At 45.7% G+C, this 71,859-nt stretch overlaps 1 protein-coding gene across 1 annotated transcript; it reads left to right on the top strand.

Annotated features, from left to right (window-relative positions):
• The first annotated feature begins 11,895 nt into the window (after positions 1-11,895).
• On the top strand, positions 11,896-68,633 carry PRKAG1 (protein kinase AMP-activated non-catalytic subunit gamma 1). The gene is made up of 13 exons (XM_082246767.1): positions 11,896-11,968; positions 30,866-30,920; positions 31,012-31,112; positions 31,195-31,276; positions 31,360-31,418; positions 47,706-47,751; positions 47,870-47,924; positions 48,002-48,128; positions 48,208-48,373; positions 52,732-52,769; positions 52,854-53,000; positions 67,987-68,080; positions 68,194-68,633. Exons 1-13 carry the CDS (start codon positions 11,960-11,962, stop codon positions 68,208-68,210), a joined length of 996 nt encoding a protein of 331 aa, XP_082102893.1. The 5' UTR covers positions 11,896-11,959; the 3' UTR covers positions 68,211-68,633.
• Positions 68,634-71,859: the final 3,226 nt, after the last annotated feature.

Here is a 71,859-nt window from a genome sequence, read left to right as displayed (position 1 = left end):
TTTGGTACGCATACCGGGAGGTATGTAGAGTTTGTCGTTAAAGTAGCGGAAGCCTTCTGCATCAGTACTTAGTTGAGGTGGTGGTGAATCCAGTCTTAGACTGTGCAGAATCTCTTCCTTTAAGGGACGAACAACACCAATAATACGGTCATGGGGTATTATAGGTAATGAAGGAATTTCGGCACAGTTATCTTCGGTTAACCGTGATAACGCATCTGCCTTCTTGTTTTTGTCTGCAGGTGTATAGGTCACTAAGAAATTGAATCTTGGGAAGAATAGCGACCAACGTACCTGTCGGTGGGAAAGGGTCTTGTTGGTCTGGAGATATTGGAGGTTTTTATGGTCTGTATATATGAGTATTGGCAACCGGGTGCCCTCAAGTAGATGTTGCCAATTCTCCAGTGCCAACTTCATGGCAAGTAACTCTTTTTCACCCACTGGGTAGTTCACCTCTGGGTTACTTAGTGATTTAGAGAAGAAGGCAACTGGATGAAGTGGTGAAGTATTCGTAGGTCGTTGGGAAAGAACTGCTCCTACAGCCATATTTGACGCATCTACCTCCAGGATGTATTGGAGGGATGGGTCTGGATGGCGTAGTATGGGAGCGATAATGAAGCTTGATTTCAACAAGCTGAACGCTTTATTTGCTTCTTCAGACCATTTAAATGTTTGCTTAACACTTGTAAGTTGTGTGAGTGGTCTCACAATAGACGAGAAGTTCTTGATGAACTTCCTATAGAAGTTTGAGAATCCAAGAAATCGTTGTAAGGCCTTACGAGTTGTTGGTACAGGCCAATCCAGAATACAGGATATCTTGCTCATATCCATCTTGATGCTGTTCTTGGATATGATGTATCCTAAGAATAACATCTCTTCCTTATGGAATAGGCATTTCTTCAGTTTTTTACGTACAAGTTGTGTGCGAGCAATCTGGACAACACAAGTCTTACATGTCTTTTATGTTCAGACAAGGATTGAGAGTAAATGAGTATATCGTCCAGATATACTACGACACAGACATCGAGTAGATCTCGGAACATGTCGTTTATGAACCGCTGAAATGCTGCGGGAGCATTACACAACCCAAACGGCATCACTAGATATTCGAATAGTCCGTATCTAGTTCTGAATGCCGTCTTCCACTCATCCCCACTACGGATGCGGATGAGATTGTAAGCCCCTTTAAGGTCTAACTTTGAGAAGTAAGTGGCTCCACGCACTTGTTCAATCAGTTCTGGGATGAGAGGTAAGGGATAGCTATCCTTTATCGTAATAATATTTAATTGCCTATAGTCAATAATAGGCCGAAGGCTTAAATCCTTATTGCGGACAAAGAAAAGTCCTGCAGCTGTAGAGGAAGTAGAGGGTCTAATGAACCCTTTCGCTAAGTTCTCATCCAAGTATTCCTTGAGATGAGAAAGTTCATCCTGAGAAAGAGGATAAACACGACCGAAAGGTAGCTTACTATTAGGGAGTAGGTCAATAGAACAATCGTAGTCCCTATGGGGAGGCAACACTTGAGCATTTTTCTCAAGGAAGACTTCTGATAAATCCTGATAGCATGGTGGTGGTGTAATTTCCTCTGACACCATGGACAGGATTTTCTTTTGAGATTGGAGGTTACACGTGGTCTCGCAATAGTGAGAAGGGAAGGTTAGGGACCGTGTCTTCCAATCAATAGTTGGTTGATGTATATGTAACCAGGGAAGTCCCAAAATAATGGGAAAATGTGGTGAGGGTAACACATCGAACGTGGTGGTCTCAACATGAGACTCGTTAGCAGTAGCAAGGAGTGCTTGTGTCTGAGTGGTAATTGGACCAGAAGATAACGGAATACCGTTAATCAAACTAACAGAGACAGGTTTGGGTTTTGAAATAATAGGTATTTTATTTAAAGCAACAAAACTAGTGTCAATGTAGTTCCCACAAGATCCTGTGTCGATCATGGCCTTGGTGGTGATCCTAATTTGGTCCCACTGTAGGATCAAACGAATAAAGAGATGGGGATTAGTAAAAGAAGTCGTTAATCCCCCCAGCAAGACCTGTGAACACTCACCCTTTTTCTTGTGGACAAGGGGACAAACGCTTATCAAATGTTCGGCGGAGGCGCAGTACATACAGAGATTTTCTGTTCTTCTCCTGGCCTTTTCAGTAGACTATATTGGTGGGCGGATGGTTCCTACCTCCATAGGAGTAGGATCGAAGGACGACTCCCGAGAAGGGTTGGGTAATGGGATTCCCATTTTCTCAGCCTTCCTCTCTCGCAATCGTCTGTCTATTTTGATACTAAGTTGTATCAAGGCATCCAAGGTGCCAGGTAAATCCGCTCGGGCGAGCTCGTCTTTTATGGCTTCAGATAACCCAAGCCTGAACTGGGTTCGCAGAGATGATTCATTCCACCCTGAATCAAGGGTCCATCTCTTGAACTCTGCTATGAAATCTTCAACAGGTCTCCTTCCTTGTTTTAAAGCCCTCAATTAGCTGTCAGCTGTACTCTGCCTATTAGAGTCTTCATATAGGCTAGAGAGCTCTGCTAAAAACGTAGGATAGGAGTTGAGAAGAGGGTCATTTTTCTCAATAAGAGAGTCTGCCCAAGCCCGTGGATCACCTGACATATATGATATAGTGGTGCAGACTTTTAATTGGTCTGTAGTGTAAGTACGAGGTTTTAGATTAAAAAGCAATTGACATGCGTTTTTAAATTCACAGAATTTTTTCCGATCATCCGTAAACACTTGTGGAGGGTTTATTTTGGGCTCACGGGGTTGGGCAGCAGTGAGCTGTGAAACACAGGCTATCTGCTGTCTCAAGGTCTGGTTTTCATTTTTCACTTCAGTAAGTGAAAGAATTAATGAATCTACCTTTTGTGATAGTTGTATCACATGTGTAGCTATTTCCGCTGAATCCATTTTTCTGGTTCGTGCAATCTGTAACGCTCCGGCGTTTATTTGTGTGGTGTGGATTTGCAGCTGCGGAAGTTACACTCAGTAGTCATGTAGAGATGTGTTGAACTACCATATCCAACTCTCAAGACTCATCATTGTGCATCAGCCTGTCTCAGCAAGCGCATACACAAACACAGACACTCATTAAAGATGTTCCTGGAGTGATATGTTTATATGTGAAAGTATAGAGGTGATACTGAGGGGACAGGCGTGGATAGTGATAGCAATGGTAAGAGGTAACAGATGGTGATAGTAAGCACTTAGGATAGCAATCATGTACAGGTAACAGGTGGTAGTGAAGAGCAGATGAAGTGTACAGGAGATGCTAGGCTAGTGCAGTGACAAGATGGTAATAGGCTCAAGAGCTTGCAATCTAAGTAGCGGTGCAGATGTTAGATGTAACAGTATAGTTCTTAGAGTAGCAATAGTCTTTAGTAAGCAGAGTAGTAGTGAAAGTAGATTAGGAAGGTATTCCCCTGTGGGGTACTTATCACTGGTATAGTAAAGGGAGGATGACCAGCGCTATGGATTAAAGATATATGAGGGGACAAATAGATAAATAAATAGAAGGTGTGAGCTGCCACCAATCAACCCTTAAGTGCAAGGGTGAAAGTGAAATATATTATGTGGCGATTGGTATCGGCGCTACCTTACAGTATAAAACGTGACTTCCCCAAAGTGTAGGTGAAAAAATATATAAGGGTGTCAACAGAAAATGTTTTTTTGTGAGTAAATTAAATGAGATAAACAATCCGTGTGTTTATTAAATTTCAAATAAAAAACAAATAAAGTGATACATGTGCAATATGCATATCGAAAATGGTGGAAAAAAAGAAAATTATGGGGGGGGGGGGGCCGCTCCAGTTGACGTCCCTCTGACGAAACGCGTAGGGCGGAGTCTAGAACGTGCAACGTCACTTCCGGTTGTCGGCCGTGGAACGCGGAAGCATCCCGGCGCGGACTGTTTTTGTCTACTCTGATCCAGATCATCTTAACAGTGAGTGTACTGCGCTTTTTTGCCGCTATTGTATGGATTATCTATTCACTTTGGGGCCTTCTTTCGTTATGAGCATTTAGGGCACCAGACCACCGGCTCGGAAGTGCTCCCCCAAATACGAAGAAGAGACCCCCCATACAGCTGCACAGGTCGTATTGCAGACGCCACCTAGTGGACACTTTGGACTCTGCACAGCAGCTTTTGCTTATTTTTAGCACATGTGTGGCACATATATCAGGGAAGTCCTGATATAACACTTGTGGTTGTGGTCATTTCGAACTCTGCACAGTAGCACCTGTTTATTTTCAATACTTGTGTGGCACAAATATATCAGAAAAAGTATATACCTGATATAACACTTGTGGTTGTGGGAACACCCCCCTCCCCCCTCCCCCCCCCCCCCCCCCCATAATTCGCCACATAATATATTTCACTTATCACTGGTAGGTTTGTAAGGAGAGGGTTCCGGCGGTGAGGTAATGATCTTGTAGCGAGATACAAGATGTTGTAGCGAGTCTTCGGTCAATCCAGGTATTAGGGAATAGCTGGAGGATTCGGCAGCGTTAGGTAATGCTGTAGCAAGCGGTTTGCACGAACACATGTGAGTGAATGCCGGCGGTTGAAATAGCCGCTCAGAGCGGCACTCACTGATGAGGTCATGGAATTTAAAGGGACAGGTACTAGATGCGTTCCACCTATCTATATGGTGGAACGTAATGTACAAATAATAGGCTGGAAGGGTACCGCAGGTACCAGGATCTTACACTGAATTGGCGGTGCTGTCCTGCCGTTCTCCTCCTCTGGTGGTCCACAGAGATAAAGTAGTATTTCAAACTAATCAGTTGTTTCTTCCTATGGTGGTTTCTGATTTCCATTTCAATGAAAACATTGTGCTGCCTTCACTCTGTCCTAAGCCTAAGCATCCCAAGGAAATTACCTTGCATTAGTTGGATGTGGTTCGGGCAATTAGGGTTTACCTGGCGGTTACTAAATCTTTCAGGAAATCAGACTCTTTTTGTCCTCACGGAAGGAATTGGCTGCGTCTCCCATGACCATATCCAGATGGATCAGGCAGACTGTGGTACAAGTGTATTTACTTAAGGGTCAGGTTCCACCTTGCCCTGTGAAGGTGCATTCTACTAGGGCACTGAGTGCCTCTTGGGCTTTTTGCCATCAGGCGTCAGTAATACAAGTTTGCAAGGTGGCAACTTGGTCGTCTGTGCGCACGTTCACTAAATTCTACAAAGTAGATGTGTTGGCATCTTCAGATGCATCTTTTGGCCGCAAGGTTATGCAGGCTGCTGTTTAAAAGAGAAATTGTTCTCTTTGATGATGTATGTGTTTCTAGGTGAGCTCCAGTTGTTCCTGGTTGAGCTCTGTTAACTGGTTGGCTAAGTTTAGCCTTTGGGGTATTAGGTTCTTTCCCTGTGTTGTTTTCCCACCCCTCATGCAAACACTGCTTTCGGACGTAGAAAAACTGGATTTTTGACTTACCGTAAAATCCTTTTCTCTGAAGTTAATTGACAGAGGCAGCACCCGCCCCTCTATTTCTGAGTGGGTTGGGGTTTTTTTTACTTCTGACACTGCTTGCAACAAAACGGAATCCTATAGCAGAGTGAGTGGGTGTATGCCTTCAGGGACTGCCCCATAAGCGAGGTAAAGTTTTTTTTTTTTTTTTATTCCTGCCTAGTCTCCTAGGATCCCAATAAGCATATTTTGGTTGGTTTATGCAAAATGTATCTTGTCTACAAACGAGGGGAAAGATTTGTCATTTTTATTTTTTTTTAATAGTAACGGTGGAGATCTGCGATTTTTAGCGGGATTGCGGCGCACAGATCGAACCTCTACCTGACATTTTTGACACATTTTGGAGGGTGGGGACCAGTAACATTACTACAGTAATAAGTGCTAAAAATATGCATTGTTACTGTAATAATGACACTGGCAGGGAAGGGGTTAACCCAGGGATGATCAAAGGGTTAAGTGTGAGCCTAGGGGGTGTTTACTAACTGTATGGGAGAGGGACTTGTGAAATGTACACAGAGACCTGTGATCCTAAATAGGAGGCTCACAGGCGCTCTGTGTTCATTTCAGAGAGAACAACGGCCTGCTGTGTTTACAACAGCAGACTGTTGTTCTCTCTCAGCGGGGAGTATTCATGGATGCCCGGTGGCAATCCCAACCGCCGGCGCCATGGATTGGCATCCCGGCTGCCTAGTGTCACTCCCTGCTGAGCGAGAACAACAGTCTGCTGTTGTAAACACAGCAGACCGTTGTTCTCTCTGAAATGATCACAGAGCACCTCCTATTTAGGATCACAGGTCTCTGTGTTCATTTCATATGTCCCTTCCCCATATAGTTAGAAAACACTCCCCTAGGCTCAAGCTTAACCCCTGGGTTAACCCCTTCCCTGCCAGTGTCGTTACAGTAACAGTGCATATTTTTATCACGGATTACTGTAGTAATGTCACTGGTCCCCCCCGAAAAGTGTCAAAAATATCAGGGGTCCAATCTGTCCGCCACAATGTCGCAGTCATGCTAAAAATCGTAGATCGCCGCCACTACTAGTAAAATAAAAATGACAAATCTTTCCCCTAGTTTGTAGAGGCGATTACTTTTGCGCAAACCAATCAAAATACGCTTATTGGGATTTTTTTTTTACCAAAAATATGTAGTAGAATACAAATTGGCCTACAAGGATGAAAAAATGAGATTTGTTTCTTTTCATTGGGAATGTTTTATATAGCAGAAAGTAAAAATGTATGTTTTTTTTTTTTTTTTCCAAATTGTGGCTCTTTTTTTGTTTATAGCGCAATAAATAAAAATCTCACAGGTGATCAAATACCACCAAAAGAAAGAAACATCAATTTTATTTAGGTACGGCAACCCACGACCGCGCAATTGTCCGTTAAAGTAACGCAGTGACAAATCGCAAAAAATTACCTGGTCATTAAGGGAGCAAATCCTTCAGGTCCAGAACTGGTTAAAGTATACCTAAAGGCAAAACTTTTTTTTTGTTTTTAAGTTTTAGATGGAGAGATTAGCACACGTCAGTTTTTATTGCTGTCTGTGCCCTCGTTGGGGAGTGCCCTCGTTTCCAGTGCGAACCAAAAAAAGGGTCCTGCACACTTTTAGTGCGAATGCAATGCGATTTTAGCGATACAGTTTTTAAGCCTGAAATTGCATCGTACAGACATTGCATGTGATCTGCACAGCAATGCGGTGCAAAATCACTTGCGATGTCTGGCATCGCACTAGTGTGAACCAGCACTGAAAGTGAAAGTAGAAGGAAATCCCAAATGATTTATTGTCCCCAGAAAAGTAATAGAGGGGAAATCTTCATATGGGTACACTAGTTCTGGTGACCTGGGGGGTCCCCAAGGAGTTGCCTTGATTTGCAGGGATTTCCTCTCACTTCCTGTTTTGGCTGTGGGACAGGATGTGAAGGTATTTTCTCTTTTTTTCAGAAAGGGGTTGAACAGCAGTTGGCTTTGGGTACTGTCAAAGGCCACGCTTTGGCTATATATTTTCTACATCTGTTAGCCACGCATGTCCTAATCCGGACTTTTATCCAGGAAGTGCGCCATATGGCTCCTCCGAGGCGATCCCCGTTACCTCCGTGGGATCTAAATCTGGTGTTATCTGTTCTTCAAAAGCTTCCTTTTGAAAAAATTCGGGAGATTTCGCTGCTTTTTGTCTAAGAAGGTTGCCTTCTTGGTGGAGATCACTTCTGCCCGTTGTCTTGCTGCCCACCTTATCTGGTGGTACACAAGGATAAGGTGGTACTTCGACCTACTCAGTCGTTCCTTCCTAAGCTGGTTTCTGATTTTCATCTGAATGAAGACATTGTGTTGCCTTCACTTTGCCCTAAACCTGAGCATCCTAAGGAGTATGCCTTGCATTCTTTGGATGTGGTTTGGGCGATCAGGGTTTATTTATAGAGCACTAAGTCCTTTAGAAAATCAGACGCTCTTTTTGTCCTTACTGATGGACCTCGTAAGTGACTGGCTGCGTCTGCTGCAACCATTTCCAGAAGGATCAGGCAGACGGTGGTACAGGCCTATTCACTGAGGGGTCAGGGTTCTCCTTTCCCAGTGAAGGCTAATTCTATGAGAGCGCTGAGTGCCTCTTTGCGTTTGTCTTATCATACACATTTACATTAGGATGAGACCGATCTCTGGAAGGTTTGAATTCGGATAGCAAAAATTGAATTCTTTTTGCTTATTTTCCCTACTGTAGTAAATGTTATGAGCACAACTTGCCCCAACCAAAATGGCAGATCCGGTGTTCTATCAGAATACCGCTATCCATCAGAAAATGCAATGGAAGTGATGTTGCCAACAAAATTGCTTATTGCACATATGCTATGTGTTCCAACATGGCTGCAATGCATTTCAGTAGGTTTCCTAATCTGACAGAACACGAAGGCAGCAGCGGATAACTAATTACACCCAAGCAAGTCTTCAATTTCACACTTATTTTAAAAGGTTAACTCACCTTGTATGCTGAAATAGACTATTTCACCATGACCAAGTGAAAACGTTTATTTCACTATATAATCAGTTTGGCGCTGAGCAGTGCTGGGTGTAACAAGATGGCCGTTGCCACCTTGTGCCTGCAGGCTTGTCACTGTATTTACTCTAATACTAAAAATGTAATACTGTATTTCAGTATATAGGGTGAGTTAACTGCTAAAATAAGTGTGAAATTGAAGAGTTGCCTTGGGTGTAAGAAGATGTCCGCTGCTGCATTTGTGTTCTGTCAGATTAGGAAACCTGTTGGAATGCATGGCGCATGCGCACTAAGCATTTTTTTCTCAGAACGTTACTTCCGTTACATTTTCTGATGGGTAGCGGTATTTTGACAGGACACTGTTATTCTATCAGAATACCGCGACCCATCAAAAAATGTAATGGAAGTAATGTTTCGAGCAAAAAATGCTTACTGCGCATGTGCCATGCGTTCCAACATGGCCGCTATGCGTTCCAATACGTTTCCTAATCTGACAGTTTGTGTGGCCCCTATGTGTTCCAATAGGTTTGCTAATTTGACAGAACACGAAGTCAGCAGCTGACATCTTACACACAGGCAAGTATTCAATCTCACACTTCTTTTAGCATTAAATTCTCCTTATATAATGAAATATGTTGATACATTTTTATTATTATAGTAAATACAGTGACAAGCCTGCAGGCCGAATGTGGCGACGACCACCTTGGTATACCCCGCACTGCTCAGCGCCAAACTAATTATACAGTGAAATTGATTATTTTACTGGGTCGTGGTGAAACATTCTATGTCAGTATAAAAGGTGAGTTAACTGCTAAAAAAAAAAAAGTGTAAGATTGAAGACTTGCTTGGATGTACGAAAATGTCCACTGCCCCTGTCCTGTCAGAATAGCGCTACCCATCAGAAAATGTAACGGAAGTGATGTTTTGAGCTGAAATTCCTTAGTGCGCATGCGCCATGCGTTCCAAAAGTTTTTTTAATCTGACAGCACACGAAGCAGAGGCGGACATCTTCTTACACCCAGGCAAGTCTTCAATTTCACACTTATTTTAGCAGTAAACTTCCCTTATATACTAAATCATAGTATGACATTTGCATTATTATTGTATTATAGTAAAAATAGCCAGAAACCTGCAGGCAGAAGGTGCCCACGGTCCACCCCGCTCTGCTCAGCGATAAAGTGCTTATATTGTGAAATAGGCTTTTTCACTCGGTCGCGGTGAAATAGTCTATTTCAGTACATATGGTGAGTTACCTGCTCAAATAAGTGTGAAATTGAACACTTGGCTGGGTGTTTAGGAAGATGTCCGCCGCTGCCTTCCTGTTCGGTCAGATTAGGAAACCTATTGAAACGCATAGTGGCCATGTTGGAATGCATAGAGCATGCGCAATAAGCAATAGTGTTCGCAACATCACTTCCGTTGCAGTTTCTAAGGGGTACTGGTGTTCTATCCGGATAATGCTACCTATCAGATTCTGCAACCGTAAGGATGAGAACAACTTACTACGCATGCGGCATGCGTTCCAACAGGTTTACTAATGTGATAGAACACGACCCAGAGGCGGACATCTTCTTACACCCACACAAGTTTATTTAACACTTATTTTTTAGCAATAAACTCATCTTATATACTGGAATAGACTATTTCACCGCGACGGAGTGAAATAGTCTATTCACTATATAATCAGTTTGTCACTGAGCAGTGCGGGGTGTAGCAAGATGGCCGTCGCCATGCAGTTTTATCGCTAAACTTACTAGAATACAATAATAATATAAATGTAATACTGTGATTTAGTATATCAGGCTAGTTTATTGCTAAACTAAATGTAAAATTCAAGACTTGTGGGTGTAAGAAGATGTCCGCCTCTTCTATGTTTTCTGTCACATTAGGGAACGCATAGCGCATGCGCATGCGCAGTACGATGTTCTAGGCCATACGTCACTTTGGCTTGCAGAATCTGATAGGTAGCAGTATTCTGATAGAACACCGAACGTTCGGATGTAGGTGTTCTGTCAGAATACCCCTACCTATCAGATTCTGCTACCTGAAGTGATGTATGGACTTGAACAACTTCCTGTGCATGCGCCATGCTTTCCAATAGGTTTCCTAAGGTGACAGAACATGAAGCAGAGGCGGACATCTTCTTACACCCACCCAAGTTTAGAATTTTACATTTATCTTAGCAGTAAACTCATCTTATATACTAAAATAGACTATTCCACCGTGACTGAGTGAAATAATTTTTTCATGATATAATCAGTTTGTAGCTGAGCTGTGCGAGATGTAGCAAGATGTTGCCACCTTCTACCTGACGGTTTCTCGTTATACTTGCCAAAATACAATATTAATGCAAATTTAATGATGTTATTCAGTATATAAGATGAGTTTACTGCTAAAATAAATGTAAAATTGAGGACTTGTGTGGGTGTAAAAAGATGTCCGCCTCTACTGCGGTTTTGTCAGATTAAAGCGGTAGTATACTGCTTTTTAACTACAGGTAAGCCTATAATAAGGCTTACCTGTAGGTACAATTAATATCTCCTAAACCTGCACGGTTTAGGAAATATTTGCTCTGCATGCAGCCGCTGACGCGAGCGGCGCATGCGTTCTGAAGGTCCAGCGGACCTTCAGAGTTCCTTGCCGGGAAGTTGCTGGAAAATCACTGCCATGCGCATGCGTGCGAGTGAAGTCATCGCGGCTCCGGCCAATCACAGCGCCGGAGCTGCCGAACCCGGAAGAGACGCCGAGGGATCATGTCCGCTCCCACAGCGGTGTCCAGGGGTCCATGTCGGGGCTTCGTTCTAAGGTAAGTGTTTCATAATGAGCTAGTATGCAATGCATAATAGCTCATTATGCCTTTGTCTTGCAGTGTTTTTTTTTTTCTCCTTTGAGTATACTATCGCTTTAAGAAACCGATTGGAACGCATGGTGCATGCTCATTAAGTTCTAGTGTGTACGTCACTTCCGGTAGCAGAATCTGTTGAGGACACTCCCCTACAGCTGTTAAAAATTTGGGGTCTCGGGGATGAAAGGGTGCGGAGCAGTGGTCCCCGGTTCTCAGGGTCACTGCTCCGCACCCTTTCATCCCCGAGACCCACGGGGTCCCTGTTCCGCGCCCTTTCATCCCAGAGACCCCAAATTTCTATCAGCTATAGGGGAGCGTCTTGGCTACCTGCAATAGAATTTTGGGGTCTCTAGCAGCTTTGGTTCGCCCGTGACAGCAATTTTCCCGCGGCGGTGTGTGCGTCCCACCTCAGCCCCTCCTCCTCTCAATCAGCTGTTCGCCAAGTCTTAGAATTTCCTCGGACCATGTGCGCATGCGCACCAGGGCTCGCACCAGCCGGAAGTGACGAGGTCCGATTTTTTCACGGGTCCGATGTCCGACAAAATTTTATGACAGAACATAAGCTCTGCCGCAGGAAGTGAGGTAAGCGATGGGCGGAAATTCGTGCGACAGGCAAGGGCGGAAGTCGCGCAGAGTAGTTTGGCTGATGAAGAGGCCGAGATGGACATGGTGAGAGAGCGGTGTGAGCTGTGCCGGGGGTTTAGGTTTAGTGGGGGATGCAGTGTACATTGGGCTTTCAGAAAACCGGGCTGAGAGCACAGTGCTCCCAATACGGGTGCTCGTACAGCGGCGGCACCCATTGATCATAACCAACTACAGAGAGGTAGGTAGAGATGGAGTATCCGCTCTGCTCATATCCCGTAGGGGAGGCGGTGTGCTTTGCTGAGGATCTCCGGGCTGTCCAGCCTCTGTTCGCTCCCTTCACACATGACCTCATCAGACAGTCCTCACTCGCAGTAGAGCAGGGATCTTCCCTGCTCTGATCAGCTTGTTTTCTGCTGCCAGGTTATTTTCAATAATCGGTCAATGAGATCCTGAATATAAAGATCAGTAAATGATTACATCTGTGCACAAATGATCTAGAAAGTTGCACTTTTGTTACCCAAGTGCGTGAGCCCCAACATGTGCTATCAATGCGAAAATAAATTGATGTCACATGTTGGGGCTCACGCACTTTGGTAACAAAAGTGCAACTTTCTAGATCATTTGTGCACAGATGTAATCATTTACTGATCTTTATATTCAGGATCTCATTGACCGATCCCTAATAAAATGTTCCATTAACACTTTGCATACAGGTGCTGGAAAATCGAATCAGCGGTGTTACCATATACGTGTGTACATTATGCCACTTACTGTTTTTGTTTTGTTTTGCACCTGTGTACTCAACACTGGATTCCTGATCTACACACACCTGTAGGATCGCTTTAATAGGCAACCGTGCAGATCAGTAAAAAAAGTGTCATCTTGTTCACTCATATTTACTTGCGTGTATGCACACATGCATTCAAACTTAAAATAGAACTATAGGTCATTTTTTTTTCTTTCTCCATTTTGGATAGAGCAAGGAAGGGTTAAAACTAAAGATGGACTCGGGCGTGTTCCAGTCCCAACGTGCCCGATTCCACCAGGAAGCCGACGCTGCACTCAGGCTAATCACAGGCAGTGAGAGATCTCCCAATCCACAGCTGCACAGATCAGGAAATATCTCACTGCCTGTGATTATCAGAGTGCAATGTCTGCTTCCTGGTGGAATCGGGCACGTGGGAACTCAAACACGCCCAAGCTCATCTCTAGTTATAAGCCCAGGTGTTTTTCTTTTTCTCTATCTGTGTCCCATTGCGGAGATTTTCCTTCACTTCCTGTCCCATAGCCAAACAGGAAGTGAGAGGAAATCCCTGCAAGTTAAGGGAATTCTATGGGGACCTCCAGTCCACCAGAACTCTTGTCTCCATTGGAAGATTTTCACCCTATTACTTTTCTGGGGACAACCCAAAATTTAGGATTTTACGTTTACTTTTATTGATAATGGTAAACTGAACAAATGGAGGGGGAGAATCTCCCTAACCGGAGCACATACAACAATAAAAACTGACGGGTTCTAATCCCTCGCCACTCTATCCAAAGCCCCCAAAACTTTGTCTTTAGTTATACTTTAATTTTAATTTTTTTAACCGGTTGCCGACTGCCGCACGACTATATACTGCGGCGGTCAGCCCCGGCCAGGCAGAGTGACGTATGGGTACGTCACTCGCCTGTTACTGACTTGCGAGCCAATTGCGGGCGGGCGGGCGGGTGCCCACCCCGGCTCGTTCACTGAAAAGTCAGTGCGTGTGACCGGCAGACCCGATGTCCGCCGGTCAAGCTACGATCACTCCGGTGAAGGGAGAAAGGCGGATCGGCTTATGTAAACAAGCCGCCCGTCATTCTCCTTGGTGTAAAAATGATCAGACGGTTCTACTATGTAGGACCGTTGATCTTTGTTTTTACACCAATAGCCATGTCCCACTACAGTTAGAATCACACACCTAGGACACACTTAACCCCTCCCTCTCCAATACATTTAACCCCTTCCCTGCCAGTGTAATTTTTACAGTAACAGTGCATATGTATAGCACTGATTACTGCAGTAATGTCACTGGTAACCCAAAAGTGTCAAAAATGTCAGTCAAGGGTCCGATCTGTCCGCCGCAATGTCGCAGTACCGAAAAATAATCGCAGATCGCCGCCATTACGCGTTAAAAAAAACATCAAAAATGACAAAAATCTTTCCCTTTGTTAGTAAACGCAATAACTTTTGCGCAAACCAATCAAAATACGCTTTTTGCGATTTTTTTTTTTTTTTTTACCAAACATATGTAGCATAAAACAAATTGGCTGAAAATGTTAAAAAATTTTGATTTTTCCTTTTTATTGGGGGGAATTTCATATAAAAAAATGTGAAAAATATTGTTTTTTTTGCAAAATTGTCGCTCTTTTTTTGTTTATAGCGCATGATCAAAAAATCGCACATGTGATCAAATACCACCAAAAGAAAGCTCTGTTTGTGGGAAAAAAAGGACGTCAAATTTGTTTACGTACAGCGTCGCACGACCGCGCAATTGTCTGTTAAAATCACGCAGTAAAAAAATCACAAAAAACCCCCTGGTCTTTTAGCAGCCAAATCCTCCAGGGCTTAAGTGGTTAATGGTGCTGCATTGCAGATTTTTACGTGTGTGTATTGTCCCATAGACCAGGGATTCCCATACTATGGCCCTCCAGTTGTTCAGGAACTACAATTCCCATCCTGCCTAGTCATGTCTGTGAATGTCAGATTTTTACAATGCCTCATGGGATGTGTAGTTCTGCAACAGCTGCAGGGCAGTAGTTTGGGAATCCCTGCAATAGACAACAATAGGCCTGTGTTCAGATCCATTTTTTAAAAAAAAAATACAAACATGGCACTTTTTCTGTCTGGGTGCAAGTCTCCCCAATACCCCACCACCCCTATTCTCCTCTTTCTCCCATTCCTGGAGCATTCGCAAAGCGAAGTACGGCAGAGAGCAGCGGGCTGCCCACAGTTAAGATGCCGGTGGCAGAAACCTGAGGGCTAGTGAAGAACTAGCTTGGTACTGGATCCCTGGACAAGTGAGTGTTAGTGATGCACCAAAATTCTGGTGGCTGAAAATAGAGTTTTCAGCGTTGTGCCAAAAAAATAATTACAATAATGGCTGCCAGAAACGCCTGTGACTTTGCAGTGAAAAGAGAGGTATATCACTGTACATAAAATACACAGGCATGGAAGCACCTGAATGCAGTAGTGTTCAGACTGGTATGATAAGCAGCTGACAGCAGTAGGGAATGACAGTGTGAGGAGTTCACCATCTTATCAGTCTTATATTTGGTTGCGTAATCTGGTGATAGGTGTGTTTGGTTACTCATTACTGAAATTTACATCTGTGTTTATTAAATATTGCAATATGTTCCACTGGTGAATGTTTCTCTCTGTCAGTCTGCAGTTACAGCAGTAGTAAATAACCGACTTTTTACAAAAAAAAAAAAAAAAAAAAAAGCCTGCAAAACGGTGGCATAATGTGCTAGTATGCATTGCATACTTTGACTCTCTAAGATGCTCTTTCAAACCCAATCATGTTGCCTACTAACTAATTCCAAGTTGTTAGCTCTTCCTTGTTAGTAGCACTTACTTTGCCAGCTTTTTGTTGCCCTGTCCCTACTTTTTTGAGATGTGTTGCTGTCATTTCAAAATGACCAGAGCGTCCCAACTGTCTTGGAATTGGTGTTGTAATATTTCAGCTTGAATCTTGCGGAATACATGCTCATTGTCCCTTATTTCCATTTCATAAAGCCAGTGGGCTAAAATGCTCCTTCTATCCTGTAGCCACCAGTTGTGTAAATGCCCCGCTTTACCTTTCTTCTATGATTGGTGAAGTAGTTATTTCCTGCAATGCTAGGAGCAGGCCTACATAGATTACTGTTCTCTCCTGGCCATCAGCGATGGTAGAAGCTCATTGGAAGCCTGGTCTATCCCATCTGCTGGAATAAATTAGCAGGTTATGCAAATCCAATTTAAATGGATGACGTCACTGACTTTACAGTAAACTATTTTTTTAGACTATAGGTAAGTGAAAAAAACTGTTCCAAGCAGACCTTTCCCAAACTTTACTAAATTTCATTTCACCATGTACCTCTGCATGCTTATGTGAAATCATCCAGCACTGGGGTGTATGTGTTTTTATTAAGTTTCTTTGATTTACTCGATTTTCTTGCATCCACTTCCTGGTTTCCCTGAGACTGGTGATGTAGCCCCCCTCTAAGGAAGGTTGTCGCCTTAGGCCATCACTAGGTGTAAGGAAAAAAAAAAGCAAACGTAATCTATTGGAGCTCCTTTGTTCAAGCTAACATTTACAAAAGTGATAACATCTCTCTCTCTCTCTCCTGCCTGATCAGATCTTCAACTGGAGAGGGTGAGAGTCTGATTTTCTTCTGCTGTGCTCATTTTAGAAAATACATTATGCTCTATGAAAATTGTATTTGTAAAAACAGTTTTTATCTCTTGTTTATTGACGGACACAGCTCTTGATCTGCTTAACCATTGGGTTATACTGCCCCCCTACAGAGTGGGACACTAGGCCGGAAAAAAGTGTGGCTACGCCAGTGGGCAGTCTCGGGGGGTATACTCCCTCTCTGCTACTGCTATAGGTACTCTGTTTTTTTCTGCCTAGTCAGGAGTAAAGACCCATTTCCTTGCTGGGATCTCTGGTCTTGGCAATTTTTTTCTTTTTGGATAGAAATTTTTCTCCTGTGAGATCTACAATCAACTGCCGGACTGGACGATGGGCTGGATAATCTTGATCCAGTGGTCACCCCAGTCTGGCCAGCGAGCGCACGCAGACCTCAGCTATGTGCTAGGGCTGGCCTGCGAGTTAAACACCTTGCAAAGTTCATACGACCGGGTCTCGGCCCGAGTCACAGCAATCCTCCTGGCCGACAGCCCCCCCCCCATTTTTATAGCGAGGTGTTCTGTCTGGAGCGGTGTCCGTCTGGTTCCTGGTATGGTGAGTAGCTTTTCCCCCTCTCCCCCTGAAGGGTTTTGGGGTGGTCATGGGCCCCTCCTTGGGACATTGGGACCCCCCGGGTTCCCCTCCATCCTGTCAGGCACCCCCCTTCATCTGTCCCCCTCATCTAACCCCCCCTCCACTTACCCCCCCCCTCCACTTATGCTGGGGCTGTGTGGGTGTTCTGGTCCAATTCCTGGGGTGGGGTAGGGCGCTATTATGCTGATGGGGGTAGGGGGTGCGCCTCCGGGGCTGGACAAACGGCTGTGCAGGGGGGGTTGTACCTGGTGGGGGCTCCTTCCTAGGCCTAGGGATACCTCCGGGGTTCCTGGGAGCCTTGTGGGGCCGCCATTTTGTTGTAGCCTGTGTGCTCAATGCACCGCGTCAATGTTTGTGTAGTCCGGTGGCCATTTCTCTGTCGCTCATTGACAGACGCAGTCCTCTTTGATTAATATCAAATTGGGTTATACTGCCCTCTACAGGAGTAGGACACTAGGCAGAAGAAAATGTTCTGGCCACACCCTAGGGGCAGTCCCAGAGGGTATATCCTCTCACTTCCTGCTACAGGATGTCATTGACAGACGCAGTCCTCTTTGATTAATATCAAATTGGGAAAGATCTGCTGTCTCCGGGACCGATCTTCCATGCTGTTTTACGTTCGCTGGCTTAACAGCCTGGCTGTTGAGACCCAGGTGCTGAAGGACAAGGGGTTGTCAGCTTCAGTTATTCCTACTCTGATTAAAGCGAGGAAAGCGATTTTCAGAAAGGTCTATCAACGCACATGGAAGTCTTACATTGCGTGGTGTGAATCCCTTGGGCTTCCTCCACGTTCCTACTCGGTGGCCATAAGATTGGCTTTTCTGCAAAAGGGAGTTGAGCAGAAACTGTCCTTGAGAACGATCAAGGGTCAGGTTTTAGCATTGGCAATCTTCTTCAGAAGCCTTTGGCTACACATTCCTTGTTGCGGAATTTTATCCAGGGGGTGCGGCACCTGGCTCCGCCGGTGCGCGCGCTCTTACCGCCCTGGGATCTTAATTTAGGTGTTGTCGGTTCTTCAGAAACCTCCCTTTGAAAATATTAGGGAGATTCCCTTGCTATCCCAGAAGGTGGCCTTCTTGTTGGCTATCACTTCTGCACGCAGGGTGTCAGAACTGGCCACATTATCCTGTCGTTCCCCATATCTGGTGGTACATAAGGATAAGGTGGTTCTTCGTCCGAATCCATCCTTCCTTCCTAAAGTGGTTTCAGAGTTTCATCTGAATGAATATTGTGTTACCTTCCCTGTGTCCTAAGCCTAGCCATCCTTGGGAGTTTGCATTACACTCCTTGGATGTGGTTCGGGCAATCAGGGTACACTTGACTACTACGAACTCGCTTCGTAAGACGGATTCACTTTTTGTGATCATGGATGGCCCTAGAAAAGGTTTGCCTGTTTCTGCCGCGACCATCTCTAGATGGATCAGACAGACGGTGGTATAGGCTTATTATATTTAAGGGTCGGGATCCCCCGTTCCCTGTTAAGGCGCACTCTACTCGGGCGCTTAGTGCTTCCTGGGCCTTCCGCCATCAGGCGTCGGTGGTTCAGGTTTTTCAAGGCGACTACTTGGTCGTCGGTTCATACTTTTACAAAATTGTATAAGGTTGATGTGCTGGCATCGGCGGATGCCTCTTTTTGGCCGCAAGGTTCCTGCAGGCCGCTGTTTGAGGAGACTGTTGGTCTACCTCGAGGGTTTGTTGGGTTTTTCACTTAGGTCTCATCTTTTTGCTCGATGAGTCCTTGATGCTTCTGGTTGGCTCCGGTTGGGCCTTCTGGATTTTGATTTTTGTTCCCACCCCTCATTTGTGGCACTGCTTTGGGACGTCCCAATTTGATATTAATCAAAGAGGACTGCGTCTGTCAATGAGCGACAGAGAAAAATGGATTTTTGTAAAATCCTTTTCTCTTAAGCTCATTGACAGACGCAGTACCCGCCCCTCTATTTTTGAGTTGGGTTGGGTTAAATTCTCTGACACTGCTTTGTGACATAACTGACATCCTGTAGCAGGAAGTGAGAGGATATACCCTCTGGGACTGCCCCTAGGGTGTGGCCAGAACGTTTTCTTCTGCCTAGTGTCCTACTCCTGTAGAGGGCAGTATAACCCAATTTGATATTAATTAAAGAGGACTGCGTCTGTCAATGAGCTTAAGAGAAAAGGATTTTACGGTAAGATTTTACAAAAATCCATTTTTTGCGGTGGTTTGCCTTTGAAAATGGCAACAGCCATGACTGTGGATCCCTGTGGGTGGCGATTTTAGCGGTGGGAACCCCTCCTCATTCCCTGGTGCGAACTCCTGGATCTTTTCACTTCCTGATCATCGCACGTGATGTGCAGATTATTCTGGTGACTGCAAGTGCCTGTTTCTGCTGGGTGGTGAGTCTGGTGGGGTCCTCTCTGTTGAGGATTGCTTGGTGCTTTGTGCCTGGCGACTAGGTGGTGCTGCCAGCGCGGTGGGGGTTGTCCCTTTGCAGTGTGTTACACTTTTTTTGAGGTCCCCTGGTAACTCATGGAGTCATAAGAGCACATCTCCCCACCTGATCCCCTCTCTGAGGCTGCGGGGCCTTCCGGGTCTTTACTATCCATTGATGCACTGACGGCGGTCCTGGAGTCCTTTGTGTTCCGGGTGGAGGTGGTTTTCAGGCGACGGCTTGCAAAAAGTGCACCCCTGCCTCATCTGTCTCATCAGATCCTGTATCTAAATCGACTGCTGCGGTCGTAGGTCTCCCTGCTGGGTCTGCGACTACGCACCTGGATTTCTCAGATAGTGAGGATGATTCCTCTACATCTGCAACCACGCATGAAAAGGCGCTGGTGAAAGCACTAATTGTCACTTGTGATAGCAGGCTCAATACTTAAACCGATCTTCGTGAACACTCTGCTGTCCCAGACCATAACGGAATGGGCAAAGTTACTAAAAAGTGACTGAAACGGAACAGCTCCCTCCAGGCCTGGCAGAGCTAACGGCCAAATGGTCCAAGCCCTACTATTTATATGTGATGCATCGATAGATGCGGCCCTCTTATAGCCAGAGTATCCGTGGTAGGGGTAGCTATTAGACACATGTTGTGGCTAAAAAGCTGGTCTGTGGGTCAGGGTTCAAAAAAAGGCCCTATCAGCGCTCCCCATTACGGGGAACTGTTTGTTTGGATCTTCATTGGATGAACTGATCGAGGATCTTACAGGTGGGAAGAGTACTCTTCTTCCTCAATCCTCTAAGGGCAAGTCGCCACATAATAGACGGGGAACCTTAGTTTACAGCCCACAGGTGACCTTATCGTGCCTCCGGCACTCAAGAGACAGGATCTAAGCCATTTAGGCCTTCTGGGGGTTCCAAGAAGACACATAGTTGGGTAAGCCGAGAGCAGGCCAATCCAGATCCACAGACAAATCCCCATCTGCATGAAGGGACACCCTCACTCGTAACTGGGGTGGGGGGGATGTCTTCGCTCCCTTCCGGAACCTTGGACCTCCTTGATTCAGGACAAATGGGTATACAAACTGATCCGATCGGGTTACAAGATCGAATTCAGGTCTCAACCGTCGAACAGATTCTTCCCGTCCAATCTACGTCTATCTCCAGATCAGTTTAGGGATCTACGAGAGGCGGTACAAGATCTGCTGTTGCAAGGTGTGATTGTGTCGGTTCCCTCTCGGGAACGATTTCAGTGGTTCTATTCAAACCTGTTCACTGTTCCCAGGAAAGAAGGCAAAGTGCGTCCAAACTGGACCTCAAGGCTTTGAACCGCTTTGTGCGGATACAGAACTTTTGAATGCAGTCCATTCGCACAGTAGGGGCGTCCCTACACCAAGGAGACTTTTTTTGGCCTTCATCGATATCAAGGACGCATATCTACACACTTTGGCTGTGGTTAGGGCAATTGGGGTTTACCTGGCGGCTATTGAATCTTTCAGGAAATCAGACACTTTGTCCTCACGGAAGGAACTCAAAAGGGATTGGCTGCTTCTGCCGGGACCGTATCCAGATGGATCAGGCAGACGGTGGTACAGGCCTATTCACTGAAGGGTCAGATTCCACCTTTTCCTATGAAGGCACATTCTACTAGGGCGTGGAGTGCCATTTAGGCTTCTCACCATCAGGCGTCAGAAATGCAAATTTGCAAGGCGGCAACTTAGTCGTCTGTGCACTCGTTCACAATAGTCTACAAAGTAGATGTGTTGGCATCCTCAGATGCTTCTTTTGGCCGCAAGGTTTTGCAGGCTGCTGTTTTAAAGAGAAAATATTTTCTTTGAGGGTGCATGTTTTCTGGGTGAGCTCCAGTTGTTCCTGGTTGAGCGCCATATTCACTGGTTGGCTATGTTTAGCCTTTGGGGAATTGCGTTCTTTTCTGCGTTGTTTTCCCACCCTTTGTGCAAATAATGCTTTGGGACTTCCCAATGGTCAAGAAGAATATGGAGCTGCGTCTGTCAATGGACGATGGAGAACACTGGATTTTTGACTTTACTGTAAAATCCTTTTCTCTGAAGTTCATTGACAGACGCAGCACCTGCCTCTCTATTTCTTCAGTGGGATAGGGTTTTTTCTGTTCTAACCACTACTTGCAACAAAACTGAATCCTATAGCAAAGTGAGTGGGTGTATGCCTGCAGGGACTGCCCCATAGGCGGGTAAAGATTTTTCCTGCCTAGTGTCCTACTCCTGTAGGGGGTAGCATAACTCAATGGTCACGAAGAATATGAAGCTGCGTCTGTCAATGAACTTCAGAGAAAAGGATTTTACGGTAAGTCAAAAATCCAGTTTTTTTTTTAAGAAATATTAAAACTGAATACTCAGTTTAAGCAACTATTGTCTAAATCAGGGCTCGACAACCCCAGGCGCCAGGTCACCATCACAAGAAGTTTCATCCTGGCGCCTGGGCAATATAGGGTACTGACGTGTTTTAAGGTTTGACATGTTGGGTTTTTATTTACTCAGTGCAACCTTGGCTTTTGTATTTTACCCAAAAATTTGGTAAATTGTGTTTTTGTGCCCCTTAAAATAAAAAAAACACATTATAAGTTTTAAATGAAATTTTGTTTCTTAGACCTATGCATTAAGATCGTGTGACATAAAAATTGGAACTACCACTATTTTATTCTCGTGGGTGTCTGCTTTCAGAAAATATATAATGTTTTGGGGGTTTTATGTAATATTCAGTCCTAAAATCTTTTAAACGTGTGCAAAAAATGCCTCTGGCTATGAAAGGGTTAAAGGATAAGTTCACCTTCGAGAACATATTACATGTTCCCGTAAGATTTATTAGTTAAAAAAAACAAAAAACTGGCACCTAACTTTTTTTTTTAGCTGGCTCCTATATTCAAAGCTAATTTGTGAAGCCCTATTGTATATACAAGATACGTGTATATTTATGTCAAATATTTAGCATGCTGCTCCAGGCGAGATCTAACTCCAGTAACATCTCAGGTGCTGGCTCAGCTCGCCTTCCCCAAAGCAATCAGTTGTATCAGGAACAGGAATGCCACACTCTGAGATGCAAAAAAAATCTTTGTTAAAAATAGCCTGCAGGAGCAAATTCTATTCTGACATTTTTTGTTCTAGATAGTTACGGTCTCTGCTGCTCTCTCTTCTTGTGCAGGGTTGACTGGTCCTATATTTGCATCCTCCTTCCCGTTTTTATTCTTTACATGCAGCCTGTAGTAGGTGGGACTCCTGGGTACCCCCAAATCTTTTGCTGTCTGCTCAGGCTATGTGTCTCCACTACTTTTACAAAGTATTATATAGGTTTGCAAAGGCATTTGGTATGTGGGTTTATGTCCTTTTTGTCTATTGGGGGAATATATTTAAATGGGAGTTTTCATGAACAGAGCTCAGCTTTAAAAAAATATAAGATGTGTAAAGTTTGCGTTTGAAAAGGGCAAAATTGACTCTAAATAATTATGATTTCTATTTAAAGGCTAGGCTAAAGAACTAGTTTCACATATTATTATTCTGTTATCCTGTCCTCCAGGGGACAAAGTGCACGGAGCGCCTTGTCTAATTGGAGTTGGTGCAGTAGATCTAGAGCTAGTGTAGTCCAGAGTTCATCCCCTTCCCTGCTGTCTGAACACACTGCTGTGTAGGAGACAAATACATAAGCAGACGCTTGCCGAAGATCAGTGGTGCCAGAGGTGCCAGAGGGGGGGGGGGGGGGCGATGTCAGCCAGAAGTGAGAAACAGTGGTGTGCAGCCAGAGTCTTCACTTTATGAAGAGAAAGAGCATCTGAAGCCGGTTGCTGCTTGGTAGTCAGGAGCCGTGTCATTTTATTTGATGCTGCTTGAGAGGACAGAGTGGATGGAAGCTGGAGAGGATACAGTGGAGGAGATGTAGATTAGGCAGACTACAATAAATATATATATGTGGCAATTATTTATCATGGTACACTATTCTAGAGTCATTAAAACAAATAGGATTTTCTGACAAGTAGGCTCACAGTGAAAGGGAACTCACACAAATTGGGCTTCATGTGGGGAGGAGGTGACAGGCAATAATAGCAGCCAGAAGGATCTGAATTGCTGGAAAATGTAGTGTTTGTTTTTACATAAAAGATAAGCAGTTCCAATTTAGGAATATTAAACACAGATCTTAATTGGAGTGCTGACCCGCTTTAAAATGGCTACTACCAGGCTTCAGCAGTCTTTCGACAAGCTTTAGGTAGTACTCAGGCTTACTGAAGCCTGCTGGCAGCATGTATAGGGAGATTATCAGCACTCCCATTAACCACTTGCCTACTGGGCACTTATACCCCCTTCCTATCCAGGCCAATTCTCAGCTTTCAGCGCTGTCACGCTTTGAATGACAATTGCGCGGTCATGCTACACTATACCCATATGACATTTTTATCATTTTTTTCACACAAATAGAGCTTTCTTTTGGTGGTATTTAATCACCTCTGGCTTTTTTATTTCTTACAACAAAAAAAATTTTGAAAAAAAAAAAAAAAGTTTCTTATTTTCTGTGAGTAAATTTTGAAAATAAATACATTTTTCTCCTTCACTGATGTGCGCTGATGAGGCGGCACTGATAGGCTGCACTGATGGGCACTGATGAGGTGGCACTTATGGGCACTGATGAGGAGGTACTAATATTCCGCACTGCTGGGCTCTGAGAGGTGGCACTGACGGGCGGGACTGATGGGTGGCACTGATGGATACTGACGGGTGGCACTGATCATCACTGATGGGCAGCACCATCAGTGCCCACACTCAGTGCCCATAGTGCTACTAGTCAGTGCCTAGATGAGCAGGCACTGACTGGCAGCACTATGGGCACTGACTGTGGGCACTGTTGGCGGGCACTGTGGGCAGTTGTGGCATTTTTTCTCCTCTTCTGTAATCAGGGCACTGGTGATCAGTGCCCTGATTACATTCCTTTATGTTCCCCTTACCGCTGATCGGCTCTCCTCTTCCTCACACGCAGTCTCTGTGTGAGGAAGGAGAGCTGGCGATGAGAGATGATCTCATATGTTTACATATGAGATCATCTCTCATTGCACGGCCCGATCACAAGGTAAATGGCCGCTGTGATTGGCCATTTACCACGATCTGTGATTGGCTGTGTCCAAGGGACATGGCCAACACAGATTTTCCCCGATGCGCGCTCGCGGGAGCGCGCGGGGAGCCTGTTACTGGGAGGCCGTTTAGACGGCCTCCCGGAAATTCGAGTCCGCGCTGTAGCCGTACTTCGGCTATAGTGCGGATAGGAAGTAGTTAAAGGATAAGTATGGCCAAAGCTGTTTTGGCTATACTTCGCTTATGGATCGCAGGAGTGCACTTCAATCTGCACTCCTGTGACCAGTTGTCACCTGACCACGGGCTAAAGCCTGCATTTGGCTGATGTCACTCAGCCACGCCATGCTCAGGAAAGATCCGGACTATGTTGGGATTCACCCAAATGCCTGGACCCGTAGCTTGCTCAGCCTCTCGGTGAGGAACTGGAAGACACTCCCAGCACACTGACCAAGCTATCACAGACAGCTCTTGGTCAAAGCTTCTGATTGGGAGCCAGCAGAATGGCCTCTCATTCATATGGCCTCTGTGAGACACGGTCTCCCAGACATTAAACTGGTTCTAAAATGTTTTTTTACCTTGGTGTGTTTTTTTTTTTTCTCTAACGCACACAGCCCAGCTTGGAAGCGGGACCACACATCTGTCCCCCATAGCAGACGGCTTGCTATGGTAACAGAAAAGGAGGGGCCAAGATTGCTTGCTGGGGCAAAGTGCTGTTGATGATGTTGTTAAAAAGAAATTTTGCCTTTACAAGCACTTTCAAATTCACTTAAAAGGCTACTGGGAGGCGGTGTTGGAAGTGATTCTAAAGTCAGAAGGTTTTTCATCTTAAAGTGGAATTCCAGCCAAAAGTGGAACTTCCGCTTTAGGTAGTCCTAACTCCCTGACATGCCACATTTGGCATGTCCTTTTTTTGCCGCGGAGCCCTGAGCGGAAGTTGTCCGCTCCCCCTCCCTGCAATCTTCTGGGACATGTCAGAGGTCCCTGAAGATTGCCGCCCAATCAAGACGCGCAGCGCAACGCGTACTCGGCTGTGAAGCCGCAAGCTGTCACAGCTGGGTGCCCACACCTGTGATGCCGGCGCCACCAAGACCAGAGGGAGAAGATCGCGGCTTCGGGCGGCCGCATCGCTGGATCGTGGGACAGGTGAGTGTGTGTTTATTAAAAGTCAGCAGCTACACTTTTTGTAGCTGCTGACTTTTAGTAAACACAGAAAAGGCTGGAACTCCGCTTTAATGCATTCTATGCATTGAGATAAACTTTCTGTAGCAGCAACCCCCCCCCCCAATACTTACCTAAGCCCCATCTCGATCCAGTGATGTTATACGAGAGTCTTGACTGTCCAGGATTCTCACTACTCATTGGCTAAGACCACAGTCAATGAGGAGAGAGAAGGGGTGAGACCGAGCCATGGCTCCATGTCTGAATGAACACGTAGAGCAGCGGCTTGGCTCTGCTGCCCCCCATAGCAAGCTGTGTGCCTTGGGGGCACTTAATGGGGGAGGGGCCAGGAGCGCCAGCAAGGGACCCCAGAAGAAGAGGATCTGGGCTGCTCTTCACATGTTTGTTGTTTTTAAACAGAAAAAAAGAGACTTTATTATCACTTTAAAGGATTAATGAGAGGCTGGGGGGGGGGGGGGGGTAGGTTTATCATCATTAAAGCAATTGTAAAGTATTGTTTTTTTTTTTCCCTATAAAAATACCAAACGTGTTACACTAACCTGCTCTGTTGTGGATTTATACAGAGCAGCCCGGATCCACCTCTTCTCGTGTCCTTCATCGTTGTTCCTGGCCCCTCCCTCCTGTTTGATGTCCTCACAGTAAGCAGCTTGCTATGGGGGCATCCAAGCCGAGTCATAGCTCCATGTGTGCATTCAGACACGGAGCCCTTACCCATCCCCGCCCTGCCCCTCTCTCCTGAGTGTCTAGCTGACTTTGACAGCAGCGGCAGCCAATGGCGCCACTGCTGTGTCTCAGCCAATCAGGAGGGAAAATCTTGGACGGACGACACTCTTGGACATCGCTGGACAGAGAGGGACCCTCAGGTAAGTGTGAGGAGGGCTGCTACACACAGAAGGCTTTTTATCTTTATGCATGAAGGTTAAAAAAACCTTCAGACTTTATAACTCCTTTTAACCCTGTCTGTACTGTGCTGGCAGATCGAGTTTTAAACTAGGTTGTGCACACTGGTGTCCTAACAAAGGGTTGAGAATCTCGAGGCTTGGGTGGTAGATTGTATTTTATTGCACTTGAACCTATTGGTTCCTAATTGCACTCTGTAGTCTGAACAATACAAGCTGACTTTAGGGTCCTGTGTACAAGTCTGCTCTGAGGAAACAACTAGAAAGGTAAAAAGTAGATGTATTTTTTAAATTGCTGTTAGGCTTGCTGTGTACAGTGCCTTGCAAAAGAATTCAATCCCCTTGACTTTTTACCTATTTTGTTACTTTACAGCCTTAAGTTCAATGTTTCAATGTTTTTTAATCTGAATTTTATGTGATGGATCAGAACACAATAGCCTAAGTTGGTGAAGTGAAACGAGAAACAATTTTTTAGAAATAGAAAACAGAAAGTTGGCATGTGCATATGTATTCACCCCCGTTGTTATGAAGCCCATAAAAAGCTCTGGTGCAACCAATTACCGTCAGAAGTCACATAGTTAGTGAGATGATGTCCACCTGTGTGCAATCCAAGTGTCACATGACCTTTCATTATATATATATATAATATACCTTTTTTGAAAGGCCCCATTGGCTGCAACACCTAAGCAAGAGGCACCACTAACCAAACACTGCCATGAAGACAAAGGAACTCTCCAAACAAGTAAGGGACAATGTTGTTGAGAAGTACAAATCAGGGTTAGGTTATAAAATAAATCCAAATCTTTGATAAACCCCAGGAGCACCATCAAATGTAAAGAACATGGCACAACAGCAAACCTGCCAAGAGACGGCCACCCACCAAAACTCACGGACCGGGCAAGGAGGGCATTAATCAGAGAGGCAGCACAGAAACCTAAAGTAACCCTGGAGGAGCTGCAGAGTTCCACATCAGAGACTGGAGTATCTGTACATAGGACGACAATTAGCCGTACACTCCATAGAGTTGGGCTTTATGGCAGAGTGGGCGAGAAAAAAGCCATTCCTTTCAGCAAAAAACAAAATGGCGCGTTTTGAGTTTGCGAAAAGGCATGTGGGAGACTCCCAAAATGTATGGAGAAGGTGCTCTACTCTGATGAGACTTAATTGAACTTTTCGACCATCAAAGAAAACACTGTTTGTTGCAAACCCAACAAATCATATCACCCAAAGAACATCATCCCCACAGTGAAACATGTTGGTGGCAGCATCATGCTGTGGGGATGTTTTTCAGCACCCAGGACTGGGAAACTGGTCAGAGTTGAGGGAAAGATGGATGGTGCTAAATACAGGGATATTCTAGAGCAAAACCTGTACCACTCTGTGCGTAATTTGAGGCTAGGATGGAGGTTCACCTTCCAGCAGGACAATGACCCCAAACACACTGCTAAAGCAACACTTGAGTGGTTTTTGGGAAACATGTAAATGTGTTGGAATGGCCTAGTTAAAGCCCAGACCTCAATCCAACAGAAAATCTGTGGTCAGACTTCAAGATTGCTGTTCACAAGCGCAAACCATCCAACTTGAAGGAGCTGGAGCAGTTTTGCAAGGAGGAATGGGCAAAAATCCCAGTGGTAAGACGTGACAAGCTCAGAGACTTATCCAAAGCAACTTGGAGCCGTGATTGCCACAAAAGGTGGCTCTACGAAGTATTGAATTTAGGGGGGTGAATAGTTATGCACATTGACTTTTTCTGTTATTTTGTTCTATTTGTTGTTTGCTTCACAATAAAAAAAAAAAAAACATCTTCAAAGTTGTGGGCTTGTTCTGTAAATTATATGATGCAAATCCTCAACCATCCATGTTAATTCCAGGTTGTGAGGCAACAAAACATGAAAAATGCCAAGGGGGTGAATACTTTTGCAAGGTACTGTAAATGGTAACGCATAATTACAATTTGATTGCAAAGGTGGAATACACTTTCTGCAGCTAAGTGAAAAGCAGGCTAGAAAAAAAAGATAAGAAGCCAAAGGATTAATTGGCAGATGGCTTCAATAATCCAGACAAAATAGAATGATTAGCAGGACAAGAGTTGATGTAGGCCTGAAGAAAGAAAAAGCAGAGCATTTGTTGGCGCAAAAGCGTAAGAGCTACTGACAAAATAAATTCTTCATTGTGTGCAATGTCTGAGGCTGAAATGCTGTAATCATACTAAATCAAAAGGAAGTAAATGACACCTCTTTGGTTTGAGAGTAATGACACGGGATGTTGTGTATAATTGTATTTCCTTCCACATTACTGCTGGAAATACATTGGTGTGAAGATGTGTTAATGGTCTCCTCTTGCTTCTTCTACCACCTCAACACGACCCACGAGGAGGACTAAAATCCTAACAGGAGTATGGGACGGTGATCTCCAAAATTGTCACTTAGCACTACAGGCTGAGGGCAGAAAGCTGTATTTTAACAAAGATAAAAAGGTCTATAACCACCTTTATTATCAGCATATTACACTTCCTTCCTTTTAAGTCCAATTTTTTATTTTCAGTGCTAAAACCTTTTGACAATGAATCATTCGCCACTGAACCCAAACAAGTTATATCATTTTTTAGGACCAAGCTTTCTTTTGGTGATATTCAATAACCACTGATTTTTTTTTTTTTTTAACTAAAAAAGGGAAAAGGACTAACCGTTTTGAAAATCGTCTTTTTTTTTTTTTTTTTCTGTTAAGCTAGCAGCAAACCCACAATTAATCCACCCCCCCCCCCCACCCCAAGTAAATAACTCAAGGTGAACTTTTTTCACTTTTTTTTTTTTTTTATGAAAATTTTTTGGAAATGAAAATTCCAGGCATGATATTTTTTACAGTAGGTCGGCACCTTAGTACAAGCATCACTCTGAGAATGCTTTGCATTTTTTGAATGAATGCATAGCTTTCTGTGGTTAGACAAGGTAGAGAGGCAGGGCAGTGATGTCAGGCCCTCCACCTCGTGCTCCACTTGCTGCTATTGAGATGACTAAAAGGCATTTTCTAATACAGATCATACATAGACCTTTACCCTTGCATGTTCTGATTCTGTACTCCTGTGGCCCAGTGTTTAGCAGGCTGAAGCCCGCTGTCTGCTGACCTCACAGAGCAGGTTCAGGCTCGGGAAAAATTATGACCGTATGGTCGTGATCCACCCACATGCCTGGACCGTAACACGGCTCAGCCTCTTAGAAAGCCCCCAAAACCCCAAGCTGGCCGGCAGTGAGCAGATGGGGGAGGGGGGGGTTGGGTATGGGGCAGAGCAGACAGTGGTGACTGGCCGTGAACAGCTCTCTGCTCGCAGTTGAGAACAGAGCGATCGGCGGTGTTTGATTGCTCGGTTCTCAGCCTTAGAGGCGGTGGGGGACAGATGCAGCATCGGTCCGATGGTAACTAGGTAAGCATAATTCTTAAAAAAATAAAAAATAAAAAAAATGATTTGCATAGCATACTTTTCTCAAGAGATAAAAAAAAAGTGGAAGACTTTAATTGGCCTTTAACCATACACATACCTGTGCTTGTTCCATGTCTGCCTGTCAGATGTACTGAATCGAGATAGTTAGGAATCTAGTTATTTTGTAAGAAGGTCACAAATCGCAGTTTTTTATTTTCTCTCAACAAGGTATACCTTAAAGTTATTGTAAAGGTTGTAATAATAATAAAAAAAAACTTGTTGTTCTTACCTGCTCTGTGCAATGGTTTTGCACAGAGCAGACCTGATCCTCTTCTTTTTAGGTCCCCTGCCAACTGTCCTCGCTTCTCCGCCTGCTAAACACCCCTAAGAGCAAGCCTCTTGCTATGGGGGCACTCGAGCAGGCTCACTCCCAAGCCATGCTCATGTGAAGGGATATTGTCCATTCAAACACAGTGTGACTTGGCCCCACCTCCTGATCTCTCCTCATTGACTCAGTGGCTGTGATCGATAGCAGCAGGAGCCAATGGCTCCCACTGCTGTGTGAGCCAATGAGAAGGAAAAGACCCGGGAGAGCTGCTGCTCTCATGTTCGTAGCTGGATCTGGTTGGGGCTCAGGTAAGTGTAAAGGGGGGGGGGCGGCACCCAGAAGTTTTTTTTTTTTTTTGTCTTAATCCAGAGCATGCAGTAAGGCCAAAAACCACCTGCCTTTAGAACCACTTTAAGTGGAAAATTGATGTTTCCAGTCATTTTTCTTTTGGGCACAGAGTGGAAGGGGGTAGAATCTGTCAGGCTTTTCTGTCTGTTGGCAAGTCTTCCCTGCAGGAATAGAGCAATAAAAGGTAGACTCTTCAACAGAATTCTGTCATGGTGGATTATTGCAGAAGACCGATAGTTGTCACAAACCAGCTTCTAGCAACTGGAATCAACACTTTATATCATTCTGTTTCAGGGAACTGTTGTGATTGAACCCAGTGTAGAAGGAAAATGCGGGTCCCCAGTAGAAGGTAAAGAATTATTTGACAACTCTTGGTCCATGCTTATTCATTATTCATGATTTTATTGTTTAGCATTCCTTTGTTCTATTTTCCTTCTCAGAATTGGACAGTGAAGTTTACACAAGGTTTATGAAGAATCACAAATGTTATGACCTTGTCCCCATCAGCTCGAAACTTGTAGTATTTGATACATCTCTTCAGGTAAGAAAATGAATGAACCATTTATCTGTGCTAGTAATATGTGTGCTTTTAGGCACCTTTTTAACTATACATTGACTTTCAGGTAAAGAAAGCCTTCTTTGCTTTAGTCAGTAATGGTGTAAGAGCAGCACCTTTGTGGGACAGCAAGACGCAGAGTTTTGTAGGTAGGTCACAAAGATGCTTGAAAAAATAATTATTTAAGGTATCCAAACTTTAATCTCAAACCTTGTTTTCCTTCCCCTTGAAGGCATGCTTACCATCACAGACTTCATTAATATTCTTCATCGATACTACAAATCTTCTATGGTAAGTTTTTTTGTTTCCCCGACATGTTTTCTTTGTAGATATTAATTGAAAGGAACTCTGTACTGAGCGAAATTTCAAGGGTAATGTTAAAATGCTAGTGGCTTTATTGTCATTCTAATGTAATAGCTATGATACTTGAGTTACTGACCTGAACCAGACACACACATCAGATATTCTGACTTCAGTGGCTATGTGCTTGTTCCAAGTCAGTGAATCAGAAAGTATTGAAGTCATTAGACCAACAAGAAAGCCACACGCCTAGCATTTCTGGAAGGTGGTCAGAAATATTTGCTTCCATATTTTCTCAGCATAGTTTTCCTTTAAGTATGGTCTCACAAATCCCAGTAAGCAATAAAGGGTGGAAGTTGCCAATGTTCGATCACCCCCTGCTTCTTAGACATATTAAATATCAATTCTAATTATTTCTCTCTGGGATTAATAAAATAATCTGAATTTCCTATCACCCAGTCCTGGTGAAAGGTTTTGAAGACTACAGTAAGGATTATTGGATAGTTTATTGTCTAACTTATCTATAAACCTCTCACAATATGCATATATTGCTTTATTAAACCCCTTTATGACCAGAGGTTATAGTCTAGATACGTAGGCAAAATTTAGCAGTCACCATGTCGGGTAACATGGCTGTAACTTTGAATAATTATTTAGGTAAGCAAATTTTTCATAATTTATTCAATCAAAATGTAATAAGCAAATAAAGGCTTTTTTGTCTACTGCTCTAATGAATACACTGTTCTAGTTTTTTTTTTTTTTTATTATTATTATTTTATTCGCACAAATGGACAAAAATGTAGGAAAATTGTTTTTCTCTTTCGTTTGACGGACGCAGTTCCTTTACTTCTTAATCATTGGTTATACTGCCCCCTACAGGAGTAGGACACTAGGCAGAAACTCTGGCTACGCCTACGGCAGTCCCAGGGGGTATACTCTGATTCCTTTTGTTCCAAATTGTATTGTAACTGTAATGTCTGCCTTCATTTTGTTGAGCGCTGCGCAAACTGCTGGCGCTATATAAATCCTGTATAATATTAATACTCTACTCTCTGCTATAGGTACTCATTTTTTCTTTCTGCCTAGTCAGGGGTAAGGACCTAGTTCTTTGCTGGGATCTCTGGTCCTGGTAATTTTTTTCTTTTTAGATAGATTTTTTATTTATTTTTTTTCTCCTGGATTTTTTTCCTGTGAGATCTAAAATCAACTGCCGTACTGGGCAACAGGGTGGATAATCTAGACCCAGTGGTCACCCCAGTCTGGCCCGCGAGTGTGCGCAGACCTCAGCTTCGCTCTGGGTCGGCCACAACATGACCACAACGGACGGGGGCTGGCCTGCGAGTTAAATGCCTCGTTTGGTCGCATCCGACCGGGTCTTGGCCCGAGTCGCAGCGTTTCTCCTGGCTGACAGCCCCTCAATTTCGGTAGTCCCTGTGGACCATCTCGCCCCCCCCAACTTCACTGACGCTGGGGCTGTGGGGTGGCCTGGTCTCACTGCCTAGAGTGGGGGCAATGTGCTGTGCTGGCAGGAGGGGCACCGTGGGCGATCGGCTGGGGGGGGATGTACCTGGTGGGGGCTCCTGCCAGGGCCCCCCTTCCTGCCTGTGCCATTTTCTGAGGCCTAGGCATCCCTCCTGGGAGCCTTGTTGTGCCGCCATTTTCTTGTAGCCTTTGTGCTTAATGCACAGTGTTCATGTTTGTGTAGTCCAGCGGCCATTTTTCGGTGGTTTGCCATTGACAATAGCAGCGGGCATGACAGTGGAGCCCTCTGGGCTGTGATTTCGGTGGTGGTAGCCCCTCCTCATCCCCTGGTTCTGACTTCTGGATCTTTTCATTTGCTGTTTGTGCAGTTTCTCCTGGTAGATGCGGTGCCTGGTTTCTGCAGGGTGGGGAGTCTGGTGGGGTCCTCTCCCTCTCTACTGAGGATTGATTAGTGCTGGCCACCGGGTGGGCTGTCAGAGCAATGGAGTTGTCCCTTAGCAGTGTTTTACACATTTTTCTGGAGTCCCCCTTGAGTCTTTGGAGCATATCTCCCCACCTGATCCCCTCTCTAAGGGCTGATGGGCCCTCCGGATCCCATCCATCCATCTATCGATGCAGTGACGGCGGTCCTGGAGTCCTTGGTGTCCCAGATGGAGGTGGCTTTTGGGCAACGGGCTTGCAAAAAGCACCTCCGGCTTCCCCTGCCTCATCTGTCTCATCAGATCCTAAATCTGATTCGGACGTGGGTCACCCTGCTGGGTCTGTGACCATGTTCCCTGAATCCTCAGATCGTGAGGAGGATTCCTCCACGTCTGCAACTTCGTACAAAAAGGGACTAGTGGACGCACTGATTGTAGCTGTGCGTGAGACCTTAAAGAAGGAGGAAGCTGCGGCGGAGGTGCAGGTTCCCTTTGGCGTTCAAGCCATCCAGAGTGAAAGAAGTGTTCCCTTTCCCCTTCTATATTGACAGAATTGTCACTGAATAGTGGGGACGACCAAAGCGTCCCCTTGGGGTCCCTCAGCGATTTTAATAGGCGATACCTCTGAGGAGTCCCTTCTTAAGAAGTGGACTGTTCCACCGGTGGTGGACCCTCCGGTTTCCAGATTAAACAAAGCAACCATGATTCCGGTTGAAGAGTCCCCGACCTTTAAGGACCTGGCTGACAGTAAGGCGGAGGTTGTGGTCCACGGTCCGCAATATGTACACCCTGGCTTGTTCGGCACGGAGGCCGATTTTCACCATTGCCCTGGTGTTGCAGACTCTGACCGAATGGGCTAGGCTTTTGCGCCATGACCTGGAGAGGGAGTAGCTCCCCCCTGGCTTTGCTGAGCTGGGGGGGCCAGCAGGCACAGGGGCTGCAATTTATTTGTGATGTCTCTTTGCTTGTCTCTTTGCTTGCGGCTTCCCTAGTGGCTCGGCTCTCTGTTTCGGCGGTGGTCCTTCGGTGTGTCTTTTGGCTCAAATGGTGGTCTGAGAACTAGACTTCTAAAAAGACCTTGACTGATCTTCCTTTTCAAGGAGATCATCTGGTGCTACGCTAGGTGACATCATTAAAGTTCTCACAGGGGGGGGAAGAGTACCTTTTTTTTTTTTTTTTCCACAGGCATCTAAGGGCAAGAACCCTTGTCATAGACGTGGGCCCTCCTTCAGGGTTTATAAGTGTTTTTTTTCTTCTCTCAGGTTCGACTGACAAGGGATCACAGCCCTTCGGGGCTTCGTCTTGAGGTTCCAAGCGAACTTGGGCTGGCAAGTCAAGAGCAGGCTTCTCCAGACCCACGGACAAGGCCCCTTCAGCATGTGTACCCTCACACATATCTGGGTTGGGGGGGGACGTCTTCGCTGGTTCCCGGACAGGTGGACTCCCCTGGTACAAGTCAGGTGGGTCCACGAGGTCATTGGGTCCAGCTACAAGATCGAGTTTCGTTCTTACCCCTCCGGAAAGGTTCTTCCATCCAACGTGCAACTGTCCCTGGTTTGCTTACAGGCTCTTTTTGGGGTGGTGCAAGACCTTTTTCTTTAAAGGATGATGGTTCCGATTATGGAATGTTTTCAGGGGTTTTACTCAAACCTGTTTACAGTCTCCAGGAAGAAAGGCAAGGCGAGTCCAATTCTTTACCCTCAAGGCCCTGAACTGCTTTTTGTGGATGCAGAAGTTCAGAATGGAGTCCGTTCGCACGGTGGTGGCCTCCCTGCATCAGGAGGATTTTTCTTGCCTCCATCGAAATCAAGGACGCTTACCTTCACGTTTCACTATGTGTCGGTCTCTAGCGCTTTCTCCACTTTGCCGTGAGAGAGGAGCATTATCAGTTTGTGGGGTTACCTATTGGTCTCGTTTCTGCTCCTTGGGTCTTCACGAAAGTGTTGGCCCCGGTGCTAGCATTGTTAGGGCAATGGGAAATCGCGGTACTGGGCTACTTGGACGACCTCCTTCTGCGAGCGAAATCTCCTAATGCTCATGTTGAAAACCTGGAAATCACCTTACGAACTTGAGGGTATTTGACTGGATTCTGAATTTTCAGAAGTCTGTTTTGGTTCCGTTCACGAAGCTGGACTATCTGGATCTGACTCAAGACTCTGCCTTAGCCAGAGTGCTCCTTCCTCTGAACAAACTCCAGAAATTGCAGGCTGCAATTTGTCTACTGCTGTCAGACAGCTGGTCACCCCTCCGGACTTGCATGCAGGTGCTGGGCCTGATGGTGTCTACCTTCGAGGGGGTTCCGTTTGCACAGTTCCATACGAGGTCCCTGCAAAGGGAGATTCTGGCCAAAGGGGACAAGACTTTGCAGTCTCTAGACAAGCCGGTCCGGCTGAGTTGGGAAACAAAGGAGTCTCTGATATGGTGGCTTCGTGCTTCGGCTGGGCAAATCCTTCCTCCCCTTGTAATGGACAGTGGTCACCACGGATGCCAGCCTGTCCAGTGGGGGAGGCGTCCTCAGCAAAATCTTTGCTCAGGGGGTCTGGACACTGGAAGAGTCCAGACTACCGATCAATGTCTTGGTACTCCGAGCGATCATACTGTGCCTGCAACATTGGACGGATCGTCTTTAGGGATGTCCAGTGTGCATTCACTCAGACAATGCCATGGCCGTGGCTTATGTCAATCACCGGGGGGGGGGGGGCACAAGAAGTGTCCTGGCGACTCTGGCGGTAGCTGGCATTCTAAGGGGGGCAGAAAGGTTTGTTCCAGCCCTCTCTGGCGTACACATTCCCGGGGGTCGGAAAACTGGAAGGCGGATTACCTCAGTCAGCAGGCGTTGGACCAAGGGGAGTGGTCCCTTCATCCGGAGGTTTTTCATCAGTTGTGTCTCCGGTGGGACATCCCCGAGGTGGATCTGTTGGCAACCCAGCTCAACAGAAAGGTGCAGAGGTTTGTGGCTTGGTCACGGGATGGACGCCGCAATGGAGGCCCCGGAGGGTCAGTATTGTCTGATTTACGCCTTCCCTCCTCTCGAGCTCCTGCCAAGACTTCTATGCAGGATCGAGGCAGAAAGGATTCTGGTCATCTTGGTGGCCCTGGACTGGCCTCGTCGGGCTTCGTACACCGATTTGGTGCTGCTGGTCGCTGACATTCCTTGGAAGCTTCCTCTCGGGATATCTTCCATCCTGCTTTTTAGAGTTTCTGGCTTTGACGGCTTGGCTGTTGAATTCGAGGTGCTGATGGATAGAGATTTATCTGCTTTGGTGATTCCAACGCTGTTAAAAGCTAGAAAATCTACTTCTAGGAAGATCTGCCATTCGCTCTTTTTTCGGTGGCTCGGATCTTGACCTTCCTTCCATAGGGGGTTGAGCAGAAACTGGCCTTAAGTACTATCAAGGGTCAGGTGTCGGCCTTGGTGGTCTTCTTTCAATGGCCCTTGGCCACCTACTCCTTGGTGTGTACTTTTCATCAGAGAGTTAGGCACTTGACCTCTCCAGTGCGGTCTCTGTTGCCTCCTTGGGACCTGAATTTGGTGCTCAGTCCTCCAGAAGCCTCCTTTTTGAGAATCTTCGGGAGATTCCCCTGCTTACGCTGTCCCAGAAGGTGGCCTTTTTGGGGGTTTCACCACTGCGTGCATGGTGTCAGAATTGGCGGCGTTACCCTGTCGTTCACCTTACTTGGTGGTTCACAGTGGTAAGGTGGTTCTTCGCCCCTGTCCGTCGTTCCTTCCTCAGGATCTCTCTTATTTTCATTTTAATGAAGGCATTGTGTTGCCTTCCCTATGTCCCAGGCCAAAACATCCAAAGGAAATTGCTTTGCATGCCTTGGATGGGGTCCGGGGGAATAGGGTGTACCTGGCAGCTACGGAGTCTGTTAGGAAATCAGACTCCCTATTTGTGCTTACGGGTGGGCCTCGGAAAGGGTTGTCAGCTTCCTCTGTGACCATTTCCAGATGGATCAGACAGACAGTGATTTAGGCCTATTCCATCAGGGGTAAGGTTCCTCCTTTCCCTGTCAAGGCGCACTCTATTCCGGCTCTCAGTGCCTCCAGGGCCTTCCGTCATCAGGCGTCAGTGATGCAGGTTTGCAAGGAGGCCACCTGGTCGTTGATGCACTTTCATAAAGTTCTTTAAAGTGGACGTGTTGGCATCTGCGGATGCTTCCTTTTGGGCGTAAGGTTTTGCAGGCTGCTGTTTAAAGGGCCTGGTCTTCTGAGGGTGTATTTTTTTTTTTTTTTTTTTTGCAGATGGGCTCCAGTTTTGGTTGAGCTCCTCTTTACCTGGTTTTTCTATATTTAGCCTTGGGAATATTTTTCGCTGTTCCCACCCCTCATGTTTAACCACTTAAGCCCCGGAAGATTTTACCCCCTTCCTGACCAGGGCCTATTTTGCGATTCGGCACCTCGTGACTTTAACGGACAATTGCGCGGTCCTGCGACGCTGTACCTAAACAAATTTGACGTCTTTTTTTCACAACGAATTTCACGTCTTTATTTCCCACAAACAGAGCTTTCTTTTGGTGGCATTTGATCACCTGTGCGATTTTTTTTTTTTTTTTTTTTTTTTTTTTTTTTTTTTTTTATCATCCGCTATAAACAAAAAAAGAGCGTAAATTTTGCAAAAAAAAAAACATATTTTTCACATTTTTTTTTATATGAAATTCCCCCCAAAAATGTAAAAATCTAAATTTTTTTTTAACATTTTAGGCCAATTTGTTTTATGCTACATATTTTTTGTAAAAAAAATTGTAAAAAGCGTATTTTGATTGGTTTGCGCAAAAGTTATTGCGTTTACTAACTAAGGGAAAGACTTTTGTCATTTTTGTTGTTTTTTTTTTTTTTTTTAACGCATAATGGCGGCGATCTGCGATTTATTTATTTATTTTGCGGGACTGCGACATTGCGGCGGACAGATCGGACCCTTGACTGACATTTTTGACACTTTTGGGGTTACCAGTGACATTACTACAGTAATCAGTGCTATACATATGCACTGTTACTGTAAAATGACACTGGCAGTGAAGGGGTTAACTTTTTTTGAGAGGGAGGGGTTGTGTGTGTCCCTAGGGGCGTGATTCTAACTGTGATTGGCTGTGGCTTGAGGTGTAGGAAAAGTAATCAATGGTCCTACATAGTAGAACCGTATAATCACTATTCTTACACAGGGGAGAATGACAGGCGGCTTTGTTTACATCAACTCTAACGGACGATCGCGAGTGCACACACACGGGGGGGGGGGGGGTCCGTGACCGAGCAGGAGCGCGCCTCCGGCGGCGCGCATTCGCTCCCCAGAGCCTCACAGGCTAGCGACGTACCCGTACGTCACTTTGCCTGTGAGGGGCTGACCGCCGCAGTATATGTACTTGCGGCAGTCGGCAAACGGTTAACACTGCTTTATGATGTCCCAATGGTTAAGAAGATCAGGAGCTGTGTCCGTCAATGAATGAAAGCGAAAATGGGATTTTTGACTTGCTGTAAAATCCATTTCTCTGATGTTCATTGACGGACACAGCACCCACCTCTCTGAGTTGTAATTCTTCTGACACTGCTTGTAACAAAACTGAGTATCTATAGCAGAGAGAGGGAGTATACCCCCTGGGATTGCCCATAGGCATAGCCAGACTTTTTTTCTGCCTAGTGTTCTACTTCTGTAGGGGGCAGTATACCCAATGGTTAAGAAGATCAGGAGCTGTGTCCATCAATGAACTTTAGAGAAATGGATTTTACTGATTTTATTTTTCACCCGTATGAGAGAGTGAGAGCGATAACACAAAATTTAACACACCTGCTCACCATGAGATCGGGGAGGGAAAATGGCTAAATGGGACCAATTTGGACATTTTAGCTTAGGGGTGTACTCACTTTTGTTGCCAGCGGTTTACACTTTAATGGCTTTGTGTTGAGTTATTTTGAAGGGACAGCAAATTTACACTGTTATACAAGCTGTACACTCACTACTTTACATTGTAGCAAAGTGTCATTTCTTCAGTGTTGTCACTTGAAATGATATAATATATTTACAAAAATGTGAGGGGTGTACTCATTTTTATGAGATAATGTATATTTGACGGCTATAATATTTATCGTCACTGATTATCTATTGGATCTCATGGAATATATTGAAAAACTTTGACGAAAAAAAAAAAATTGTCATCCATATATGCTTATATACCTATGGGACAGGATATGTCAATTTCAGATTTTTTGCATCCTAATATTTAAACCTACACAAAAAAGGGGTGGGGGCATTTCAGATGCCTAGGAGAATGTTGATTTTATTTTTTCTTTTAAATTCACTTGATCAAGTGTTTTAATGTGGAGATTATATGATATTTTTGTGAACAAAATATGTTTGTATTTTTGTACCAGTACCACAGACTTTGAGCATGTTTTTGTATTTGATTTTTTATTTTTTTATTTTCTTGTTGATGGTAAAGGAAATACAGGCATATAGTGAAGCTTTGGAATCCTAGTCAGGTTTTATTATTGCAGTTTGGTTGAGGGCATATTATACTGGAGACTCTCCACTCTTATTTTTTCAGAGGTTAATTCAGTTTTAGAGTGTTGGGCACCCTGAAGTTTTTACACAGTGTGTATAGTACAGCTTCCCAGAAAGCCTTTACAAAATTTTCATTCTCTCAGTGCTAGATTACTTAACTGTTAATTTAGTCTGTATTAAACCAAAATCTGCCACATTGGCTATTAAGTCAGGAAAGACAACTCAAATGTCCGGAATATATACCCTGGCCCTGGAATGTGGGCACATTAGGCAGAATCTGGACAAGATCGAGGGCCGCCTGGGTACTTCTGAGACCCGCATTTTGGATGTGGAGGATACCACATGGCTGAGCTGCAACGCACAGTGCAACTTCTAATGGTGTGCTCGGACAATGCTGAAAATGGACCTCGCCTTCCAGGGGATCCTTGAAGAGGATCAGCCTGCCATCTTTGCTGAAAGCTTCTTTAAGCAAGTTCTGCAGCAGGTCTCCCAGATTTACTAAGTTGAAAAGGCGCACAGGGTCCCCACCAGTTCCAGACCTCCAGGCACGCCTCCTTGGCCACTCCTGGTCTGATTCCTGAACTTTAGGGACAGGGACCTTTATTCTGGATGAGGCTTGGAAGCAACAAAATCTATGTTACGAGAATACTGTGCTGCACTTCTTTACTGTTTTATCTCCAGAATTACAGTATACCCTATACTATACACTATACCCTAGCAAGTTGAGACTTGGCTACGGAGTGGCTGGACTCCTTGACCTGAAATGAGTGTTCTGGTGTCTGACCTGGAATATATTTGTGATAATGCATCGAACTCCTCTGTTTTATTAATCCAGTTTTGCCTCTGTTGGGAAGACACAATGACAAGTCTTCTCTAGGTTCACCCCCTGACTGTCACTCTAGTGTGTTCTAGTTTTGGGGCTATGAACTCTCTCTGGCCTTTTTTATTAATTTAGTTGCCAGAGAAACGGGAATCTATTTTTGATTGTTTTTACCCCTTTTTCTTTTCCATGATTACTTTTTTTCATATTTCACACTACATTTTCCTTTTACGCAAGAGGAGTCTCTTTTTTTACGGCATTAATGTCTAAGATGTGTTTTGTGACAATTGTTCTCTGACCCTGAGGGAAGATACATGGCTGTTATCCTGGAAATGTATGTTAGTGGTGATTTGTGTTTATGTGCCCCCTCCTCCATTTTATAAAGCCATTCTCTATACAATTTTGGATAAACTAGCAGCTCTTATGCCATTGAAGGCCCTAAGAGCAGGGAATTTTAATAATCTAGATTTTTCTATAGATACCTCTTACCCCCTCTAGGACCCCAAATTTGGAAACCTCCTATAGTACGATCAAGGAGAGAAGGAGATTGCTTGCGCTCAAGCACATGCGGCTGTCCCCTCCCCATCCTCCTTGTCAGCCCTTCAGCAAGCTAGGAGGGATCTATTCTTGAAATACAGTTTATATTGCCCAAAAGCGTGTTGAAAATCTATTTGAAAAGGGTGACAAAAATGGGAAGTTACTGGCCTTGTTGACCACGGATATCCATTCTCCCACAGTAATCTCTTATACTCCCATGGCAATATTCTTTAGACCTCAGGCTAGGGAGTTCTTCAGACGTTCGTTGAATTTTACACATCTCTATCTACTCTCCCTTAAAAGCTGTTGTTGTTGCAGACTTATCAGCCTTTTTAAGTGGTATCCCACTACCGGTTCTTTCTAATGAGATAAGGGCTGTGCTTGATGCTCCATTTACCATAGAGAAGGTTACATCTGCAATTGGCTCCTATCCCAACTGCAAGTCCCGGGGCCTGATGGGCTTCCAGTTAAATGGTACAAGCATTATGCTAAGGATTTATCACCCCAATTATTCCATCTATATAAGGAGTGCTTGCGAACAAATCGCCTACCACAATACATTTGCGAAGCCAATGTGGTTCTTCTGGCTAAGCTGCTGCAAAACAAGTCCCATCATGCCTCTGCTTCTGGGTGTCATGCTTGAGGCTGTCAGTCTTGCTATGCCTCATGGGACTTTTAGTTCTGCAACATCTAGAGAGCCAGAGTTTGCATATCCCTGCCCTACAATGTGTGTCTTACAGGCCCTCCTTTTAATATGGACCTGAAAATCATGACTAAAATATTAGCCACTAGACTTACCAAAGTATTGTACCTCCTAGTGTCTTCTGATCAGATGGGCTTTATGTCTGCTAAAGCCACTCAAATAAATGTGGTAAGTGGTATACTGGTGGGTAGCTTAGAAGGAAAGACACATTGTATGGCAATGACCTGGTATTGTTTCTAGAGGACCCAGGTGTATCCTCAACCTCTGCGCTGAGTGTTTTAGAATGTGTGGCATCCTTTTCTGGTCTACATGTCAGTTGGCATAAGTCCAAGGTTCTTCCCCCCCCCCCCCCCCCTCAGTAGATCAGCTGGGCTGCCCTCATCCGCTATTGTACCTTTTTACAATGGGTGACACACCTGAAATATCTAGGACTATACATTACCAATGCTGTTTCTGACTTTACCTTACTGCTGTATATAAAGTAGTATGAAACTCCCCAGTGTAGGTTCCTAAAGCTATTTTTACCTCCCTGCATAGCCTGATCTCTGATTTTCTATGGCAGGGTAATGCCCCTAGGATCAGGTTAGCAGTATTGCAACAACCTTGTAAAAAGGTAGGCACCACCAGGCCCCACTCCTTCCAAGCACTTTCTGGCTTGGGAACTTGTATTTGCACATTGGTGGTTGACTAGCCTCCTTGATGATGCAGCAGAAGCCCTAGAAGCAGTGGTAGTAGACTCTTGCGTTGCACTGCCCCCCTTGGTTTACAGAGGAAATGGATTTCCCCTGCCCAAACCATTTCTATGTAATCTGTAATGCGAGCCTGGAAGGTACCTTATGGGGCTGAATTTGGAGGTCCCTTTCCTCATACTCTGCTGTGGAAAAACTCAACCCTTCCTCACTTTTATACGTATAAAGACCCCATAGTATGGACGAGATATGGTGTTATAAAAACTTGCTGCTTGCTGATATCATGCACAATGAGATGTTGAGAACCTTTCAATCAGTTAAAATCCTCGTTCCATCTCCCAAATGCCCAGTTTTTTTAGATTCATACAGTTGTGACATGCCTACAAGGCGCAATATGGGTGCACTCCTGTATCTGTTACTTCTTCAGGTCTAAAGATCATGCTGAGGGATGAGGATTTAGTCAAACCTATGTCTGCTGTATACAAATACACTGTTACCAAAAGTATTGGGACACCTGCCTTTACACGCACATGAATTTTAATGTCATCCCAGTCTTAGTCCGTAGAGTTCAATATTGAGGTGGCCCACCCTTTTCAGCTATAACAGCTTCATCTCTTCTGGGAAGGCTGTCCACAAGGTTTAGGATTGTGTCTCTGGGAATATTTGACAATTCTTCCAGAAGCGCTTTTGTGAGGTTAGGCACTGATGTGGATGAGAAGCCCAGGCTCGCTATCGGGTTGAGGTCAGGACTCTGTGCAGGCCAGTCAAGTTCCCCCACCCCAAACTTGCTCATCCATGTTTTTTATGGACCTTGCTTTGTGCAATGGGGTGCTGTCTTGTTGGAACAGGAAGGGCCATCCCCAAACTGTTCCCACAAATTTGGGAGCATAAAATGATCCAAAATGTCTTGGTATGCTGACGCTTTAAAAGTTTCCTTCACTGGAACAAAGGGGCCAAGCCCAACCCCTGCAAAACAACCCCATACTATAATCCTGCCTCCACCAAATGATTTGGACCAGTCGGGGCTGCTGTTAGAAATGATGGGGCCCTGTACAACCTACCTGACGGGGCCCCCTTCAACCCCACCCTCGACCCACCCCTGGCCCCACCTTAAAACAAAATGCAGGTTTGTCACCATTTACATATACGTGCGGGACTAACGTGTGCGTTTGCAATTGCGCATGAGCACGGGGGATCGGGAGCTTTAACAAAAAGTTTTACATTTTATTTTATTTAACTTTTTTTTTTTCTTTATTTTTTTTACACTGTATCTTTACATTTCTTTTGTATCTCTTTTATTGCTATCAGAAGGGATGAACAACATCCCTTGCGATAGCATGGGCCATGACAGATCCTCTTTATGGAGAGGTCTGGACTCTGTTAGACACCAAATCTCTCCTCTGGCCTCCAAAGCATCCAATCAAACCAGGATCGGTTTGATCAGATGCTTATTCAAGTCGGTAATGGCTTGGTTACATGAGACAAAACCCAGAAATAATAAAATCCTCATCGCTTCTGTTTTCTGACGTCACACAGTGGCAGCACCTGAGGCTGAGGACGGGAGGCGGGAGCTGAGCAGAGCAATGTAATATCCCTCCATCAGGGAACACAGTGGGCAGTGGCAGCCAGCTCGCCGGAACTATATGGCAGCAAATCATCACTGGACTACGGCGCTTTGTACACATGCGCCTGAAAATAAGAAAAAAGTCCCTCTACTGCAGTCACCTCTTGGGCCCCTCTGTTGGCTTAATGGGGCCCAGGAAAATTTATTTATACCCCCCAGTAAAAGTGTTTGTGAAATCCTACTTTTTTTTTTTCACCATGGAGAAAATAACTGGACTGCTGCCCCGGGCCCCCTTGTAGAGCTAATGGGGCCAGGCCCGGTACAACAGGGCCAGTTGTACTGCCCTATCAGCTGCCCTAGTACCAGTGCACAAAGCAAGGTCCATAAAGACATGGATGATCTAGTTTGGGGTGAAGGAACTTGACTGGCCTGCAGAGTGCTGACCTCAGCCCGATAAAACAGGGATCATCAAACTATGGCCCTCCAGTTGTTCTGGAACTACAATTCCCATCATGCCTAGACATGTCTGTGGATGTCAGAGGTTTACAATGCCTCATGGGATGTGTAGTTCCTCAACAACTGGAGGGCTGTAGTTTGAGGATCCCTGCGATAGAACATCCTTTGGATGAATTTGATCAGATACTGCAAGCCAGGCCTCCTCGTCCACATCAGTGCCTGACCTCACAAATGTGCTTCTGGAAGAATGGTCAAACAGACACACACCTAAACCTTGTAGACAGCCTTCGCAGAAGAGCTGAAGCTGTTATAGCTGCAAAAGGTGGGCCAACTCAATATTGAACCCTAAAGACTAAGACTGGGATGCCATTAAAGTTCATGTGCATGTAAAGGCAGGTGTCCCAATACTTTTGGTAATATAGTGCCATCTCTTCCCAGAAACGACTAAACTACTTGGCACGTGTAAAGCCAAGTGGTTAGCTGTTCTCGATCTAGATGAGGAAGACTGGGAGGATGTGTGGGAGGCTCCATTCACTAGGCTCTTCTCTGCCAGGAACCACCTTATCCATTATAAGTTTTTGCACTGCATTTATTTGACACCTGCTAAGCTAGGGAAGATGTTTGGTGCTGCTCTGTCCCAAGGGCAAATTCCATGCACATTTTTTGGGAATTGCTTCGCTATTTGGGATTATTGGGCTCCAGACCTTCAGTGTATTCAATCAATTACATCTATTACCTTTAGCCCATCTGTGAGGACCTGTCTATCGGGATTAGTGGATGGGTTAGCCCCCACTAGAGCCATACGTACTTTGCTCACTTTGTTATATTATGCAAGAAAGCTAATCTCTCGTGGAAGAAAACTGCAGCCCCCACTATTGAGTCTTGGAAGGTGCTGGTCAATAGGGCCCTTCCACTTTATAAAGCGACCTATACTAATAGGGGAGTGCCGCACAAGTTTGACGGAGGGTTGAATCATCCCACACGGTGTCAGATTATTCTCATCTGATGTGATGTACTACTTTACTGTCTTCTTGACCCAGATGTGAAGGGTTAAAGCCTATTAAATGTACTTGTGGATAGAAACTAAATGTAAGATATTGATTGCTTGTTTATGTTCCAGAGAAATGGGGAGGTCCACATATCCTGTATACTCCCTAGCAACTGAGTGTGCTGTACTAGCCACAGGCAAGGCTGTTTTTACCTTGGTTTTTGTACCAGTTTTATTTTGTTTGAATTTCTTTCTTTTTTTGGTTGCTTGTTCTATTCTGTGTCTACAGGCAGTCTCGGTTTTGTAACGCTCATGTAAACCTATAAATAAAATAATTTTCCAGAAAAAATACACAAAAGATACATGAAAGATAATTTTAATCCACACAAATGCATTATATTACCTTTTTTATTGAGGAAATATAAAAGATGTGGTTGTAACAAGCCAGAAAACATGTCAAGCTCTAGAATTGCTTTCACAAGGCAACGAATTTCAGTACACAAAATTCTCTATAGCTTTTACTTTAATAGCCTTTACAGGTCACCAGTTTAGAGTTAACTGTAAATGATCAACCCCCCCATATATGCAACATCTAGCAAAATCAACACTGTTGGCATGTTGGTTGTAGGCACCATTAGCATGTTTGTTTGTTTTGTATGTGTGTGGGGGGTGATTTGAGGGATTTAAGTGCTTGGGTGTAACTTAAATTTTTTTCCTTTTTTTTTTTTCACTGAACTTTATTGCCATAACAGAGTGGACTCTTCTGACGTCTGCAGAAGGAATCTGGTGGTTCTATGACCACTGGATCGCTTCCAATGTGAAAGCCAGCAGTTGGTTTTCTATTTTTCTAATCCGATTTTAAGCCACCAGAAGCAATGTAAATACCGGGATATAGAGAAACATTAGATTCACCCCCATGTGAAAGTGCTGAACAACCTTCTCTGCAGCACTCCACCAATCAGGCCTGTATTGTAGAGTGCCCAGACGGAAGCCACTCCTCAGTAAAAGGCACATGACAGCCCGCCTGGAGTTTTGCCAAAAGACACCTGAAGGACTCTGACTTTGAGAAACCAAAATTCTCTGGTCTGATGAAACAAATATTGAAGTATTTGGTCTGAATGGCAAGCATCATGTTTGGAGGAAAACCAGCATCGCTCATTACCTGCCCAATACCAACCCTACAGTGAAGCATGGTGGGGGCAGCATCATGCTGTGGGGATGTATTTAAGCAGAAGGAACTGGATCAAGGCAAAAAATGAATGCAGCAATATACAGACAAATCCTTGATGAAAACCTGCTCCAGAGCGCTCTGGACCTCATACTGAGACGAAGGTTTATCTTCCAACAGGACAACGATCCTAAGCACACAACCAGGATAACAAAGTAGTGGCTATGGGACAACTCTGTGAATGTCCTTGAGTGGCCCAGCCAGAGCCCAGACTTGAACCCGATTGAACATCTCTGGAGAGAACTTAAAATAGCTGTGCACTGGCTCTCCCCTCCAACCTGATGGCTCTTGAGAGGTTCTGCAAAGAAGAAAGTGAGGAACTGCTCAAAATAGGTGTGCCAAGCTTGTAGCATCATACTCCAAAATATTTAAGGCTGTAATTGGTGCCAAAGGCTTCAAAAAAGTATTGAGCAAAGGCTGTAAATACTTATGTACATGTGACTTTTTTTTTTCTTTCGTTTATTTATAATAAATTTGCAAAGATTTCCAACAAACTTCTTTCATGTTGTCATTATGGGGTATTGTTTGTAGAATTTTGAGGAAAATAATGAATAAATCCATTTTGGATTAAGGCTGTAACATAACAAAATGTTGAAAGATGAAGCGCTGTGGGTACTTTATGGATACAGTGTACATAGTTACATTAGTCCAAGCTGGACAAATGTAACTACTTATAACATGCCGATGCCTGGAATTATTCTTTACATTTCATATACCCTAGCATTAAATGTTTTTCTTTTAGTTCTGTAACATGAAATATAAAGAATGAAGCTTTTATGGCGTTTTTTTTATTAGTCTTTTTCTCATTGATGTTCAGTGAGTAGTAGGAGCAATTTATGATAAGCTTTACCTCTGATGGCTTACTGAAGTGTTACTTTGCTCCATGTGTTATCAGGTGCAAATTTATGAGCTGGAGGAACATAAGATAGAGACTTGGAGAGGTGAGTTGTCAACCTACAAGTTGAATATCTGCCATTACTTGTGTGAAAAATATGGGAAGAGCAAATAATCAGATGGCTGCTGAGCTCTAAAACTTGCTAAATTATTTACTTTCTTTAGAAGTGTATTTACAAGACTCTTTCAAGCCTTTGGTCAGCATTTCGCCCAGTGCCAGGTGTGTATTGGTCACACTTAATACTTGTCTATCTTAGGAATTGTTACAACATTCACCTAATTTGTTTTGCTCTTCAGTCTATTTGATGCAGTCTCTTCTCTGATTAAAAATCGCATTCATCGTCTGCCAGTCATTTCTCCAGACTCTGGAAATACACTGTACATATTAACGCACAAGAGGATTCTCAAGTTTCTCAAGCTTTTTGTGAGTCTCCTTCTATCTATGACTTCTACTTTCATCTTTCAGGCTTAGATTTTTCACTTTTCTCTGTTTGCGTTTTCAGATGTCTGAACTGGAAAAGCCAGCTTTTGTGACTCAAACGCTAGAGCAGCTGAAGATTGGAACATACGATAACATTGCTATGGTCCATCCCAACACTCCTGTCTATGTAGCTCTGGGTATTTTTGTTCAGCGCCGTGTATCTGCTTTACCGATTGTTGATGAGTCTGGTAAGTGTATATATTTTTATTTTATAGTACCTACTACACTAAATTTAGATTTATTTTGCCAACCAAGTCAAACTTTCCGCATATCTGCGCAATAAGCTATAAAGTGAACCTTATTTAGCCGTTCAGTGATCGTATAAAAAAATCTCAAAGCCTGGTTGTACTGAAGTTGATCGATCAACTTCAGTACAAGAAGCCTGCCCATAGATGTATCAGAATTTGTCCGGTCCTGCTGAACCGGCCACATTTCAGTTCATCTATGGACAGTTTAAAGAAGAGCTCCAGGCTCCCCCCAAAGAAATTAAAGTCAGCAGCTACAAATACTGTAGCTGCTTAGTTTTAATATAAGGACACTTGCTTGTCCAGTGATCCATCAATGTCATCACCAGAGCCAATATTTCAATTGGCTTTGGGTGCAGGCGCCAGCATAGCAAGTAAGGGAAACAGGAAGTGAAGCCTTGCTCGATGGTCCGTCCCAGTGAGACGATGGTCCCATCACGTCCCGTGCCAGAGACTCGATGGTCCCATCACGTCCCGTGCCAGAGACTCGATCGTCCCATCACGTCCCGTGCCAGAGACTCGATGGTCCCATCACGTCCCCTCCCAGAGACTCGATGGTCCCATCACGTCCCCTCCCAGAGACTCGATGGTCCCATCACGTCCCCTCCCAGAGACTCGATGGTCCCATCACGTCTCGTCCCAGAGACTCGATGGTCCCATCACGTCCCGTCCCAGAGACTCGATGGTCCCATCACGTCCCGTCCCAGAGACTCGATGGTCCCATCACGTCCCGTCCCAGAGACTCGATGGTCCCATCACGTCCTGTCCCAGAGACTCGATGGTCCCATCACGTCCCGTCCCAGAGACTCGATGGTCCCATCACGTCCCGTCCCAGAGACTCGATGGTCCCATCACGTCCCGTCCCAGAGACTCGATGGTCCCATCACGTCCCGTCCCAGAGACTCGATGGTCCCATCACGTCCCGTCCCAGAGACTCGATGGTCCCATCACGTCCCGTCCCAGAGACTCGATGGTCCCATCACGTCCCGTCCCAGAGACTCGATGGTCCCATCACGTCCCGTCCCAGAGACTCGATGGTCCCATCACGTCCCGTCCCAGAGACTCGATGGTCCCATCACGTCCCGTCCCAGAGACTCGATGGTCCCATCACGTCCCGTCCCAGAGACTCGATGGTCCCATCACGTCCCGTCCCAGAGACTCGATGGTCCCATCACGTCCCGTCCCAGAGACTCGATGGGACGGGACCATCGTGTCTCTGGGTCTGGACCATCATGTCTCTGGGTCGGGACGGGACACAATGGTCCCGTCCTGATCCAGAATTACTAAAAAGGAGGTAATAGTGGATTTGTGACCACATAAAGCATTAGAGATGATGTCCTGTTAAATGTGATCAGTACCAGGAAAAGGTCATCTAGAGCACAGGGCGAACATGCCTAATTGTGCCCCCCCCCAAAGATGTATGATCCTTATCTGTCAGCGAAAATGGAGCACTAATCTGCATGCTCACCCCCTAAGCATAAATTCCCCCTCCTTCCAGTACAAATCCCCCCCCCCCAAGTTCAGCACAAATCTTTGCCCCTTATCTCCCCCCCCCAGCTCAGATCCTCTCCCTTCCCCCCCCAAAAAAAAAATTCCCCCTCCCTAGCACTAATCCTCTACCCCTCAAACTTCCCCTCCAAGCACAACCCCGCCTCAAAAGTACTTTATGTGGAGTCCATCGCTTAACAGATTTAGCTATTTTATATATGTGTCAAAGAAGGATTGCTAAGTTATCTAGCTGTTAAGAATACTTTGCTTACAGTTTCCTTTACTCCAGACCGCTTTGGTTGGCCATTTATAGTTCTGACATTCTGCTCTGCACTGCACATTGACTAAGCTAGTCTTTGAGTAATATTTCCTGCATGACAGGAACACAGAAAAAATGTTTCCAGAGCTCAACAGTTATTTTTTTTTTTTTTTTTATCTATACAAAAGGCATGAGCAGTGTTTCATCCTGTTAATTTGAATCCTTGAGCCTTTTCCTTCCCACATCGCTTATACATTTTAGCATTTGTGTCTACCCAAACATAGTTTCCTTTTTTTATTTTTCAGGTGAGGTTTGTTAAAGCTGGATTGTTTAGTGACAAGTTCAAGTTTGATACATTGTATTCCACTGCACTTTGCGGATAAAATTCATTGTTGACTTCAGTTCTTGCCTTACAGTCTAAAGCTACATTCACTCCGGCCATTTATGCCAGTGTAGCGGCAGGAATCAGAGATTCCTGCTCCGACTCTGAGCGGCAAGGTGTGGCAGCTGGCCCTATCCACTATGACAGGTCGCAGGCAGCCGCAGCTATTTGTTGCTGTCCACATACCCAGCGATTACCTACGGTGATCGCCACTGGACGCAGGTGATCGCTGGCTTTGCAGAGACCATCGAATAGCTGTGGCCTAGCTCCACCTAGCCGATCACAGCCGCAGCAGGAATCTGATTCCTTGCGCTCTACTTCATCTATAGTTTATTCTTTGGATTGTGGGAAGAAACGAGTGCCTCCTGAGTCCCTGTTCAATTGCACAAGTTTCTGTGCAAATGATTTAAATGCATTGCTCTTTGTAACTCTCAAATGTTTTGTAGACTTTGCTATTAAACACAGTTAAAGGAGTATTCTTTAAAAATGTTGTGTTGGTTGTAAAAAAAAAAAAAAAAAAAAAAAATTCTGAACTGAAATTTACTAGAGCAGAAGTCTATTCATGAACTTATTCACGCAGTCAATCAAAGCTGTGCAATTCCAGGATTCAGCATTAATCTCTGGTGGGGGTCAAACCAAAACAGCACTGTGGCTGTTTGCATATAAACATATGAGGTAGGGATGCACCGAAATGAAATTCTTGGCCGAAGCCGAATAATAATGAAATGTTTGGCCGAAGGCCGAAGGCCGAATACCGAACGCGGTGTTTCGCATTTTTTCCATTTATTTTGCCAATTTTTTGTCCTCTCTCTTGTCCTCTCGTGTCTCTCTCTCTCTCTCTCTCTCTCTCTCTCTCTCTCTCTCTCTCTCGTCCTCTCACTCTCTCTCTTGTCCTCTCATGTCTCTCTCTCTCTCCCTAAATGTTACTGTAGGGAATGGGATTCAGTGCACACTGCAGCCTTGTACCATAGGGTTAATGTTAGTGACACTGTAGGGATTGGGAAGGATGCTGGGAATGGAAATCAGGAAGCATGCAGGCAGCCTTGTAAATTTTAATTGCAGATACAGGGCACTGGGCAGGTCAGGGTTAATGTGGTAACATCAATTACTCAGTGACAGTCAGTGTCAGTGTGGACTCGATCAGATTATACAGTGACAGAGTCAGTCATAGTGGTGGTAGTAGGAGGCTGGAGGTGGACTAGTAGGAGCCTGGAAAGGAGCACAGCCGCATACATACATTACTCACTTGTGCACTGCAGCCCGCCCCACACATTCAGTGAGTCTTACTCTCCTCCCTAGTTTTTTCAATGGCACATTCAGGAAGCCAATAACGCCGTGAGTAGCGGCACAGCGGAACCAATCAGGTGTGCAGGCACGCGTGATTGGTTCGCTGTGCAGCTAATCAAGGCGTGATTGGCTTCCTGAATGTGCCATTGAAAAAACTAGGGAGGAGAGTAAGACTCACTGAATGTGTGGGGCGGGCTGCAGTGCATGAGTGAGCAATGTATGTATGCTCACCGCTGAAGTGTCCCGGCTTCCCCTGCCTAACACGGAAGTCTGTGAGTCCTCCTCAGAGTCCCTTCCCCCTGTAAATATCGTGACCTCGGCGATATGAATATCGCCTAGGCCCACAGAACGATAGTCGATATCATATCGACTATCGTTCAGCCCTATTGTTCGGCACAAAATTATTCGGCCTTTTGACTTATTCGACCGAACACCGAAAGTGCCATTTTCTCTATTTTCAGCCGAATAATGTTCGGCCGCCGAATATTCGGTGCATCCCTAATATGAGGCATTACATGCACTTATGGACAGAGGAAAGGCCCTGGTCATTGATTTGTACAATTTTCCTGGCTGCAACTGATTGCAAACACAAGTGATCTCCGCTGGAGAATCCTGCTGACTCTAAAAGGTGTATGGCCTTAATCGGCCATGTGAATAAAGACTTTTGAAAGGCGACCACTTCCCTTTCTCCTCTTTTTCAGAATTCTTGGGTTAGGGAATATATATCGCTAGATGGTATTTACCGGAGTTTATGCCACCAACAGTGCAAGAGAGGAAAAATGCATCCTGAAAAGAGGCTCTTTTGGATGACAAAAGTGTGTTTTTATTCTAGAACATCAAAAATATTTATGGCTGCTTTTCATTGGTGGTTGTTCTTGTTCACAGGGCGTGTGGTGGATATTTATTCCAAGTTTGATGTCATTGTAAGTACTTCTTCTCTTTCACCATAGCATATTCTGGTGATCTCCGTATGTATCCGGTCTGATATTTCCTTTTGTCATATCTAGAATTTAGCTGCTGAAAAAACGTACAATAATTTGGATATCACTGTGACAAAGGCTCTTGGACATCGCTCTCATTACTTTGAAGGTGTCCTAAAATGTTACCCACATGAAACCCTTGAAACCATCATCAACCGTCTCGTTGAAGCAGAGGTAAAAAAGTTAATTTCACAGAAGGGGGCTCTTAACAGAACGTGCGCTGTAACCAACATCACTTAATAGAGTATCCGGAACAACTGAGACAAAGTGAGCACAAAATAAGCAAAGGTGTGAATATTAGATTACTGAAGTTTAATACCAAATAGGTGCAGTGTGCCTTGTTGAAATAGGAGTTCTTGCCTAAACAAACTTTATTTAACTTGTGTCTAACTATGAGAAGTGTGTACCTTTTGTTGGATGGTAAGACCAGGGTAGATGCAGGCATGGGTGGCTGTTAGTCTAGCAGAGCCAAAAAAGAGACCTGGTATTTTGAGGGATGGAGAGTTGGGCATGGAGAGGGGGTGGGCATTCAATTTGGTGCATTGTTGATCAGAAGTATAGCAGCCTGTAACACTGTAGCGCCTTTAGGCAGTAGTGGACCAAACCAAAAAAAGCATAAAAATATAATAGTACCTGGAGAGAGCTAGTCTTGCTAAAGGGAAATTTGTACAAACCTAGTAGTTTAAATTTCCCTTGTTCTTGGGACTTCACTGTGGCTAAAAGAAGAGCAGGAGAGAAACTAACTGCAGACCATTTACGAAACTCATATTTCTCTATCGCTCATTGACAGACGTAGTCTTCTTGATTCTCAAGAGCTGGGTTATGTTGTCTCCGCAGGAGTAGGACTAGGCAGAATGACAAAACGTTCTGGCTCCACCCTAGGGGGCAGTCCCTGAGGGTATATCCTCCCTCTCTCTGCTACAGGGAATCAGTTTTTTTCTGTCTAGTCAGGAGTAAGGACCTAAGTTCCTTGCTGGGATCTTTTGGTCCTGGCAAGACTTTTTTTCTTTAAGAAAAAGACATTTTTTAGGTAGTTTTCTCCAGTGTTTTTTTCCTGTGAGATCTTCAAGCAAAAATGCCGGACTGGGCGACACTTGTGGTCACCCCAGCCGGCCTACGAGCGCGTGCAGACCAGGCATTGCGCTTGGTCGGCCGCGACATATTCAAGTAAGTATGCGGGGCCGGGCGACGGGCTGGATATGAGATCCAGTGGTCACCCCGGTTTCTGCCTAAAAGCGCGTGCAGACCAGTGCGCTGAGTCGGCCGCGACGGAGTCCCAGTAAAGGGACTGACTTTGCGAGTTAAAAGCTCGCTTGGACGCCAGGACCAGAGAGTCGAGGCGTCCACAAACCCCCACCTCGGTGGAGAGGGTATTATGAAGAGAGGGTGCCTGTCGGTTCGGTATGGTGAGTAAAACGTTCCCTTTTTTCCTCATTTATGAGGCAGTATATATTATGGGCCCCTCCATATATGGTCAGTATATATCTGACACTTACAAGTCCCCCTTGTAATACAGCATGTGTTTGTGGGAAGTGGACTTGGTTCAAGAGCTAACACTCTACCCAGCAGACTGTAACATTACAGCAAACATAGGAGGTATAATCCTACCTTATGTGCAGTGTATCTCTGTAGATCCATATGTCACCTCTCAGCAGAGTGCAGGTGGATGTGCTGGGAAGACGATATCGGCGGTCCGCCGCCATTTTGCCGTAGACCGAATGCATGTATGTCCTCAGGTCACGCCGGCCGCCATGTTTTTGGAGTCTTATGTCTCTTCTATGGGGGCGGCCATGTTTTGTGAGCCCAGCTTCCTCGTGGAGGGCTGGGAACGCCGGAAGGCGTACACAGGGGGCGGAGCCACGCCTTCTGCCCGGGAAAAAGCAAACAGCTCCTTCCAGTCTGTGTAAGACAGACGCTGGCTGCAGTTTGTTGGAAACTGCACTGCATCGGTTGGTGAGCCTTGGGGGTCCCTCTCTCTCTCTCTGGGATCGAGAAGCAGGTACTCTGAGGGGCGCTATTGCGCTAGGGGGAGACACACAAAAAAAAAAAGAAAGAGTTACGCCTTCTGCCCGGGAAAAAGCAAACAGCTCCTTCCAGTCTGTGTAAGACAGACGCTGGCTGCAGTTTGTTGGAAACTGCACTGCATCGGTTGGTGAGCCTTGGGGGTCCCTCTCTCTCTCTCTGGGATCGAGAAGCAGGTACTCTGAGGGGCGCTATTGCGCTAGGGGGAGACACACAAAAAAAAAAAAAGAGAGTTTTTTTGTTTATTGCTGGCAAAAGTGTCCTGTATTAACATGGACCCTGCCACTCATGTATCTCCTCCGGATCCCCTCGAGGGGTCTGCGGGATCCTCCAGCACCCCATTGACAATTGAATCTTTGTCAGCCATTATGGAAACCTTTGTGTCCCGGGTGGAAGTGGCTTGTCAGGGACAGGGCGCAAGAAAGCGACCCCCGCCTAACCCCTTATTATCTGAAACCTCGGATTCAGACTCTGAGCCTATTTCTGAAGTTGCAGGTACTTCATCTGGTATTGGTGTCTCGGGTCCTGTCTCTTCAGACAGTGAGGAGGATGTTTCGGCATCTGCCATAGCCCGAGAGGAAGCGTTGGTAAACGCACTCATTGTATCTGTTCAAGAGACTTTAAGGTTACAGGGTATTCCATCAGAAATAGCTGAAACTGAGATCCCTTTTGGGACTAAAAAGCGCATCAAAGTGGCAAAGGTTTTTCCATTGCCCAAATGTTTTGGCAATCCTATCGATGAAGAATGGCGTCTGCCAAAACGCACTTTTAATATTTCCAAACGCATTGACAGGCGTTATCCGTTTGAGGAAACCCTTATTAAGAAATGGACAGAACCACCTGTGGTGGATTCACCAATTGCTAGATTGAATAAAGCCACGGTTATTCCTTTAGAAGACGCTCCGTCTTTTAAAGATCCAGTGGATCGCAAGATAGAAGCTATGTCTCGCACCATGTTTTCCTTGATTGGATCAGCTTTCAGGCCAATAATTGCTATTGGTCTGGTTTCGCAGGCTGTAACTGAATGGACCAAGTGGTTACGCCGGGACTTAGAAGAAGTCCCTCAGGCGGTATCAGATTTGTTGGAACAAATGATACAGGGGTTACAGTTTGTATGTGATGCGGCGTTAGACGCCACTCCATTAATGGCGCGAGCATCAGTCTCAGCAGTGGTTCTCAGGCGTACACTGTGGCTAAAAGGTTGGATAGCCGACCAAGGTTCCAAAAAAGCATTGGCTAATATCCCCTTTTCAGGAGAACGTCTATTTGGAGCCAACTTAGATGAGATCATTAAGGATCTCACCGGTGGAAAAAGCACCTTTTTACCGCAAAATTTTAAAGGTAGAGGAACTCGTCAAAGACGAGGGCCTTCTTTTTCTGCTCACAAGAGGTTTTTTCGTCCAGCGGGTGAAAAAACTAAGTCCTCCAAGGTTCCTACAGGAGGCGTCAGGGGTCGTTGGTCGGGCAAGCAAAAGCCCGCCCCCTCCAGACCTGAAGATAAACCATCCAAAGCCTGAAGGTGCGCCCCCACCCATAACTGGGGTGGGGGGACGTCTTCGCCGGTTCCCGGATCCATGGCTTTCCAGAATCCCGGACAAATGGGTTTGCGAAGTCATAAAGTCAGGGTACAAGATCGAGTTTCGATCTCTCCCACCGGCGCGATTCTTCCCTTCCAATATCCGACTATCTCCGGATCGTCTAGAAGATCTGCGGAGAGCAGTCACAGATCTACTACAACAAGGAGTGGTAGTCCACGTTCCTTGGACAGAACGGTTTCAAGGGTTTTATTCAAACCTGTTTACAATACCCAGGAAAGAGGGCAAAGTGCGTCCAATTCTGGACTTAAGAGCGCTCAATTCTTTTGTCAACATAAGAAGATTCAGAATGGAGTCCATTCGCACGGTAGCAGCCTTCCTGCATCCAGGGGATGTCCTAGCGTCCATAGACATCAAGGACGCCTATCTTCACATTCCCATTTTCGCAGGACATCAGCGTTTTCTACGCTTTTCCGTAGAGGAGAACCACTATCAGTTTGTGGCGTTACCTTTCGGTCTCGCCACGGCTCCGCGGGTCTTCACAAAAGTGTTGGCCCCAATGTTGGCACTTCTGCGCCAAAGAGGTATATCGATTCTAGGTTACCTAGACGATCTTCTGCTTCATGCAGAGTCTCCTCAGACCTTGCTACAAAACATAGAAATTACTATGATTTCTTTACAGGAATTCGGGTGGCTGGTGAACCAGCAAAAGTCTTTTCTGGTTCCCACCCAGAGACTCGAATATCTGGGTCTAATTCTAGACACAGTCAGGACAAGAGTGTTTCTTCCGGTAGGGAAACTTCGAAAGATTCAATCAGCAGTCCAGCTGTTACTGTCCAACAGCTGGTCTTCCCTTCGGACTTGCATGAGGGTTCTGGGGTTGATGGTGGCTTCATTCGAAGCAGTCCCATTTGCCCAGTCCCATACCCGAATTCTTCAGCAAGAGATTCTCCTCAGATGGAATCGGAATCCGGAATCCCTGGACAATCAGATACGATTGAGCAAACAGACCAGAGAGTCTCTGGTTTGGTGGCTTCGGTCTCCAATGCTCAGCCAGGGAAAGTCATTTCTGCCAATATATTGGACGATAGTGACCACGGATGCCAGTCTATCCGGATGGGGAGGAATTCTCGGTCAATTATCTGCCCAGGGACTTTGGTCCCCGGAAGAATCCAGATTACCGATAAATGTATTGGAACTGAGAGCGATCAGACTTTGTCTGATTCACTGGACCGAGCAGCTCCAGGGCAGCCCGGTTCGGATCCAGTCGGACAATGCCACGGCCGTGGCTTATGTCAATCATCAGGGGGGCACCAAGAGTGTCCGAGCGGCCAAAGAAGTGGCTTGCATTCTTCGCTGGGCGGAACGATTTGTTCCAGCAATCTCTGCGGTGTTCATTCCGGGGGTGGAGAATTGGCAGGCAGATTATCTCAGCCGTCAGACCCTGGATCAGGGGGAATGGTCCCTCCATCCAGACGTTTTCCACCAGTTGTGCCTACGGTGGGGCACCCCGGATGTGGATCTGTTGGCATCACGATTCAACAGGAAAGTTCAGAGATTCGTGGCTCGCTCCCGCGATCCTCTAGCAGAAACCGCAGACGCACTGATCGCCCCGTGGGGGCAATACCAGCTAATATATGCCTTCCCTCCTCTCGCGTTACTGCCAAGACTTCTTCGCAGGGTAGAGGAGGAAGGAATCCCAGTAATCCTGGTAGCTCCGGACTGGCCTCGTCGAGCTTGGTACGCCGACATGGTCAGACTGGTGGCGGACGTCCCGTGGAGACTTCCTCTCAGAGAGGATCTACTGTCTCAGGGACCGATCCTCCATCCTGCTTTACGATCGCTGGCTTTAACGGCCTGGCTATTGAGACCCAGGTGCTGAAGGACAAAGGTTTGTCAGCTTCAGTTATTCCTACTCTGGTTGAAGCAAGGAAAGCGACTTCCAGAAAGATTTATCATCGCACATGGAAGTCCTACATTGCATGGTGTGAACCTTTGGGGTTCCGTCCTCGGTCTTATTCGATTAGTCGAATATTGGCTTTTCTGCAACAAGGGGTTGAGCAGAAACTGGCCTTGAGTACTATCAAGGGTCAGGTCTCAGCATTAGCCATCTTCTTTCAGAAGCCTTTGGCTACTCATTCCTTGGTGCGGAATTTCATCCAGGGGGTGCGACATCTGGCTCCGCCAGTGCACGCGCCGTTACCCCCCTGGGATCTTAATTTAGTGTTGTCGGTTCTTCAGAAACCTCCCTTTGAAGATATTAGGGAGATTCCTCTACCCACGTTGTCCCAGAAGGTGGCCTTCCTGGTGGCTATTACTTCTGCACGCAGGGTGTCAGAACTGGCCGCATTATCTTGTCGTTCACCATATCTGGTGGTTCATAGAGATAAGGTGGTTCTTCGTCCGAATCCATCCTTCCTACCAAAAGTAGTTTCAGAATTTCATCTGAATGAAGAAATTGTATTACCTTCCCTGTGTCCTAAGCCCAGTCATCCTCGGGAGTTTGCGTTACACTCCTTGGATGTGGTCCGGGCGATCAGGGTATACTTGAAAACGACAGACTCATTTCGCAAGACGGATTCACTTTTTGTGATCCCAGATGGACCCAAAAAGGGGTTGCCTGCATCTGCCGCGACCATTTCCAGATGGATCAGACAGACGGTAGTGCAGGCTTATTCTATTAAGGGTCGGGAGCCCCCGTTCCCTGTTAAGGCGCACTCCACTCGGGCACTTAGTGCGTCATGGGCCTTTCGCCATCAGGCGTCAGTGGTCCAGGTGTGCAAGGCGGCTACCTGGTCGTCGGTGCATACCTTCTCTAAACATTATAAAGTTGATGTTATGGCATCGTCTGATGCCTCATTTGGCCGCAAGGTTTTGCAGGCCGCAATTTGAGGAGACCAGTGGTCTACCTCGAGGGTTTTTTTTTCCGTTGGAAAATTTTTCTTTAGTCTCCTTTGTTTATAATGAGCCTTTAAAACTTCTAGTTTGGCACCGGTTGGGCCTACTAGATTGGATTTGATTTTGTCAATCCCACCCCTCATTTGTGGCACTGCTTCTGGATGTCCCAGCTCTTGAGAATCAAGAAGACTACGTCTGTCAATGAGCGATAGAGAAAAATGGATTTTTGTAAGAACTTACCGTAAAATCCTTTTCTCTTAAGCTCATTGACAGACGTAGTACCCGCCCCTCTATCATTGAGTTGGGTTGGGTTAATTTCTCTGTACTGCTTTAAACAGAACTGATTCCCTGTAGCAGAGAGAGGGAGGATATACCCTCAGGGACTGCCCCCTAGGGTGGAGCCAGAACGTTTTGTCATTCTGCCTAGTCCTACTCCTGCGGAGACAACATAACCCAGCTCTTGAGAATCAAGAAGACTACGTCTGTCAATGAGCTTAAGAGAAAAGGATTTTACGGTAAGTTCTTACAAAAATCCATTTTTCTCTCTCCTTCATTGATGGACACAGCTCCTGGTATTCATAACCATTTGGGTTATACTGCCCCCTACAGGACGACACTAGGCAGAAAAGAGTTCTGGCTACACCCATGGGCAGTCCAAGGGGGTATACTCCTTCTCTCTGCTATCGCCACTCAGTTTTTTTTCCGCCTAGTCAGCAGTAAGGACCTAGTTCCTTGCTGGGATCTTTGGTCCTGGCAACATTTTTTCTTTTTGGATAGAAATTTTTTTTCTCCTGGATTTTACCTGTGAGATCTACAATCAACTGCCCGATTAGACGACAGGCTGGATAATCTAGATTCAGTGGTAACCGCATTCTGGCCAGCGTGCGCACAGACCTCAGCTCCGCGCTAGGTTGGCCGTGACATAGCTCCACTGGACAGGGGCTAGCCTGCGAGTTAAACGCCTCGCGAGGGAGCATATGACTGGGACTCGGCCCAGGTCGCAGCATTCCTCCTGGCCGAAAAATAGCCCCCCCCCCCCCATTTCGATGGAGGGGGGTTCTGTCTGGAGCGGTGCCTGGTTCCTAGTATGGCGAGTAGCTGTCCCCCCTGGAGGTTTTTGGGCTGAACGCGGGCCCCTCCTTGGGACGGTCGGATTCCTGGATTCCCCTCCTTCCCGCAGGCACGCCTCCTTGCCAAATCTCTCATCCTACCCCCTCCACACACGCTGGGGCCGTTTGGGCGGTCTTGCCACCGTACCTGGGGTGGGGGCAGGGCGCTTACTAGCAGTGGGGGGGGGGGGTTGCGCCCTGATAATCAGCTGTACTGGGGGGGGGGTGTTAAGGGTTGCCAGGGCCCCCCATCCTGCCTGGATCAGTCCTTGAGGCTTGGTCCCCCTCCTGGATCCCTGTATGCCTCGTGGTGCTGCCATTTTGTTGTAGCCTTTCTATACACGGAGGCCATGTTTGTGTAGTCCGGTGGCCATTTTGCTGTGGTTTGCCATTGAAAATAGTGGCAGCCATGACAGTGGACCTGTGTGAGCGGCGATTTTAGCGGTGGGAGCTCCTCCTCATTTCCTGGTGCTGCCTCCTGGTTTTTTTTTTTTTTTTTTACTTCCTGATCGCCACACATGTAGTGCATTATCCTGGTGGCTGCAGGCGCTTGTTTCTGCAGGTGGTGAGTCTGGTGGGATCTTTTCCCTCTCTGCTGAGGATCACTTGGTGCTTTGTGCCTGGCGACCGAGTGGTGCTGCGAGCACAGTGGGGGTTGTCCCTTAGCAGTGTGTTACACTTTTTGTGGGGTCCACCTGGTGACTGCACTGACGGTGGTACTGGAGTCCCTTGTGTCCCAGGTGGAGGTGGCTTTCAGGCGACGGGCTAGCAAAAAGCACCCCCCAACTTCCCCTGTCTCATCAGATCCTGAATCTGATTCGGCTGCCTCAGACGTGGGTCACCTTGTTAAGTCTGCAACCACACACCTGGAATCCTCGGATAGTGAGGATGATTCCTCCACATCTGCGACCTAGCACGGACAGGCACTGGTGGATGCACTGATTGTATCTGTGCGTGAGAGTCTAAAGATGGAGGACGCAGCGACAGGTGCAGGTACCCTTTGACACTCTCAAGCCATCCAGAGCGGCAAAGGTGTTTCCTTTCCCTGCTTATTTTGACAGAATTGTTGCTAAAGAGAGAGTGTTTTATTGTTAAGTAGGTCTTTCCCATTGTTCTATTGTTTCTGTCTGTTGGCTGACTCTTGGAGGTATCTATGGTAGGATTAGTCTTGTCAGCTCTACCTCATGATCTAAACCATTGTGTGATGTTTTGGTTTTATTGTTCATGTGGTGACTGGACCTACTTTCTCTTTCGTTCATTGATGGACGCAGCTCCTTTAGGATTCTTGACCATTGTTATACTGCCCCCTATAGGAGTAGGACACGAAGCAGAAAAAAATAACTTGACTACGCCTAGTTCTGGTGGCTTTTGGGCAAAGGGCTAGCAAAAAGCGCCTTCCCCTGCCTCATCTGTCTCCTCAGATCCTGAATATGATTCCGCCGTGTCAGACGTGGCCCACCCTGTTGGGTCTGCAGCCACGCGCCCTGACTCTTCAGATGATTCATCCACACCTGTAGCTGTGCACGAAAAGGCGCTAGTGGATGCACTGATTGTGTCTGTGGGTAAAACTTTAAAATGGAGGATGAAGCTGTGGCGGAGGTGCCGGTCCCCTTTGGCACTCACAAGCCGCCTCCTTTTCCCTACTATTTTGACTGATTTGTGGTGAAAATGTGGGAGCGTCTAAAATGTTCCTTTGTGGTTCCTAAACGCTTTGCGAGGAGGTACCCATTTGAGGAGTCCCTCCTTAAAAAGTGGACTGTTCCACTGGTGGTGGACCCCCCCGGTTTCCAGGTTGAATAAGGTGACCATGATTCCGGTTAAAGAATCCCCAGCCTTTAACGATCCAGCTGACAGGAAAGCGGAGGCTGTGGCCTGCAAAATGTTCACTGTTGCGGGTTCAGCGCTTAGGCCAGTCCTCACTATTGCCCTGGTGTCGCAAACTCTGTCCGAGTGGGCTAAACTTTTGCGCCATGACCTGGAGTGAGTAGCTTCCCCCTGCTTTTGCTGAAGTGGCGGACCAGTTGGTCCAAGGGCTGCGGTTTATCTGTGATGCCTCCTTTGGATGCGGCTCCCCTGGTCTCTCGGCGGTCTGTTTCGACAGTGGTACTTAGGCGCGTATTGTGGCCTAAGTGTTGGTCTGCGGACCAGACCTCTTTTAAAAAAAAAAAAAAAAAAGCTTTAATGGATTTACCTTTTAAGGGAGATCGCCTGTTTGGAGCTACTCTGAATAACATTATTCAGAGTCTCACCGGGGGAAAGAGTACTTTTTCTTTTGCAAGCTGGTAAGGGTAAGGAACTTCGTCACAGACGTGGCCTGTCCTTCTCAGCTCACAAGAAGTTTTTTCGTCCCTCAGGGTCCTCCAACAAGGGTTTAAAACCTCCTCGGGAGGTTCCTAGCTGCCCTCGTCTGGCAAGCCGAGAGCGGAATTCTCAAGACCTGCGGGCAAGGCTCCTTCGGCATTAAGGTGCGCCCCCAACCGCGCCTGCGGTGGGGGAATGTCTTCGCTGGTTTCCGGGCCTGTGGACCCCTTGGTGCAAGACAAATGGGTCCACAAAGTGATGGTCCTCTTACACGATCGATCGTTCTTACCCTCCAGAAAGGTTCTTTCCTTCCAGTGTGCGCCTGTCCACCGGAGTGATTGCAGGCTCATTGGGGTGGTACAAGACCCGCTGCTTCAGGGTGTGATTGTCCCAGTTCCGGCCTCTGAGCGGTTTCAGGGTTTTTATTCAAACCTGTTTACGGTCCCAAAGAAAAAGGGAAAGGTGGGTCCAATTATGGATCTCAAGGCCCTGAACTGCTTTGTGCGGCTACAGAAGTTCAGGATGGAGTACATTCGCATGGTAGTGGCATCCCTACATCAGGGAGATTTTCTTCCCTTTATCGACATCAAGGATGCTTACTTGCACATTCCAATCTGTGCCGGTCACCAGCACTTCCTCCGCTTTGCTGTAGAAGAGGAGCATTTTATCAGTTTGTGGTGTTCCCCTTCGGACTCTCCTCCAGTTTTCACAAAAGTGTTGGCTTTGGTTCTGGCATTGCTGCGTCAGCGGAGAATTGCAAACTCTGGACTCTGCTCTAGCCAGAGTGTCCCTGCCTCCTGACAAACTCCAGAAGTTGCACGCTGCGATTCATCTCCTACTGTCCATCAGATGTTCATCCCTCCGGACTTGCATGCGGTTGCTGGGCCTGATGGGATCTACCTTTTGAGGCAGTTCCGTTTGCACAGTTCCATACGAGGTCCCTGCAAAGGGAGCTCTTGATCAAATGGGACAAGTGTCGGAAGTCTCTGGACAATCAGATCCTGCTCAGCCGGGAAACCAAAGGCTCTCTGTTCTGGTGGCTTTTCTCTCTGGTGCTTCGACAGGAAAAATCCTTTCTCCCCTTGTATTGGACAGTGGTCACCACGGATGCCAGTCTGTGGGGAGTTGTCCTGGGTCGGAGCTCTGCTCTGGGTTTTTAGACACTGGAAGAGTCCAGACTAGCAATAAATGTCCTGGAACTCAGGGAGATCAGGCTGTGCCTGGATCACCGGACTGGTGTTCAGGGGGCTTCCAGTGCCCGATTCAGTCAGGCAACGCCATGGCAGTGGCTTATGTCAATCACCAGGGGGGAACAAGTGTGCTGGCAGCTCTGGAATAGCCAGCATTCTACGGTGGGCAGAAAGCTTAGTTCCAGCCCTTTCCATCCTGCACATTCCAGAAGTAAGAAACTGGCAGGCGGATTATCTCAGTTGGCAGGCGTTGGACCAAGGAGAATGGTCCCTTCACCCGGATGTGTTTCATCAGATATGTCTCCGGTGGGACACTGTCGTCCCAGCTTAACAGAAAAGTTCAGAGGTTGGTGGCACAGTCACGGTATCCTCTGTCGAACGCTACAGATGCTCTGGTGGCCCCGTTGGGCCAGTACAGTCTGATCTATGCTTTCCCTCCTGTCAAGCTTCTGCCGAGGCTTTGGCGCAGGATCTGGACTGGCCTCCCCGGTCTTGGTGTGCTGACCTGGTGCCCCAACCTAATGCGGCTGGTCGCCGACGTCCCTTGGAATTTGTCTCTTAGGGGAGGATCTGCTGTCACAAGGGCCAATCTTCCATCCTGCTTGACGTCTTGGCTGTTGAAAACCAGGTGCTGAAGGATAAAGGTTTGCCTGGGTTGGTGATTCCGACGCTACTGAAGGCTAGGAAGTCTACCTCTAGAAAGATCTACCATTGTATGTGGAAAGCATATATTTTGTGGTGTGAGTCGACGGGAGTTCACCCTCGCTCTTTTTTGGTGGCTCGGGTCTTGACCTTCCTTTAACAGAAAATTGGGCAGAAATTTACCTTGAGTACCATCAAGGGCTAGGTGTTGACCTTGGTGGCCTTCTTCCAATGACCTCTGGCCACGCACTCCCTGGTGCATACCTTTTTATTCAAGGGGTTCAACATATGACTCCACCGGGGTGGTTTCCTCTACCGCCCTAGGATCTGAACTTGGTGCTTTCAGCTCTCCAGAAGCCTCTCTTTGAAAATATTTGAGAGATTCCCCTGCTTACTCTCTTAGAAGGTGGCCTTTTTGGTGGCTATCACCTCTGCTCACAGGGTGCCGGAACTGGCGGCGTTATCTTGTAGTACCCCTTACTTGGTGGTCGACAAAGCTAAAGATGGTTCATAGCCCATGTCCGTTGTTCCTTTCCTTAGGTAGTCTCTGATTTTCATTTGAATGAAGACTGTGTTGCCTTCCCTGTGTCCCAGGCCCAAACATCCTAAGGAAATTGAGTTTCATGCTCTGAATGCAGTTCAGCGATTCAGGTGTACTTGGCAGTAACGGAGTCTTTTCGGAAGTCAGACTCACTATTTGTGCTTACGGGTGGGCCAAGAAAAGCGCTGCCTGCTTCGTCTGTGACCATTTCAAGATGGATCAGACAGACTGTGACTTTCCCTGTCAAGGCGCACTCTACTTAGGCACTTAGTACTTCTTGGGCCTTCTGTCATCAGGCGTCAGTGGCGTAGGTTTGCAAGGCAGCCACTAGGTCGTCGTTGCACACTTTCACAACATTGGCATCTGCGGATGCTTCCTTTGGCCACAAGGTTTTGCAGGTTGCTGTTCAGAGGGTCTGTTCCCTCTTTTTGGGTGTTTTGTTTAGGTGGGCTCCAGTTGTTTTTTGTTGAGCTCCTGTTACCTGGTTGGCTACTGTTTAGCCTTGGGATTTTTCTGTTGTCCCACCCCTCATCTTTTGGACGTCCTAATGGTCAAGAAGCTGTGTCCATCAATGAACGAAAGAGAAAATGGGATTTTTGACTTACCGTAAAATAAATTTCTCTGCGTTCATTGACAGAAACAGCACCCACCCCTCTATGGAGTTGTAAAACTTCTGACACTGCTTGTAACAAGGGGGGATGGGGGAGGGGAGTATACCCCCTGGGACTGCCCATAGGCGTAGTGAAGTTTTTTTCTGCCTAGTGTCCCACTCCTGTAGGAGGACAGTATAACCCAATGGTCAAGAATCCTAAGGAGAGCTGTGTCCATCAATTAACGCAGATAAATGGATTTTACAGTTAGTTAAAAATCCCATCTTTTTTCAAGTATAAAAAAGTGTTTCTGTTGAAGCATTCATTCCTTTGGCGTTTACTTCAACATCTTGTCTGTGTACGATGATTGGGGTAACAGGGCTGCTATTAGCTCTGTCTGCTGTAAAGTTTTGGAGGGCAGGAGGCACTGTTTAGTGAAAGGAACCACCTAATTGTGGTGCCAAGCGGTTCTGTCACAGTAAGTCTATGGGTGACATCACTTTCCGGGTATTTCCCAGCCGTTGTTGGCTCTCTTTTTCACATGGCATCGGCCGCTGGAGACTGGACCTGATCGGCTTCAGAAATGGTATGTATAGCGATTTTTGCTTTACAGGTTAAGATTCTTAGAATGTGGCTGCCAGTAGATTTAGAGTTAGTTTTAGGCTGAACTTCTACGAACTTATTCAGAGAGAGAGGCCTGTAATATAGCCATTTTTGAATTGTCTATAATTCACTTTTAATTGGGCTGTCTTTTTCATTTGCATTGCCCTCAGTCTAATGCTCCCTCCAGTTCTGCATCGGCTCCCTCAAACAGTGTGCTGGAAATCCCAACTCTTGTACAAGGAGAGTCAGTGGAGAAAAGAAGTGGTCTGGGTTTAGTTTGTTTTATTTTTCAGGGCTTTAACCGATAAGTTTGCCTTAAAAAAATAATAAATAAATAATAAAAGCACATTTTGGCAGGTAAAAAAAATTGCATTTATTTTTTTCTTTTTAGGAGCCTGTAAAGCATTGCACCCATGATCACCAGATCACAGGTGCAATCCCACTCTCCTGCAGACTGTCAGTGTAGCTGTCTGCTGTCTGTCTCGTACAGGCAGGCAGTTACTGATTGACTGGAAGAATCCATGAACTACAAGAGCTTTTACCAGCGCCCTGGTATTTAATTGAGAACTACAAGCCATCAGCTGTAAAGACTGTTGGTACTTGTGCATTCATTCACAGAACTCTGTGAATGAATGACGCGGCTGTGTAAGCAGGGCCCCCCATGGCCTCATTCTTTTCAAATTGTGACAGCGTGTACAGGGAGAAGATCCCTCCACTGCTCTCCCCATTAGAAGGGGATCAGGGAGAGGTTGCTGGACTGGGAACATGTTACATGTAACATTTTCACAAAGGTAAACTTATCCTTTTAAAAGTACATACCTGTGTACATGACATAAGTTTGACATACCCTGAGTAAACTTGGCAAATGGCTATTAAACTGACATATAGCTCTTTCCTCTTCTACAGATTATTGGAAGTTGTTCCAAAAAAAAAAATACTGCATAGGTGGTACGTCACTCCCTATAAACGCTCTAAAGTTTCCATAGCCTATTCAACTACACTATATTTCCAAAAGTATTGGGACGCTAGCCTTTACACGCATATGGTTTTTAAAGGCATCCCAGTCTTAGTCCGTAGGGTTTAATATTGAGTTGGCCCACCCTTTGAAGCTATAACCGCTTTAACTCTTCTGGGATGGCTGTCCACAAGGTTTAGTGTGTCTATGGGAATGTTTGACCATTCTTCCAGAAGCACATTTGTGAGGTCATGGGAATCAGACACACTCCTAAACCTTGTGGACAGCCTTCCCAGAAGAGTTGAAGCTGTTATAGCTGCAAAGGGTGGGCCAACTCAATATTGAACCCTACGGACTAAGACTGGGATGCCATTAAAAATCATGTGTGTAAAGGCAGGCGTCCCAATACTTTTGACAATAGTGTATTTGATAGTGAACAGATTTGATAACATTGGAATTGTATTATGGTGGGCGCAGCTCATTTTCATATATCACATAGAGTATCCATTTTTAGTGGAATCACATAGCTGCAGCCTGAGAATTGTATAACCAGGGACACACGTATTGTATTTTGCACCGGTGACCTCACATTTGTCATTTTCAATAAAACTTACTGAGACAAAAAAAAAAAAAAAGTACGGACCTTTGTGGATGCAATATAACAAAAAGGCAGCAGTAGGTCTCTTGTAGTGTGATTTATTATAGTAATCGAGTTTGAGGCTTACAATTTTTTTCTTTTAAAAACACATTTTTATGTCCCCCCCCCCCCCCTAGGTACACAGACTGGTTGTAGTGGATAAGAATAATGTGGCTAAAGGAATTGTTTCTCTTTCTGACATCCTGCAGTGTTTGGTTTTGACAGCTGGAGGTGAGTTTACTTAAGATTTGTTGGTAAATTGAACATTTGATGAAGCTTTCTATAAGTTATATTTGCATGAAAGACTCATTCAGTTTATCTCCGTCTCTTCATCATTATGGCAGGTTCAAAAAGTTCATGACTGGCATAAATGTAGTACACCACTGCAGTGATGCAGTCTAGAGACGAACCAAGACCTTTGCACTTCTCAGAATACAATAACCTCCACAAAGTTTCAGCACCGAGAATATCTCATTGTTAATCCGGAGGTGGAAAGAATGGATTCGCCACCAGCAAAAAATAACCAAGCATTCTGTGATGCAGCAGCGTTTATCTTCAGCAATACTATGGGGCATTTCTAGGGATTTACCAATAATTTTATATTAGTCAACTTTGTAGTTCAGTGAGAGGAGGATTACACAGTATTGAGGACTTGTCAGAGTTACTTCAGGCATTTTTTTATAGCACAATTATTTTCTTACCATACTGTCCAAAAAGTAGAGGGCGGATGGCCTAAAGATTAGATGCAGTTTTCACCTAGATTTTTTGTTTAGGAGGAATTTATTGTGGCCCCTGTCACAAGTTTACTGCATGTGAAAAGTCTGGTATTGGAAACGTAGCACAGTTTTTTACACAAAGCCGTTAATAGTTTGCACTTGGCGGATGGGTGTGACACATGCCACTTTAATGTTTATATATTATTTTTCTGTAACTGTCTCTGTTAAGCAGTTATGTTTCCATTGTTTGGAACAATATATATATATATATATATATATTTCCTTTTCCTGAGAACTCAGCAACGCTGGCATTTTTACTACATAAATGTTTTCCCAAGTGTCTGTGTTTTTAACAGGATTTATTGTCCATAAAATTGTATACCATTAATAAAATGTGCTTTTCCTAAATTGTGTGTTTTTTATAGATTCTTTGTATGCGTTACTGTTGTATTTTGACACTTAACTCTGCATTTTGTCTTGTAAGAAACAGCCCAATATACAAAGCTGTAAAGTGGTTCTAAAGCCTTAAAGAGTAAATCCACTTTTGTTGAGATAAACATTCCCCTCTGGGTGATCTATGTACATTACCAGGATTATAACAAACTTTGTTGCAGATTCCTACCTTTTGATATTCTGAAGAAATCATGGTTTGTTCCTCTGTGCTGAGTGGATCTAATGGAAGTAGTTTCATAATTATCAAACAGCTGTGCACCTGCAGGGCACTAATGAGGAAATCTGCTGGGCCTGCATCCCTTTAGATGTGTACCTATTTGGAGTATCCCACCAAAAATGACATTTTTGTTGCAGGGGATGCAAGAAATCTGACTTGTATCCTAGGCAGACTTCTGGGAAATCGGTGAGCCAATCACACAAGCAGGAAATTATGTTTTTGGGGTGTGTTCTGTACTCGATCTCGATCAGAACCACTCCAAATTGCCATATTGCATTGCATTTTCAGAAAATTACAGAGCTGCAGATTGAAAAGGAAAGGTAATTTTTAATATTACCATATGACTTTGTCGCAATTGTATACACTAAATTATATTTTTTTCGGTATTTGCTATTTTTTTCCCCCCACGAAAGTGGAGTTACCCTTTAAGGTTTTCTCCAGTCGCCTTTCAGGACAGCACATTGAGAGCGCAGCTCCACCCACTTCAACAGGAAACACTGCAAGATTAAAAGCTCCGCCTCTTCCACCATGCCTCAGTTTTTGTGTTTCCTCCTCCATGAGGAGACACTGCATGGAACCAGTGTGTGGGGCTGCGCTCTCTCCATGTGGAGTTGGGTGGACTTACCCCGTTTTTTAGCATCTTTTGCGGAGACCATCCCAGCACCCCTCCCTGAGGACAAAGGGGCTGTTCCGGAGCGGCCGCCTTTTCGAGCTCAGGGGAGCAGAGCTTCGTCGGAGGGTCTCGCCTGTGCGCCGGGGGTCCGCTGGTGGGGCTGGTAGGCAGCTCTGGCGGATGTTTTCCCTTCCGCATATCGGTCCCTGGTCCCGCTGTCGGGGGACGGCAGTACGGTAGGCGGGACTTCCGGCGGGGGCGTGGTGGCTTTGGTTCCAGCCACTAGCAGCGCAGAAGGCGGCAGCAGGTCAAGGGTCGGTGCTTCCGCTTCCGGTCTCCACAGGGGGACGCGGGAAGCGGACATTTAAATTCAATACATGCGGGGAGGATCTGCCCAGCTTGCTGCAGGCTCTGCGATGGAGGACAGAACCGCAGCGTCGGTGGAAGCAGGCGCCGTCAGCACCGGCCCAGCCCAGGTAAGAGAGGTACAGGGGTGCCTCTTCTCTTTACTATTGGGCTTATAGGTTGTTTGGTTGTTTAGTTGTTCCTCCTTGGGAGCCTGCCCTGCAGTCGGAGGTGTATGTCCTTAAGGCTTGCAGGATTGTATGTATTATCTGGGGGGCTGTTTGTTTTTTAATCAGTGCTAAGTTTTTTAATCAGTGCTAAGTTAGTTATCTGATAGGTGGTTTCTGGTGTGTTTTGTCTTAGGTTAAAGCCACAGTTAAAGCCAGGGCTTCAGCATCTTCAAGGAAGTGCCCCTCTTGCAAGAATCCTCTTAAGGATACCTGGCCTAAGCCACTCTGCAGATCATGTATAGCGGATCTATTAAAGGAGGAAACAGCCAAACAGAATAGTGATCTGTTTTCATCTGTACAAGAGCTTAAAGATACGTTAAATTTCCCTAATAGCTAGGGGATCAGCCTCCCAGATTCCCAGACAGAACAAAATGTATGGGCAATTTCTCAAGCATCCACCTCTAAGTCAGCTGAAGCGTATGACACAGAGGAAGAGAGGGCTAGTACTTTAGTTTTCCTCAGAGATTCTGAGGAAGAAGAGGAAGTGTCTAGATCGTCCAGATATAAATTGGCTCTAGAAGAAGTGGGTGAACTCCTTAAAGCGGTATATACTACCTTGGAAATTCCGGATGAAAAAGTACAGATGTCAGTACACGACAAAATGTACCAGGGTTTAGATCAAACCAAACATAGGGTGTTTCCGGTCCACAAGGTTCTTACGTATGCAATTAAAAGTGAATGGAAGGACCCTGAGAGGGCCCCCCTTTTTCTCCAAATCTCTAAAGAGAAGATTTCCTTTTGAGGATGATGTAGCACATCCCTGGAATAAAAAACCTAAGTTGGATGCGGCTTTTTCCCAGGTTTCACGCCGAACAGATCTGGCGTTTGAAGACATGGGAATTTTGAAGGATGCTATGGACAAAAGGGCAGACTCCCTCATGAAAAAGGCCTTGGATTCCTCTACATCCAGCCTTAGACCGGCCATGGCTTCCACAGTGGTAGCCAGAAACTTAGAATGCTGGTTAGATCAGCTCAGGGGGCATGTGGAGGCTGGAACGGCTAGGAAAGACCTTCTTGATTCCTTTCCACTGCTCATTAAGGCCGTCAAATACATGGCTGATGCCTCAGCTGAATCAATCAGAATGGCAGCAAGGTCGTCGGCTCTGGTGAATTCAGCAAGACGTGCGATTTGGCTGAAAACTTGGATGGGTGACTCGGCCTCTAAGGCCAGACTCTGTGGGTTACCGTTTTCAGGAGACCTGCTCTTTGGTCCGGATTTGGAAACTATCCTGGATAGGACGGCGGATAAGAAAAAGGCCTTTCCTTCCAAAAAGAAACCACCCCCAAAGAAAAATTTTCGTCCTTTTCAGCAAACCCAGAAAACGAGAGATCTGGACCAGAGATCAAAGTGGTCCTCACAGAGAGGAAGAGGAAGGGTGGTATACTGTTTAAACCACCTGAACAGTCTACAAAAACCAAGTGACATTTCTCTCCCG

This window comes from Pelophylax lessonae, assembly GCF_965119305.1.
Source record: "Pelophylax lessonae genome assembly, chromosome: 2".
Classification (NCBI taxonomy): domain Eukaryota; kingdom Metazoa; phylum Chordata; class Amphibia; order Anura; family Ranidae; genus Pelophylax; species Pelophylax lessonae.
The sequence above is the reverse complement of the archived record's forward strand: the minus strand, read 5'-3'. Positions and strand labels throughout refer to the sequence as shown.

What these genes read in the sequence shown, in the direction of transcription:
- PRKAG1 (XM_082246767.1), top strand. An exon ending in ATGCGGGTCCCCAGTAGAAG is followed by an intron (nt 30,921 to 31,011) that starts GTAAAGAATTAT and finishes TTTCCTTCTCAG; the next exon opens with AATTGGACAGTGAAGTTTAC. An exon ending in ATTCCAAGTTTGATGTCATT is followed by an intron (nt 52,770 to 52,853) that starts GTAAGTACTTCT and finishes TGTCATATCTAG; the next exon opens with AATTTAGCTGCTGAAAAAAC.